Source organism: Lethenteron reissneri, chromosome 18 (genome assembly GCF_015708825.2).
Source record: "Lethenteron reissneri isolate LAM-NWPU_2019-01 chromosome 18, ASM1570882v1, whole genome shotgun sequence".
In the NCBI taxonomy this organism is placed as follows: Eukaryota; Metazoa; Chordata; class Hyperoartia; order Petromyzontiformes; family Petromyzontidae; genus Lethenteron; species Lethenteron reissneri.
In genome coordinates this window covers 4174825-4233951 of record NC_083796.1, presented here as the reverse complement: position 1 = coordinate 4233951, position 59127 = coordinate 4174825, and the positions used below count along the sequence as shown (strand labels likewise).

Sequence of the window (59127 nt, the reverse complement as noted above, 5' to 3'; positions counted from 1 at the left end):
AACGGTGTTAGAACAGAGTCTGGTGTGGACCAATCAGTTTCAAGGACAATGCATATATTATCAGAGTGTGTTTTGTTTTTGCATTCTGATCACAAACATTGTGGTTAATGCAGACATGATTCCTTGTAAAAGGTTTCACTTTGGTGTTTTAACATCTTAACACCTTATTCTTTGGTTTTTTCGGTAAAGTCACGTATAAAAATAAAATAATAAATTAAATAATAGCATACGACGTTTCGATTGCAACACAAGCAATCATCATCAGGTATAATGAAATAGCGACATAGAATATAACCAGAAAACTATAGACAGACATATAAGCAGACAGATATCACCAAGATACATAGAGAGAGCAACCCAGGTACAGAGAGAGGTGATCGTCTCTGTGGGGTGGCCTTAAATAGACAGTATCTTGGTGATATCTGTCTGCTTATATGTCTGTCTATAGTTTTCTGGTTATATTCTATGTCGCTATTTCATTATACCTGATGATGATTGCTTGTGTTGCAATCGAAACGTCGTATGCTATTATTTAATTTATTATTTTATTTTTATACGTGACTTTACCGAAAAAACCAAAGAATAATTCCTGCAGTCACGAAAGCTCCAAAATTAAGATTGAACCACTTCTACGGGGAAGTTCCAAGTTTACCTTTTTCTCTCTCTCTGGGTTTCTTGTTCTCTCTCTCTGCCTGTATATTTAGTGTAATTTTCTCTGTCTACACTCGTTTTGTATCGTTCTTAGGTTCTGCTCTGTCTGTGTGTCTCTGTTCCTCTTTTTTTATGTTTTGTCTTTCTTTGGAATTTTCACACTTAAATTCTAACTTAGCAATCTTTGAAATACGTAATCGACCAGGCAATGCGTTAATTGTGTGTTGACCGACTCTCTGTGTCGTTTTACATAACATTTCGATACTTTGCTAGGTTATTTAATTTAGTGTGTTCTGTCTCCCTCTAAGCCTGCTTACCTTACTCCCCTCCCTTCGTACTCATTGACATGTAAATGTTTTCCCTACCCCCTCCCTCTCTCTGCCTCCGCCCCCCTCTGTCTATTTAAGGCCACCCCACAGAGACGATCACCTCTCTCTGTACCTGGGTTGCTCTCTCTATGTATCTTGGTGATATCTGTCTGCTTATATGGCTGTCTATAGTTTTCTGGTTATATTCTATGTCGCTATTTCATTATACCTGATGATGATTGCTTGTGTTGCAATCGAAACGTCGTATGCTATTATTTAATTTATTATTTTATTTTTATACGTGACTTTACCGAAAAAAACAAAGAATAATTCCTGCAGTCACGAAAGCTCCAAAATTAAGATCTTAACACCTGTTTTGTTGCCAGAAAAAAGGGGGAAAACCCGATTATCACGCCTCTGAATCATAATGCCTGCGAGCTAGTCTTTGTGCAATAGCAATAGCACCAATACTAAATGTCCTGAATATTATCCTAATCCACATCATCACCACTACTGATTACATCACCATCGTTACATTCAATGCAACAATGTTGGTGTGTTTCTAAATGTAAATATTGCCCTCTCTCTTTTGTGTTGTGCCTCAACATCTTGACGCCTCACCTTCTTCACCAACCAGCTCGGCAACTCCCAACAAACTCCTGGCAACGTTATCCTCCAGAGGTGCCAGATTAAATCCCTCCCAGAATTCGGACTTATTGATAATGATCTTTGTACGCAGCACAAATGTGCGTAACAAATGTTTTTTTGGTTTAGATTGCATAAATATAAATGTGTCGTTATGCGATCTAACCCCAAAAAACTTTGCTATGGATAATATTGGTCGCGAAACCCTACGCGTTAAACTGACAAATGAGATGTGTGTCTTGTGCAAAATACATCGTGTTGTGGATGCATTTTTCACACTTAATTACAGTATTTTCCCGCATATAACCCGCGGGGTATACCACTTTTTACAAACAAAACAAGACCCTGCGGGGTATATGGAGGTGCGGGCTATCTGAATTTTTTTACACAAAACGCTATGTTTGCGAGGTATATGCATCTGCGGGTTATATGTGTATGCGGGCTATATGCGGGAAAATACGGTAATTACATTGAACAATGCCGTAGTCTATACTGTTATAATTTTGATCATCACTGCACAATTTTCCACGGTTGTGCAGTACAGCTCTCCGAACAACTTTCAGGTTGTTAAAAAGTTTGGTTTGGCATCATGTGTCACTCTTTGGGCTGGCAGCTTCTTCAAGAGCAAAGTTCTTGAAAAAGCTCCTAGCACGTGAAGTGGAACAATAGACGGCATGCCGAACATCGTGCCTTGCAAGCTGAAAACACATTGGATAGCTATTATTGTGATTGCCTCCATCATCAAGTGTTTGGGAACAAAACAACTGTGTTGCATTTCTACTCAAAATATAAACGCGTGTTTAATTATTATAACCTACAACATATGTGAATGTTTGTAAAGGATACCAGTTTATGAACTTAACAATAATACACACTTTTTTTTCCAAAACAGCCTTGATTATATTGTTACCATTAAATAGTTGTATATGGAATTTTCAGAAGTTGCAATAATTGTGGGCTCAGTGGTGGGTGGAGGTGCCTTTTTGATGTTGTTGTTGGTACCTCTGTCGGTGTCAATATACAAAAGGTGAGTCTCGACCAAGATGATCAGTTAATTGTTCTATAGCCTTTATATAGCTTTGAGAGCAAAATTAAGGTGTATTTTTCATTGGCAAGACCTCAAACTCTGCTCCTGTTAAATTTCGATTTTAAGCTTTCGTGACTGCAGGGATTCATCTTCTTGGTTCTTTCGGTAAAGTCACATAGAAGGGAAATAATGTTTTTAGCCTCTCCTTTCTGGTAGCCTTTGCTCTCTGGACATTTCATTTCCTTTAAAGTTATTTTCGTGTTTTAGTTTGTCCCCCCCCCACCAGCACCTACGATTAGCACAGTTGGCTATGTATGGTGCAAAAGAAGTTCAACAAACAGTACGTTGGGGTCCTCATGACAACCCAAAATGCCATTGTGTCGCTATATAAACAATGTCGCAGACCGTTGATGACTGTCCACTGACAAGTTTAGTGGATGTCGATGAGAACTGCACATGGCTACCAAGGCTGATATCGCATAGCTCGGCGATTACGAACAAGCTAAATCAATTTCTTGAAACCAACTTTGAATGGTAATTATAATTTATGCCAATGAATTATTCACTTAGATAATGAATTGTTCTTACCCATAATGCAATGTGTCATTTTTTTTTTACTATTAATACCAATCAGTCTGTGTAGTAACATTTAAAGTTAGGTAACATTTAAAGTTAGCAACTTTAAATGCCAACTTAAAACTGTTCATCAGGAAACATTTTTAAACATTATTCTTACGAGGCCCCATGGTGTATAGTGCTCTATATGGCTATGAAAATGTGCCATTGCCCAAAACGTTGTCTATTATATAATGTTTTTAAAGAACCGTTAATGATGAATGTGTTGAGCTTTTGCTATATGTACTTGTGCACATTGCCAATGCAGTACTGTATTTCCAAATAATGTATTTCATGGACAGTACATAGCATGCCTTCTAAGGAGTTTGTTTTCACTATTTTGCACGTTCATTTCCTGCAGCTACCAGAATTTTAAGTGAATTTCCAGTGCATGTCACATGTTGTAATATGAACGTTAAAGATTTAGTTATATGAGGTAACAGTGAGGGTCAGTGGTAAGAGTGCTGAATTGACAATGCTGAAATGCAGCATGGGAAAATTTTACCACGGAAAAGCCATCATATACATTTTGATCGTTCACGTAATTTTGGCTAAATTCCAAGAATTTATCATCAGTTTCGCTGACATGGTATGAATGCCGATCTCGTAGCATTGTGGATGAGGAAGTATGCCCCTGACTGAGTAAACATAAAGGCTACTTGAAGGATTTGTTTTATAAATATAAAAACAAGGTTTCATGAATCTCTTTTGCACATACAGTATTAGGCACACGAGGTCGTATTGCTTTGCAATGACTTCTGATGGATTAATTGGTTCATTGCATGATGCTGATGGCACTATGGGAATAAATGGGGGGGGGGGGTGGGAAGATTCAGTAAAGTCGGTTTCAAAAGAAGGCCAATGCAGGTTATGGTGCCAAAATCTACAATTTTAAATTGCCCGGAATAGTGCACAAAAACCATTACAGCTGTCTTCGTGTATTTAGAACTACAATGAGCAAGGTTCATCTTAATTAAATAATGAATCTCAATGAAATATAACGTTGTGAAAACTGAATTAAACTGGGGCATTGTTGCAGTCCATCGAGACTGTTTTATTAATCACTATCCCACTGAGCTATCATTAAAATATTAGCTTATTACTGGGCCATATTTTGCCATGGCTGAAAAACAAACATATTTACACCATACTTATCTCTCTGCTCAATTACTAAAATATATACAGTTAATATTTTACGTAAGATGCCTTGAGATCCTGTGGCATTGAAGGTGCTTATATCGGTAAATGCAGCTCCTTATATTTATCTCATGTACTCAAGCAATACATTGAATATATTGCTACATTACATCTGTGATATAGTTCTGCTGTAATTGATGCTTTTTCTTCAATAATGCAATGCATGTTTGTGTTGTATGTGCTGCAGGTACACGATGACATATGTGATCATTACACGTGATTAGGAAGACACGCTACATTTATTTACACCTTGCAATCTCCAGGCAAGGCTGGCATATCATTTGTGTTCCTCACAATTCTTTATTCATATAGTAGTTAACGTGTGCTACACTCTACAATGCTTCCATAATATAGTTTTTGTGTTAGATCGCGTAAATATAAATGTTTCGTTAAACCCACCACCACCGGCACAGCTAACTAGTAATGTTTGTCATGTAAACAGAACGTGCCAATTCGTCACGAGTACAGCACACCGGTGTATTGGAGAACAACTCCACAACATTTACAATCTGAGAACGACGTTTCACCAGTGATTACAACTAGCTTCATCAGGGGACAGCCAAATTTGTGGCGAGATCCTCCTGTTTCATTCCTTAAATAGAGGGATAAATGGGATTACGTCACTTGTGAGCTCGTCACGTGTGAAGGAGGGGTGGGCCCGGGTGTTAATGAATATGGATATTGATCGCGAAAGTCTACGTGTTAAACTCTACAATGCTTATTTACAATGAGACATTGTCATGTATAATAGGAAGAGTATGTGATTTCAATGACACCAGCTTTTACAAAGCTAATGCAGGTTTATCATTTCACATACTTTCCTGTACAGTTTAACAGGTGTATATCGATGCATCGATTCATTAATATCGATTATATTATCGATCTTACGATACGTGTATGTTGAAGACATCGAGTGTGTAAGCGTCAGTGTGTTTTTTCTATCCATTTTGTGTTGTGTGTAATGGGTTCATGTGTCGAGGTCGCTGGCCCCCGAAGTCCCTCCGTGCTCCGAGCGTATGGCAGGGGCTCCGCCGTGCGCCGACCCCTCGCTGCTCTGCGAGCAGCTGCTGCCGTCGCTGGGCTCATCGCCCGACGGCTCCCCTCCCTGGTCCGTCCCTCCGCGAGCTCGTGTGAGAGGCATAGCTCGCCGCCCGCTCTCGTTCACCTGCAAACGCTGCGTTGTCTCTCCACGGATCACGCGCTATTAAACGGGGGTCAGGGGTCGGAGGGCGAATGACGCTGCCCTCACGTACACAGCTCCCCGCGGCACTCACTCACCTGGCGAACCACGGTGTACACACGCTCACCCACGCGCTCAGCTCCGCGCCGCGCTCACTCACGTGGCGAACCACTGTGTACACACGCACTCAGCTCCGCGCAGCGCTCACTCACCTGGCGAACCACTGTGTACACACGCTCACCCACACGCTCAGCTCCGCGCCGCGCTCACTCACGTGGCGAACCACTGTGTACACACGCACTCAGCTCCGCGCAGCGCTCACTCACCTAGCGAACCACTGTGTACACACGCGCACCCACACGCTCACACTGCTCGACAAGATCACGCGAGGCCACGCTTCGCTATTAATGATTTATTATCTGCTACCTGGAACTAGATGTTAAATCAGTGAGTCGACGTGGCTGGCCTATTCCACTAAACCTGTACCTATTCCCTATCTATCGGCTATTATCCTACTTCACCTCCCTCCTCACTGTTTGGTGCCCACGGTGGTTCGCTGCTCCCTGTGCTAACAGCGCACCTCGATGCGTCGCACGGACGTCCGGGTCGCTGGCTGGAGCTGCGGCGGGTCCTCTGGCGCTGGAGAGAAGAGAGCGATTTCCCCTTTGCGCTCCCTATTTATCCTCCCTACCTCAAAGGGATCCGGCTCTGAACAATGGGCTCGCGCACCTCGAGCACGCGCACGGCGGTTCCGGGCGCTGTTGATATGCTAATCAGTGTGCGGCGTGCGCGGCGTAAATCCTAATTAATCCCTTACCCTCCCTAACAATGGGGCCTGCGCGCTCAAGCGTAATTATCCCAACCCTCCATGACTATGCGCAACAGCCCCTGCGGTCCCGCTATTCATGCTGTCCCGTCCCTTCCCTGCTTGCCCCGTCGACCCGTGGGGGTGTGTGTGGGGAGAAATGCGCCTCAACCGCGGTGGCCGAATGCCCCACGCCGCGACCACACCATATTAAGGCCGGTCGCAGCGCCGCGGCGCAACGTAGCACGGGGGAGGTCATCCAATTCCCTGATCGCCGGAAACCGTGAGAGTTAATCCCGATAAGGGTTTCTCGGATAAAAACCGGTCGGCCAGGTGACCTCCCCTCGGAGCTCTATGGGGGGGGGAAATGCGTGCGGGTGTGTTCATGTGAGGTGAGGTGAGGGGGACAAGGGGTTGGCTCCGTTGCTTGGTGGTGGCGAGGTCGGGGATGGGGCGCCTGCCAAACGGCTTCGTGGCGGCGGCATCACATAGTCCCCCGAGGTGCCAGTCCCCGTCCCGGGTTGACTGGAGCACCTCGCTTGGGCCGCGCCCACGAGGAAACGCTGCGGGGTCCGGGGGATCCGTCCGGACCTGGTGGCTGGCCTCGGGGCGGGTGGTTCCGTCCTCTGCAGCTCCTGCGGCGGCCTCCTCCTCCACTCCAGCGGCTCTCCCCGTCCTCCGGCACCTGTGGGCTGGGGCACAAACTCAGCAGCGGAAGGGTCTAGGGCCCGTCGTCCGCGCCGTCTCCGGACTGGATCGGGGCATCTCGGGGGCCCGGCGGGGCCCATGTAGTGTGCGAGGCCCCCCAACACGAAGGGTGCGGGTACTCCGGGATTTCGGGGCCTTCGGGTGACGGGGTTCTCTCTCGCCGGTGCCGCTTTCCACGGTTTTAAGCGGCGGACATTGACCACCGTCTCTCGACCCCATAAATTAGTACCGTCCAGGGGGATATCTGCCGCACCACGGTCCAGGGTCCCCGCCAGTAGGTCGTCAGTTTCCCCACCTGCCCGGCCCCGACGCGAGGAGTGTGTAGCCACACCTTAGCGCCTGTCAGGAATAAGGGGGGTTCCATGTGGGGTCGGGTGCCCTGTTCCTGCCGCCGATGCGCGGCTTCCCCTTGCGGGTATGCTCGGCCTCGGGCTTCTCACAGGGTCTCCAACAGGTGTTCCACGGGGCGGCTTCCCTCCTCCGGCTGGGGGGAAGGGACGCCGAATAGCAGATCTGCGGGTAAACGAGACTCACGGCCGAACATCATTAAAAACGGGGTTTGTCCCGTCGACGTGTGTACGGTGGTGGCGTAGGCGAAAAGGGCGTAGGGGAGGTGTTCGTCCCAATCCCGTTGATTTGCAGCCGCCATGCGTTTGAGTTTCCCCGCTAGGGTCTGATTCATGCGTTCTACCATACCATTCGCCTGGGGGTGGTACGCTGTGGTTCGGTCCTTCTGGATTCCGAATTCTCGGCACAGTGCCTGGAACAGCTCGGCCTCGAACTCGCTACCCTGGTCAGTGAGGACTCGTTCTGGGATCCCGTGCTTGAGTACGTAATGTTCCACGAATGCCCGGGCCACCACCAAGGCCGTTTTATCAGGGATGGCCACTGCCACGGGGTAGCGGGTGAAATACTCTACTGTGACTAGAATATACCGGTTGCCTCGATGGGATCGTGGGAATGGCCCCTGTAGATCAATCCCGACCAGCTGATTCGTGCGGCTGACGCGGAACGGCCTTAGGGGTACCTGGTATCGTGCCGGTTTCGGCCCGCACTGCTGACAGGCGCGGCAGCCCTGTACCCAGGCCGCCACGTCTTGTGCCAATTTGGGCCACAGATACTGGCGACGCAGGGTCTCTCGCGTGCGTCGTTCCCCATCGTGGCCCCCGAGTGGGTGGTCATGCACCAGCCGTAGCAGCTGGGGTCGCACCTGGGCAGGAACACAGATGCACCCCGGCTGGCCAGCCTCGGTTAACTCCCGTACCACTCCGTTCTGCACACACAACCGGGCATACAAACCGCTCCAGGGTCCTGGTAGGGCGCTCTTTTCCTCCCGCAGTGCCGCCTCCACTGCCGCCAGATCGGGATCTCGCTGCTGGGTCTGTCTCAGCTGCTCGTTGTTCAGGCCCGGGAAGGCGCAGCCGACGTCCTACTGGATCCGTCCGATCGGGTCCCGAGCCGCGGGTCCCGCGCTTGCCGGGCGGTCGACGGGATCCTCGGTGCCACCTGTGAGGGTCTCTGTGGCGCACACTGCACTCTCTCTCGCTGGGGGGGGGTCAGTGGCCGCGGCCGCTCGAGGGTCCGTTGCCTGCCGGCAGCGTCCCCCCGTGAAACACGGGCAGGCCTCCTCCGCCCTTGTCTCGGCGTACACCATGGGTCGCCTCGACAAGGCGTCCGCGTTTGCATGCGTCCGGCCAGCCCGATACTCGATTTGCAGGTTGTACTCCTGCAACTGCGCCAACCACCGGGCCATCTGCCCCCGCGGCTCCTTGAATGTAAGAAGGAACTGCAGAGCATAATGGTCAGTGCGTACGCGACATCTCCTGCCGTACAAATACGGCCGGAACTGTTTACATGCGAAAATCACGGCGTACAACTCTTGGCGGGTCACGCAATAGTTCAGCTCGGCCCCACTCAAGGTCCGGCTGGCGTACGCGATGACTCGTTCTGTCCCATCCTGTACCTGTGACAACACCGCGCCCAGCCCGCTGCTGCAGGCGTCGGTGTCCAAAATAAAATCGGTGGTAAAATCGGGGAAAGCGAGGGTGGGGGCGTGGGTGAGGTGGTCTTTGAGAGTGGTGAAGGCCGTCTGGCTCGCCGTTGCTCTCCATGGTGGCGCATCGCTGGCGGGGTTGCACGTTGAGTCCCAGCTTTTCTAAGAGGTCGGTACCTGCAATACACTCGTGACACAACGCACTCGACACGTAGAACTCCTGGGTGCACACCTGGCTGCCTATGCGGACCTCTAGGGTGGTTCTCCCCAGCAACCCCATTCCGGCTCCGCTCGCCGTGTGCAGCGCGCGGTCCGGTGCCTGCAGGTGACGCACGTCGACCCCGATCGCGCTGCAGTGCGCTGCGCTCACGAGCGAGGCCACCGCCCCCGTGTCCAGCAGGATTCGGGTACGCACTCTGTTTACCTCCCCTTCTACCAGCGATGTGGCCCCCGTGATCCCCGCCACCAGCTCCCGTAGCCAGTCGCCAGGAGTCACCGTTTCTGTGGGCGTTGTTGCTGGAACCTGTGTGGAGATCACTCGCTCGCCATTATTCTCATTATCGTCTATTTGTATCGGGACCGCGTCGATTGCACCCCTAGTTGGTCCGCTCACTAGGAGGCGTTGGAGTTTAACCCCCGCGTCTGCCTAGCTCGGGTGATTTCAGGACAGTCTCTCACTAGGTGCCCTCGGCGATCGCACATATAACATGCCCGGGGAGGGGGGGCGGCTCCGTAGTGGGCCCCCTGCCCGCTCCCTCTCCCAGTTTGTCGCTGCCTGGACTCCACCTCTAGTTGGGTTACCCTTCCCGTCAGCCCTCCCACCGTGGAGCGCAGCTCCCCCATCTCGGATTGGATGGCCTCAACGGAGAACTGCAGCTTGGTCATATTTTTATTCGCTTCCTCGCGTATATCTCCTATGCCAGCCTGTAACCCAGCTACCCACCCCGGAGTTGTTTCGCTGGGTCTCTGGGGCTCCCTTGCCCGTCCCCTGACTGCGATGGCGAGCTCTTCCTCCTCGTCGGAGAGTAGGCTCGCTACGGCGCACTCTCGTCCCCTCCCTCGAGGCTGCGTGCGCTCACCCGAGAGTTTCTCGCATTTGCGCGCGCGCTTGACGAGGGTGTAAAAGGAGAGGCGTGCACCGTCGACATTTGGCTGCCACCACGGGGTTTGTGCCAAATATCGCTGGACCTTCCCGGCGGCGAGGCCCTCAATTATTTTTGCCTCGTATTCCGGGTACGCGAGCTGGGTCAACATGCGTACGTCCTCGGCGTAATCTAGTAAATCTTCGCCGGGTTGGCGGCGGCGTGCCTCTAATGCCGCCTGCGCCTCCTCCTCATCATACTTGCCGAAGCGCTCTTCGAGTTGGCACATTAGTTCCTCCCAATGAGTTTGAGCGCTTGCGGGCAAAGCTTCCACAAAGTCAGCTGCCCGTCCATCTAAATGTAGTTCTAACTGCTGCAACGCCTCCTCATCTGTCCACCCATTAACCTTTTTAGCCCCCCTGATGCTGCGGGCAAACGATTTCCATGATGGAATTCCTTTGCCCGTAAATGTGCATTTGATTTTAATCTGGGTTGGGGGGCCTCTTTCCCTTGGGGGTGCGGGGGATCATCCCACTTCTGACACCAATTTGTCGAGGTCGCTGGCCCCCGAAGTCCCTCCGTGCTCCGAGCGTATGGCAGGGGCTCCGCCGTGCGCCGACCCCTCGCTGCTCTGCGAGCAGCTGCTGCCGTCACTGGGCTCATCGCCCGATGGCTCCCCTCCCTGGTCCGTCCCTCCGCGAGCTCGTGTGAGAGGCATAGCTCGCCGCCCGCTCTCGTTCACCTGAAAACGCTGCGTTGTCTCTCCACGGATCACGCGCTATTAAACGGAGGTCAGGGGTCGGAGGGCGAATGACGCTGCCCTCACGTACACAGCTCCCCGCGGCACTCACTCACCTGGCGAACCACGGTGTACACACGCTCACCCAAGCGCTCAGCTCCGCGCCGCGCTCACTCACGTGGCGAACCACTGTGTACACACGCACTCAGCTCCGCGCAGCGCTCACTCACCTGGCGAACCACTGTGTACACACGCGCACCCACACGCTCACACTGCTCGACAAGATCACGCGAGGCCACGCTTCGCTATTAATGATTTATTATCTGCTACCTGGAACTAGATGTTAAATCAGTGAGTCGACATGGCTGGCCTATTCCACTAAACCTGTACCTATTCCCTATCTATCGGCTATTATCCTACTTCACCTCCCTCCTCACTGTTTGGTGCCCACGGTGGTTCGCTGCTCCCTGTGCTAACAGCGCACCTCGATGCGTCGCACGGACGTCCGGGTCGCTGGCTGTAGCTGCGGCGGGTCCTCTGGCGCTGGAGAGAAGAGAGCAATTTCCCCTTTGCGCTCCATATTTATCCTCCCTACCTCAAAGGGATCCGGCTCTGAACAATGGGCTCGCGCACCTCGAGCACGCGCACGGCGGTTCCGGGCGCTGTTGATATGCTAATCAGTGTGCGGCGTGCGCGGCGTAAATCCTAATTAATCCCTTACCCTCCCTAACAATGGGGCCTGCGCGCTCAAGCGTAATTGTCCCAACCCTCCATGACTATGCGCAACAGCCCCTGCGGTCCCGCTATTCATGCTGTCCCGTCCCTCCCCTGCTTGCCCCGTCGACCCGTGGGGGTGTGTGTGGGGGGAAATGCGCCTCAACCGCGGTGGCCGAATGCCCCACGCCGCGACCACACCATATTAAGGCCGGTCGCAGCGCCGCGGCGCAACGTAGCACGGGGGAGGTCATCCAATTTCCTGATCGCCGGAAACCGTGAGAGTTAATCCCGATAAGGGTTTCTCGGATAAAAACCGGTCGGCCAGGTGACCTCCCCTCGGAGCTCTATGGGGGGGGGGGAAATGCGTGCGGGTGTGTTCTTGTGAGGTGAGGTGAGGGGGACAAGGGGTTGGCTCCGTTGCTTGGTGGTGGCGAGGTCGGGGATGGGGCGCCTGCCGAACGGCTTCGTGGCGGCGGCATCACACATGTGACCCTTGAAGTCACGACAGCTGCCATTAAAAAGACCATAATCGATTATTGAATTTCATCACGAACCTGAACTGCATAAATTGGTTGCTGGATAGACACCAGCTCATCAATTGCCAGTGAGTAATCCATTACTCCCCTAATACCCATACCCCTTCCCTCACCCTTTCTATGCACGTAACTTATCTGCTTGTATGTGTAGTGACTGTGATTGTCAGTGTGTGGTGCAGGGCTTACGAAGCCAAGGTGGATAATGTGTTGGCATTACATGTCGCCCGCTTACTGGGCGTAGTACCAGCCCTAGCGGGGCTTGGGTGAGCGCTGGTCAGCACGGAGGCACCACGTACAGTGTACGGTGTGGGCTCCCGGTGAGGGAGCGAGAGGGAGTGTCAGCTAGGGTTACTTTGGGGCATGATACGCTGGTTGACCTGCTGACACGTGACCGGATGATATTGGAGGGGGGCCACCGGTGGACGGGGGTCGCTAGGCGGTCACGTGGTCTAAAGGAGCTCTCGGGGAGTCTTCGGGAAGCCTTCGGGAAAGAGCTCGAGAGATCTAGAAGGTGGACGGGGCGAGGGGCGGAGCCAGCCCCAGCCCAGGCCGATATGGGTGCCCCGTGAGAGGCTCAGGGTTCTTCATGTTACTGGTGATGAAGATCCACGTAAGGTAAAAGAAGCCTCTAGCCACGCGGTCCGGGACCCAGCTTGTGGTCCGGGCCGGGATAGCATGCTCTGGACGTGAAGGACCCGACGACCCGGCCTACTGCTCTTCGTGCGGACTTCCGCACCTTCTTGACATGGTTGAGCACTTAAATCGCATGACCTTCGGAATGTTATGCCACTTGAAGATACCGACTGGGATTTGCACATCCCTAGGATTCTGATGGCATATCGTTCTGCGCCGCATGCATCCACGGGGTACTCGCCGTTCTCAGCTGAACCCCGTTCTACCACTAGCAGGCGTTTGGCCGGCCTCATTTCGCCACTCGCTGGAATATTTGCGCAAGGCTGGAGAGGCGGCCTCAGTGGCGTCCTCGGCAGCGCAGGCGACGAACGAACGTCTGCGGGCTAAGGTAGCGACAGTAGTCCCGTTTGCAGTGGGTGACCTGGCCTGGCTGCACTCCTCACAGGTGCCAATACGCACCTCCACGAAGTTGCATCGGCCGTGGCAGGGCCCAGTCACAATAGTACAAGTGCTTCGACCCCAGTGTGTCCGCATTCAGTTAGGTAAACGTCGGTGGTACGTCCACCCCTCTAGACTGAAGTGCTACATTGTGCAGGAGCCACCCCCTCATGCACTCTCATGTTCCCCTCCTTCATCATCTCTCCGGCTGGGTGATAAAAGCTCGATGCACTCGCGAATGGAGGATCGGTTGACGCATGCACTGGCTCCTGCTCCTACAGGGATACGAGTGACCGGTGCGCATGCTCGGGCTTCGGCAGCGGAAGCAATCGGGGACACGACTACAACCCCGAACGGTCACCCGTCCAAGGCTGGGGATCCGTGCACCCACTCTCAGTCACGCAGTCTTGCCGCAGTATCGGCCCAAGACATTCCTGGGACTCGCTTGTGTTGGGTCTCGGTCATGGATCCTGGACATTATCGCCGACAGAGGCGGCTCCCGGCCTGACAAGGGGGATCGCGAAAGTTGTTGTTATTGTCCCTCCCCCCTGTGCGTTTTTTGCTGGAATTTTTTTTTCATCCTCTCGATTGCACCGCGGAAGTTATTGTTACGCGTGCGTTCGGGTACTACGCCAGGTTGTGTGTTGTTCACTTGATCAGGGAATTATCCAAGCCGAGAACGGCTCCTTCTTAACAGAATGGGGGGGGTGGGGGGGTGATGTAGAGGATGTTCGGGACATCCTCACACAAACACCAAACAACCACGGGTTAAGGGTCACGGGAGCGTTAAGGGTCACGGGGGCGCAGCCGTGTGCGCCACCCAATCCGATTATTGAGTGGAGGACACTCTGATCTGATTGGGCCCCAGGAGGATTAGCAGTAGAGCGGTCAGCCCGAGAAGGGAATTAATGTTAAATAAACTCCTTAAAAAAAGTTTTTTTTAAACAACGGTTTAATTAACAACTTCGTTTAACTCATGGTCAAGAAGTACGTCAATGATGCGGCGCCTGCTCCCAGATGAACGCTTACTTAAATTAATAGATTACTTCCGTAACTCGTTCACACGGCTGGGCGAAGCGATTCGAGAGTTTAGGGACCACGGCGTTTTTTACCTACACAAATGTATATAAATAATAAGGCGTCCATACAAAATGTAAATTGCTTTAAAGTAGCGAATTAATGTATTAATTTATGCCGATTTTTATTACAAGATTTGACCACTACACAGGAATCAAGTTAAGTAAAACCGTTGAATAAACCCCTTCTAAAAGGGCGGGAGACGGGCTATATAAGAGAGACGATTTGGAGGGTTCGAGGTTGGTTTTCGATGATGAGTGGAAGTACGGTGTGAGTTGCCTTGAGACTAAAGATCCTGTTTAAATCATCTCAAGTCTCTTCTTCACAACCAAGCTGGCATCACTAGAGTATCGTATATGTGGAGCTAGGTAGATGCGCTGCGACGACATTGAGGCGAGATGTTCAGTAAAATAAAACTTCATGATGGGACGTAGCCCGGGAGATGCTGCAGAGGGCATCAGGCTTGCATTGGTTTGCAAACGAGGTACCGGATAGAAAAGCGTTTGACACCCTCAACAACGGTGTTGGTGCTGCTTCCTGTGGAGTGTTGGTCTCAAGGGGGACCATCTCGCAAGTTGTGAACCTTTGGAGTTGGGGCCCCCTGAGACAAACGCTGTCCACCCAGCGGTGTGATTAGGTACACACCCGGGTAAGGCACTTCACTTGCCGTGGCGCAAATACCAAGATGCCTGGCCAGGGCCGGATTAAGATGTTGTAGGCCCCTGGGCTACAGGTACTGTGAGGCCCCCAGTAATATTTTCAAAAGGAAAACAAAGTTAAAGAATAATACCATTTATTTTTACAAGGCTAACAACAAATACAATTCAGCATTCACAATTTAAATAACTTTTCACTTCATCTCTGGAGGCCTTCCAGCTGGCGGAGGCCCCTGGGCTGCAGCTCCTAAAGCCCATGCCTTAATCCGGCCCTGTGCCTGGCCAATATTAGCTTTCTTATCTACTTTAGCTTTCTTATCTACTTCCGCTACCTGCATCACAAAGCTTCAGTTTGAACTCCATGCATTGCCTCCCAGCGTCCCCCCCCACCCCCCCGTGCCTCACAACGTTGCCTTCCAGTCCACAGCCCGCCCACACATTCACCATGGCCCCTCCCCTCCCTCCATCCCCCGCGACTATATAACAGAGGTCGCAATCGGGTACCCGATACCCGTACGCTACCCGTACCCGGCCGAGTATGGGTACCCGTTTGCTACCCTGGTGCGGCCGGGTACGGGTAGGCCGTGAGTCACTGGTGAGTCACCGTTTGTCACTCATTTCCCAACGTCTTGTCTCTTCTCACAATTCAAGTTCCTAGAATCAACTCACCCGCGCCTGCAACATGGCTTCATCTCAGAGGTCGCAATCGGGTACCCAATACCCGTACCCTACCCGATACCCGGCTACCCGTACCCGGCCGGGTATCGGGTAGGGTACGGGTACCCGTTTGCGACCCTGGTGCGGCCGGGTACGGGTAAGGAATCAAAACCCGTTTGCGACCTCTGCTATATAATTCCTCGTCACAACCATCTCTTAGACACACTTAAGCGGTTGTGCTTTCGCTACATTGTCCCCACCTGAAGAAGGACGCTTGTGTTGCGCCCGAAACGTCGTGATTTAATTTAGTTGTTTTCATTTATTTTACTTAATTTTTTACCTACGTGACTTTACCGAAAAAAACAAAGAGTAGTCAAAACGGGGTTGTGAAAGCGAGCATTGCACAGTACAGGGTGGTCCACATATTTTGTGAGGCCCATTTAATTATCTAAAACTTAATATATTCTTTTGAGTAAGGTTTACTTTAAACATGAATGAATATGCAGAGACAAACATTTACTGGTAGGAACCCACTGGTTCCACCAGCCCACAGGGGATTATTGTGTCCGTCCGTCGTGCAGGGAGGGGCTGGGTGGGGAGGGTGGGCCTGGGTGGGGAGGGGCTGGGTGGGGAGGGTGGGGCTGGGTGGGGGGGTGGGAGGGGTGGGGCTGGGTGGGGAGGGGCTGGTCACCCCGTGGTGCCCTTATAAAACTCAACGTTTAACCTACTCACGCCGGCTTGTGCCCGCCCTCACAGTCGGGCATATTTGCGGAATACACCACGCCGCCGTTGACCCTGGCCATTGACCGAGCAATCCAACGTTCCTACCAGCTCCCTCCGCAGGAATGTGTTTCTAGGGTCAATTAATTGGGGGTCACAAGACATCTTGACAACCCTGGACATTGGCTTTGCTGCTCTGCCCTTTGCTGACAAGGTAAGTCCGCAGCCTATAACACCTGTGTTGCATCGTAGCCACTCATCCAACAACTACCCAGTCTACACCCTGCTTAGTTTCCCAGAGCTGGCTTTGTATAATTAAATGCACAAATCAAGGCCGTAGTCATGGCGTCAACATTGGGGGGCAAAATCTTCCAGGGGGTCTGCCCCCCCCCCCCCCCAGAAAAAAAAATCTAAATTTGAAAACGAATTTCCTGACTAAAATATTTAAAAAATTCACTAACACATGGGATGGACTTTTTATTTATTTTGTACAATAATTTCTAATAGTGTACTGTATTACATTGCTGTTTTTTTTACCTTTTTTGTTTCATTGTATGTCATGGCAGAGATTAGGGATTAATAAAGCACAATCATATTAACAGAAATCTATTTTATAGCAATATATTGGGGGGGATATTTTGAGCATATTTGAATATTATAATTACGGCCTTGGCACAAATGATAAATTGTATGTATTATTATTTGCAGCATGAGACCGGTGGATGGGATGGAGAATTGTAACTGTGATTCTTGTCACTCGTGAGACGTGAAATTTCAGGTCAGACGAGTTCTGTCAACAACAGCAACTTTTTCCCCTTTGCAACCCAATATCAATATTTATCATTAGCAGCCATGATCGATTCACTGCTGGATGAAGGCATCGCCAAAGCCGTCGTATCGGTTTTAAGGATTGGTGACTGTGGAATTTAACGGGGGAAAAAAATATAAAAAATATTCGTAATGCCCTTGTTTTTTTTTAAACGCCTGTTATTAATTGGGCAACGTTAGCATTTACAAACCGCAACATTTCTTTACGTTAAATAGCATTCAACGTTGTATACGGAAAAATGTGTCAATATGTATAATGAAAAAAAAACGCGCGTACGTTACAAACAAAGACTGATAAATGTCGGGACACGGCAGAGTGATATTTTGTTTTAAATTTATATTATTATTCGTTATTAAATTCCACGGCAGACGACCAACGTTGCAATATCCGCTATGCGGAAAACCCGCGCGGCTATATTTCCCACTCCGCTTTAGCCGTTGCTAGGGGCCATTGCCCTTGGAGATACCCCTCAGCCAATGGTGTGCGGGCGTTGCCGGCCCACGTGCGCGGTGTCGTCCAATCACAGACGCAGATCGATGTCCCTCGCGCTAATCCGCGCTAGGGTTTTTGGAGGCGGATGCGGCCGAGCTGAGCACGGGGTAGCTGCGTCGTGATGCGAGGGCGATCATCGTCCCTCACGGTAAAACGTCGACGATGTATTTAAGAAATACATTCCTCTCGATATTGTTGAACGATAAACTCCACATGTTCACGGTCAAAGTGTCCACGGGCACACCGTGTTAACGACAGAGGCGTTCGTTTTGCATTGCGATGGAGCGACTGTTGCAATGCCATTGGTGGATCTGCGCTAGTGGATTTAATTAAATGTGTTATGTTATGTTTTTTTTATTATAATACTAGTGATTGAACACGTAGAAGTACATTGATGTCATTCGTTGGGATTTCTCGCTGTTGACGCTTGTTATTGCTCATTGTTAATAACCTGAAGGGGCTTCGGTGTGACCGTCCCTCGGCTAGTTGAGCTGCCCGTGTCGGTGCGCCGGTGTCGGCAGAGGTAGGTAGGCCGCACTAGTTCGGTGCAGTGTGTCATTCTTGACATCGTTCAAAGTCAAAGGTGGCCGGGAGATGGCAGTACAGCAAGTGGGCCCTTGAACTTGTCTGCGTGGACCGTTGCTTGGTGCGTTTTGTTTGGCTATTTAGGTTTCATTTGACATATAAACACTCCTTATTTAAATAAATAAAATTGGCAAACATCCCACGTCGTGGGAGTTGTTGATCATCCTTCACTCTGGCCATTGCGACTTAACAATTGGCGTGCGCTAACCATTGCGCCACAGATCACAAGACAATGTAACGTCAATTGTTGGGGGAGACATTTAGCAAGCATCTACGAGGTTCTGGGTTAGAATTGTAGTTTCAAGTGCCGCGAGTTGATCATGGTCTCAGCCCCGTAAGCAGTAAAATAAATAGGTTATGCACATAATTAAGCGTTGTAAAGGTCTGAGCATTACAATTCAGTTTAATGTAAGAATAAAATGTCCTCCATGATACAGTTTTTTTGGTTAGGTCGCGTAAATATAAATGTGTCGTTAAACGCGCCACCAATCGACACCCAATTAGTAAGGGTTGTCACGTAAACAGAACGTGGCCAATTCGTCACTAGTACAGCAACACCGGTGTGTTGGAGAGCAAATCCACAACATTTACAATCTGAGTACGACTTTTTGCCAGTAATTAATCAAATGTCCTTTAGGTGCCATCCATTTAGTACGCATGGAAGGGGGGGGGTAACCCAAATGTGCACGCTTGCGTATGGGGGTTCTACTGACAATGTCCGTACGCATAGGAAACGGGGGGGGGGGGGGGGTGAAGCCTCGATAATCATTTGTCTACATCGGCCTTCAAATGAACCACAGTTCAGTCTTCAGCTGCCAGACAACAAGTGCTACCGGGAGAAGTGTGACTGGGAGAGGTGTCACTTCGTGTGCCACCGTGCCCCTGACTGCGAGCTGTCACGCAGCTCCGCAAAATAAGTGGCCATACTACTTTACTATTTAATGCAGTGTTTGCTTAAACACGTGAATATTATTAATCCTTGATCGTTTCTGCGTGGATTAAATATCGGCCGTTCTATAGGATTCGGGGGGGGGGGTGTCAAGCGTACGTACGCAGGGAGGGGGGAGGGGGTCATGTTTTGATAGATTTTTGCGTACCTACTCAATGGATGGCCCCATTAGTGCAGACTTTAGAAATAACGTGATGTAATCTTCCCTGGCCGTTCTCTAGCACGGCGTGGTTGCACTGCTCGAAGTGAGCTGTCGGAACGATCAGTTCTTCATCATGTAGCAAAACACCGTTAGCACAATCAAATAACACATTCCTGCGCAGGGAGCCGGCGTGAGTAGGTTAAACGTTGAGTTTTATAAGGGCACCACGGGGTGACCAGCCCCTCCCCACCCAGCCCCACCCAGCCCCTCCCCACCCTCCCCACCCACCCCACCAAGCCCCTCCCCACCCTCCCCTCCCCACCCAGCCCCTCCCTGCATGACGGACAATAATCCCCTGTGGGCTGGTGTAACCAGGAGGTTCCTACCAGTATAAATGTGAGTATAAAACATAACTAGAAGAAGATACAGAGTAAAGTAATTTCTTGCTCGAATGAGCGTGGGAAGTTTCTCATCTGTCTTAAGACAGTGTTGGAGAGTCCACATTCATATGGCGGGGGTGAGTCGGTATAGATTACGAGAGTTGACTTGTTCACAAAGTGGCTACTAATTTTATCGAGCCCATATGGATGAAGGGCTGGGTCGCCCCTGACGGAATTTAAATCGCAACCTTAAGATTGTGTCGTGCCTTCTCACTGCATTGCAACCCTGGGTGGTCGGATTACTAATTCATGTCATTCCGTTATTAACCGTGTACTTGAGGGTCACAAAACTGCACAAGCGTTCGTGAAACTTCGCATTATAATGCGTAAACCATATTAGTACCAGTGTTATTAGTACCAGTGTAGTGGCGTATTTTCAACACATCTGCACTGCACCCTTTGTTCATCTCGTCAGTTATCTGATGTATCTTCATACTCGCCCACGTATTATCCTCATCCACCCTCCTGCCCACTGTTTGGGTCCCCTAACTCCTTCGAGTGTCTCGAAATTATTTTGCATTTAGATGCTTTTATAATTCATTCTGTAAATGTATTGCGTGCAACGTGGCCATGTACGTATTTCGGTAGAAGCAGCTGTTGGATTACAAAAATAAACCTCTTGGGTTCTTGAGTGGCTAAAATGGAATGTACAATGTACAGTATGTGCAATTGATGTCCTTTAACCACGCGAGCACCGGCCTTTGGACTGGGACTGAATGTGATTACATTTAAATAATGTTTTAGTTTAAATGTGCGCTGTGGTTCACTCTTGCCAATACAATTTAATGTTGATATTCAATTTGTAACGAAGAGGCCACTTGAGACAGTGACATGGCTCAGCAGTAGCCTGTTGTCCATTTGTTGCAGAGGTTCCCCGTTTGGATCTGGCAGCCCGCCCTGGTGATTAGTGCTGGAATATTTATCATAAAATACACAGAATCCGCTTTACAGTTGCTTTATTTCTCAGAATTTTACCAATGCGTTGGCACATATAAATACTATATCTGTAAACGTGACAATCTTGTTGAGTGGTGGAGGGTTAATGGCAAGAATTGTGGCATAAAAATGCGATGTGGCCTAACCCAAACACAAATGTGGATCCACTGCATTAGCTATGGAAACCTACGTTTTGAGTAGGCAAATGTGTGCTGACATCATGGTCCAAATTTGTAAAGTTACATTATTCAACTCTTTAAAACATAGTGCCTTCATGATAGCCTTTTGTTATAAAACTGGCGCAGGCACCAAATTTACGATATTATCCTTATGGATTATTTAGCAATTTCCCCGTATACATTGAAGGAAAGCAACAGGAATCGAACTCGATAACTCCATGTATGCTGATTATTTCTTTAAGTAAACTGGTTCAGTGGCAAATCCAATGCCACGTAGCTTATGGAAGCGTATGAAGGCAATGTATCATAGCGTATTAAAGTTACGTAGTATCTTATACACCGAAGTAATATCTGCGTGTGCTCTTCTAATGTCACTGCTGTATTTTATGTATTAATTGAAGAGATTTCACAAATCTGGAACAAGCCGCATTGAATATAAGATCTTTTTAAAATCCGTGTGGGACAATAAAATTCCCTTGTACTGAAACCTGTGTATGAGTATATTTATATATTGTTGGTGACTTTGTTGTTTTCTGTTTTCTCTACAGGCCAACTTGGGAGACTATCTTCTGAATTATTATTGACAAATATAAGAAAGGGGAAACATGGCGTTGAGTAAAGGATTCCGAGTGCTCCAAAAGAATGAACAGTACCTCTACAGTGTGATTTTGGAAAGCCGGAACCGTGAAGAATGCCTTCTTTTTGAATCTGGAGCCATTGCGGTGCTGTGTATGTATTTGTGGTGTCATTTTAGTGTTGTTCTGCTTGTGTTACACCTATAATTGAGGGCATTTTGATTGGTCTCACTCAAGCCATGAATCAAATGTGCACGTGTATTTGTCTAACTGGTTTGCTTGTCTTTGTAGCTGCTGCTGAAAAAGAGGCGGTAAAAGGACAGTACAACCGCCTTATGGATGCATATGGATGTCTTGGCATGCTGCGCCTCAACATGGGTATGCAGTTTTTGTCGCAATGCCACAGAAAATAAACTCCTAAAATCGGAACTGTCAAGTAGATATTCTTGCACCGTTTCACCCATAAAGCCATCTGTGCATGCTTGGTTATGTCACTTGAAATGAAATCACTGTAATGATTTCAGAAAAAAATGTTTAGTCTCGTCGTAGGCAAGGCAGGCATAGAACGAGTTTCCCACTTTAAAGTAAATTCATTATCACAACTAGGGATGATGATTTGATTCAACTATCTTATTATATTTTACCCTATAATTTATATTCTCATATGTATAGTTTCGTTTGCTTTAATATTCTAAATGTAATGTTGAATATATAATTTGCTTAAGTTGCAACTAATAGTTCCTCGCATGCTCAAATTGATTAATCTACAGTATCTTGAGCAGTAATCTATTTTAGGAGTTTAATCGAAGAATAGTTACATATTTTAGGTGAAGCGTTATTTGTTTGTTGTTTCAGTGTTATTTCTAAGAGGTTGAGCCAGCTATAATTTATAAGAGGTTGAGCCAACTATAATTCTCTAAACACGTGTAATTTTGGAATTTTAATACTAATGGTAATCTAATTACACCATTAACATTTACAGTGCTTTTTAAAATTCACTGCTGGATGGAGACATTGGACATCTTTAGCCTTTGAATTCTCTTGAGGCTGTTGTTAAAACAAATCTCAAATTTTTCTCATTGCTGGAGATGGTAAAGGTGAGGTGATTCTGCGCTACCTGGTGCTGGTGACGGGCTGCGCATCAGTGGGCCGCATCGTTGACTCGGAGGTGATGCGTATCACGAGCGTCGAGATGGTGAGCCTGCAAGGAGACCCGTCGGACGAGGACCGTGTTGCAGACCTGCGCCGCCTGCTTTCCACTGGCACCTTCTACTTCTCCAGCAGCGGCGGCGTAGGCAACACATACGACCTGAGCGTCAGGGCTCAGTTGCAAGGCCAAGGCGACCCGGCACAACATAACCCATTCTGCTGGTGCGTCTGCTCACTAAGTTTTGTTGTATACATTTTCAATTCTTTACTGTGGCAGGGTTTCCTCCCCCCACAGATTGTATCTTGTTTGTGCTATTGGTGTTATGTCGTGAGACATAATAAAATTAATTTTTAACTTTTACAGAGAAGTGCATTAGCACTTGTATATTATGGTTGTAGAAGGAGATATCACAGAACAAAACAACTCAATGCATCAACAATACTGCCTTATAAGGATATTTATATCATCGGGAACCTTTTGTGTGATGGCCCATCTTCAGGGCACATACTGTACAATGATTATCAACACTAGAACGCAGCATTTTAATACTTGCCCGGGTAGATTTATTACATTTTAATGATTTAACTCCGAGTTGGAATTTGCCAAACTAAGTTCAAAATTAAATTATATTTGTGCAGCTATTGGTTACTGGGCTGAGACCATCAACTCTACATTTGAAAATGTGCTTTAACCCCAGACAGTTTCCTGGAATTGAACTCAGGATCTCGGTTGTTCCACCTCAGTTCCTTGACTTCAGAGCAATCCGTCCATCTCCTCTGTTATGAGTTTTATAATATAAGCATCTTGCTCAAAGGCATTGCTGCATTACTAATGTTTACATTGTCATTGAAGACGGCATTACATTATCCTCTAGTAGGTAAAATTAACCCACATGGAGAGAACCGTAAATTGAACCATATTTGAGAATTTTGCACCAAGTTTCATTTAATTATTCAATGAACTGTTCATTGAATAATTACCAGAAGTTAATTATTCAAACTGGCAGTGACTGAAAACTGGAAATGTGTCCTATGACGTCACCAGTAGGATTGATATAGCTGCCAAAGTGTTACTGAAATAGATTAGATGGCCTATAGCCACTGTTAACATTACTTATAAACAAACTTGTGTTTCTGGTTGTTGGGTAAATATTGTGTTTCTTTTTTGTATACTGGAGGAAGGCCCATTCAGCTAGCAAGCTGGTTTTCAAGGGTGAGCCCCAAGGGATGGGGGTATACGAATGGCACAATAGAACATTTCAACAATTCAACAAAGAATAACAGTTAATCCTCACCTAAACAATAAAAAAACATGCAAACACATTTTGAGCAGCAAAACGCCTGAGTGAAAAAGATTGACCACGGTGCATTGTTGAAATTAAATCTTTATAAGCACCCTACACTACTTGACAATGGACATTGACGAAATTATATTACACATTTAATATTGTCTTAAATCATGCTTTACACAGGGGAGGTCTTCCCACGCTGAACACTACAGACACAGAGGCCACTGAATGCCTCAACACAGTTTGACTGTTCTTTTGTATTTTGGACATCCTGTATGTCTTGCCCACGTATCATGGCCATATACTAAAGTAGCCTCGGCACGTGTCGCTGACCCGATATTCTCGGCAGGAACGCGGCGCTGCACGTGCCGTTGCGGCAGTGTGGCGTGGACTGTGGGGCATGGCTTCTACGGGTCATGTGCGGCGGCGTGGGTGTGCGCACGCTGTACGCTGCGCACCAGCAGGCCAAGGTGTGCGTGCTAGCGCGGGTGAGTTGTGCCCGCGCTGGCACACGCTTCAATGTAAGGGGTGCTGATGACTCCGGGCAGGTTGCAAACTTCTGCGAAACTGAGCAGGTGAGTTTTATGACAATTCTGACAGTTTTTATAACATGTGAACAGGGCCTCTTGTTTTGTATGTAAAAATGTCTTAAGCAATACTACAGTAAGTGAAACATGATGACTAAGGTTACGATATAATAGATAACTTACGATGAAAGTGTATATAATTTTGAGAATGTAAAAGGATGAGTTTTGTTGCAATCTTTTTCAGATAATTTTTATAGATGATGAGGTGACTTCCTTTGTCCAACTCCGTGGATCGGTGCCTCTATTTTGGGAGCAGCCAGGGCTGCAGGTAACTGATAGCTATTTATTCTATAATACATTTTTAACAAATCGTTTGCTATCCTTGACACAGTTTCTAATGCAATATGTATGCTTCATTAGGTGGGATCACATCGTGTGAAAATGTCACGGGGTTACGAAGCAAATGCCCCAGCTTTGGACAGGTTAGTTGAACCTTAGTTTTTTTTTGTGTTGCAGTTATCTTCAAAAATGTATCATTTTCAGTGATGGCTCTTGGTTAATATGTTAGCATCCCAGGCATTGATCCATATTTGTTTTTTACATTCGACCACTTCGTAGCCAATATTCCTATGATTAACCCTCCACCACCCACGACAAAATTGTCACGTTTATCAAGTTATTAGAAATCACAGGCATGCATTGTTGGCAGCTTTATTCATTCAGTCATTGGTCTTGGTCATGGGCAGTTAGACACCAGCTTTTTCAGCACTTTGGTCTCAAGTATTTCAACTAGCTTTCAAGTCGTACAAATACTAAACACTTTGTAAAAACACAAAGTAGTGCATTGGTGAATATCTTTCAAACTTCAGAAGTTAATGCTATCGTAAACAATACTTAAAAATATATACTTGGAGTGCTATTGAGAGAGCTGTTTTGTATTATACCGTTATATTTACTTTATATCTACAAATAATACCGTAGCCTACCACAAATAGGACACTGGAAGCAGGCAGAACTGAGAAACATAACATACAATGGCTTAAGTATTGTCCATATTATTTATTAATCTGTTATTTTTTTGTGTGGGCATTTGCCACAGACATTTTGCAATGCTGAAGGAGCTATATGGCAAGCAGATGGTGGTTAACCTTCTAGGGAGCAAAGAGGGAGAACACATGCTAAGCAAGGCTTTTCAGGTACTCATCATAATTTCATCATAGATATACATGTATGTATGAGTGTGTGCGCTCGTGTTTGGTGGGGAGTAGTTGTGCAGTGGTCCGTGTGCTGTGCGATAAATTCAGCCACCTGCTTTCAAATACCTTGTTATTGCTAACATCAGTGGGAAATTGTATCTCAACCTGTCCTGTACCTGCCATGAACTAATTAAAGAGCCACTGCTTTGTTTACGGTGTGCAGAGCCACATGCAGGCATCTCGCCATGCCAGCGACATCCCCATGCTCAACTTTGACTACCACCTGCTACTCAAGGGCAGCAGCCAACGGTCAGAGAGACTCCAATCTGGGTTGGGAACCAAGGTGCGCCCCTTCCTGGAGCAGTGCGGCTTCTACTGCTTCCATGAAGGTGTCGTGAGCAGGTAGGATATGGGACTGTGCCCTATAAAAGTTGTTGAGTTACATTTTCTTGAACCTTTTCACGTGAAAGTTGCACGCTTTAATTTTTTTAATTTTTGTTTTCCAGAGTCCAAAAAGGGACCGTGAGAACAAATTGCTTGGACTGTCTGGATCGGACAAACTCTGTGCAGACCCATTTTGCCGTGGATGTAAGAACTCCCTAACACCCACATTTTGTTTAGTTGACATGTGTCTTTAATGCATTCATGAGCATTATTTAACAATCACTTCATGTCAAGTGCCATATTTGTGGGTTCTGCAGATGCTGAAGAGGCAGCTGGAGGACCTGGGCCTGGCTGAGAAGCCCCAGATGGTTGCTCGTTTTGACGAGGTCTTCCGTTCCCTCTGGTCTGCGGTCGGAGACCTGGTTAGCAAAATGTATGCCGGCACAGGCGCACTCGAGGGAAAAACCAAGGTACATGCATTGCACTACTGATTGCCAACACTTGAATATTGACGAGTTTTCAGAATCGTCTTGGTTCTTGCTTAAGGCCAGACGTTTACTCACTACAACAGTTGTGCATGTACACATTTTATTTCATCATCATTGTTTGCCATGGTCTATCCACTGCCAGATGAAGACCTTCCCAGGTCATCGCCATTCATCAGAGACTTGCAACGCCACAATGTATCTCCTACATCCATTGCTTGCAATATTTTTTCAATAATTTTGATGTTGTGTACTCGGATTTTTCAATGTTTTCCCAATCGTTTTACAGACTTGGATGTTTTATTCACTGTGCATAAATTGGTGTTTGCATCAACTACCTCCTTGTGTGTTGTGTGCCTTCCTGCTGCGACGTGTACTGACGATGCTGTGTTTTTTCTTTTCATGTCCCCTCTGGCGTCGTTGAACATCGAATGGTGAGAGTCCAACATCCACTGAAGTAGTTAAATACGTATTCCCAAACTGAACTTTGTTGCCGACTCCAATGTATGCAAGGTGGGAAGCCGAAAGGCGCGTGGTAAATGCAGGCGCTGGTGCCATTCACAGGCCACCACGGGGAATTTGGGCAGCTGAAGGACGGCGCACGTTCCGTGACGCGCACCATCCAGAATAACTTCTTCGATGGCGCCAAGCAGGAGGCCATGGACCTGCTCCTTCTGGGATGTGTGCTCAACAGTGAGGCGGCTGACAAGGCCCGCACGCTGATCACGCCCACCACTCGTGGTACGGCTCAGTGGCTGCTGTGCGATGCAGCATGATTCTGTCCAGCGCCTAAATGCACAATCATCAATAGACGCTTCTTCTTGCATGTAGTTGGATGCAATGCCACTATGTCCATATTAATTAGCCAGGAAATGGCTTCACTTTATGTGCGGCAAATTGCTTTAATGCCTCTTGAAGTTTAAGAGTTCACAGTGGTTCTCTATGTGGTGAGTGGTTTGGACGTTGTTTCCGAAATCGCTTCTAGGGCTCTCTTTGAATTCCACTTTTGAAGCTGGTAGTTGACATATCTGCAGTGAGATGTATAGATTGGATTGAATGTGGACCATTTTTTTCAAGGTTCATCAAATCCCCGTGGATCTTCCGTGAGATCAGCAATCGGTTTCTTGTTTTGATTATTGACGTTTGTCCAAACCTGTCGCCATTTCTCTGAGGTGCTAAAGTCTGAATTTCCAAGGGTTCTGCCAGCACTGAAAATAATCAGAAACCCTATGTTCATCAAATCCTGCGTGTAAGATTTGATCATTTATGATTTATGCAAATTATATGAGCTTAAATGTGAACATTTTGGTGGATGTAGTTGTTAATTGTTTTTTTACCCTTTTATCTGGCAACAAAACTGACACCTTTTTTACAAGGAGTCATGTTTGCATTGACCACAATACCTGTGGTCGGAATGCAAACAAAAAACACACAACTGATGATGTATGCACTGTCCTTGAAATTGATTGGTCCACACCCGAAACAGCTTTTCTTAGAGCCTCGTCTCACATGTTGTTGGACCAGATGACGCCATAAGGCACACAACTCAAAGACAATGCACCATCAGAGTATGAGAGCTCGGGGTAAGCATTTACAACATTGGAACCTCCTTTATCAGTAGCAAAATATAATTGTTTTTTTACTCTTTTATCTGGCAACAATAAAAATGTGTCCGTTTTGTTGCCAGATAAAAGGGTAAAAAAACAATTATCATATTTTGCTACTGGCAAAGGAGGTTCCAATGGATGTAGTTGTGTAATTGAGACAGTAAAAATGAGTCAAATGAAGGAATACAAATGAGAAAGTAATAACGAGCCCAAACAATGTTTTTCTGAATTCAGTTGTGAATCAGAATCCTGGCAGTGTATTGAATTGCATTGAGTGGGGTGAAACGTGATACAAAATAAGTCTATTTGACAAATATAGGCAGTTTATTGATTCAGTGAAAATTATTGTTGACTACTTAAATTACCCAATTATTAATAATGAACATGAACACGAGGTTCACAATTGACTACGCATGTCTATCCATGTCAATTCACCTCATGTTTGTTAACCTACTGTCTATTCTGCCTTCCATGACCATGCAGGGGCAGAAAACTTCCTGCAAACAGGTATCATCTGTTTATTTTCACACACTATATATGTTTTCTGTCTGGTAGCGTATCGTACTACTTTTAACTAATTGTCAACACAAAAATAACTGTTTGATTGTCGTCGTTGTGAATTTGATGACAGCATCTGTGCGCTTGCTGCGCTCGTTGTGCGAGCGTCACGGAGAGTACACGCACCCAAAACGGCTGCGCGTGGCAATCGCCACTTGGAACGTGAACGGGGGAAAAACCACGCGCAGCATTGCCTTCAAGCACCAGACGCTGTCAGACTGGCTGCTGGACAACCACAAGCAAGCTGCCATCTCTACGTTTCAAGGTAACTGACTCGCCTGCACGCACTCTTTTTTTTCCCCCAGACCATGGGTTGCATTTTTTGGAGGGGAAATTTTCTTAATTCACATTTTCTAGAATAGGGTGCATTTCCAACAATAAACATCTTGAAACAAAAGAAGATACATTGTAAGTGTCGTTGGTGCCGAAGTCTACATTTTAAACTTAAAGTGTTTGTCTTATTTTTCCTTAAAATCGTAAGGGGGCTGAGGGGGAAAAGTTACGTGCGGTGTCAGAGGAGGACGTATAGTGAAATTATGAATGGTTGATAGTGATGCAAAGTAGCTCATGGAAACTTATGTAAAATTGCTTTTGTGCAGCAGATGACACTCCTGTAGATGTGTTTGCAATCGGGTTCCAAGAGATGGTGGAGCTGAATGCGGGAAACATCGTGAGTGCCAGGTATTGATGCACAGCTCATCCACACACATACAAACATTGGTCATAATCCTATGCCTTCAGTCTATGAAGCATCCTTTATCATAAACTTTTTGTGACATTTTAATTCATAATAACTACCACTACCCGCGTATATGCGCGGGATATATGGCCGGGGTGAAGGGTGGATGGAGGCAAGGCGTCACGTCAGCACGCACAAATCTGGCGCAACACTGTGGGATGTCATCACGCAGGTGTGCGCGGTGATGTCACCACTGTGCACTTCCCTGCCTGGGCGCCAGCCAGAAAACCAGTCAGCCAGAAAAACTTTTTTTTTAATATATATACTTCGTATCAGAATGCAATTTGTAACGCGCACAATTTTCACGTAAATAAATGGCCGTAATTTTGAGGTGCTGAGCCAAGCTCGGTGTCGTACAAAAGCCAGGTGAAAGATGTGAGGCCTTTAAGAATCTCTTCAAGGTTGTTGTAGATTGAATGCTGCGGTGGTGCAGCGGGATGGCGTTCTAGATTGCGGGGGGGGGGGGGGTACTACAGAGAAACGACACCTGCCGGTGACGGCCCTGCTCCTTGGTAAAGAGAGGAGGTGCTCATCGTACAGCGAGATATCTCTACCATGAGCTGTAGTGCATGGTGACAGGAGAGCGAAGAGAAATACGTTGGACAATCAAAAGTAGAGGCAACGCTGGGACAGGCCAGGCGCTCTTGTATCGCTGACCCCGAAGGCAATGGGAAGCCAGTCGAGACACACAATCTACTCAGTCTTTGAAATGAGAATAATTTGTGTTGAACTTTACTCTGGTATCTAACTGCACGTGTGCAACTTGGGTTTAGTACAAAAACAATCGGAGTTGTTTTCTCTCTTGGGATACATTTCTGAGACATATTGCTGCAGCATATTGCTCCTGGCCAGGAGGTGGCAGTACAGCATTAGTTATGTTGAATATGCGAGATTCATTTATAGTGTGTAACAGTTTAACACGTAGGCTTTCGCGACCAACATCATCCATAATACAGGTTTTTTGGGTTAGATTGCGTAAACATAAATGTGTCGTTAAACCCGCCACCACCCGACGCACCAAATTAGTAAGGTTTGTCACTTAAACAGAACATGCTAATTCGTTACTAGTACAGCACACCGGTGTTGGAGAGCATTTGGGTTTAACGACCCATTATATTTACGTGATCTAACCCTAAAAACCTGTATTATGGATAGTACGTAATAACTATTTTTTTTTTAATTAAATGGCACACTGTTCATCCTTACCTAGAACACACACAGATTGGGTGTTGAACATTAGACAAGCCCTTTCAAAATGGTTAGCCTCTGCAATGCCTAGCAGACTAGTTTCCGCATTTACGTCTATTCAGATGATGTATAGGCAGTAAAATTAGATGTTGGTCTATAAACAGCTGATTCCAAATAAGAAAGGGGAATTCACTGATAGCTCCATTTCCCCATGATGCAAATCTATATTCAAATGTAACCATTTTACTTACATTGTATACATAATTATAAGCAAACTACTCGTCTATATGTAAACTTCCTTAATTTCCCAGTTTTTTTCCGTGCTACGCAGTGCTAAATGTCATCTCCGACGATGTCACTCAATCTCCCTGCCATCTCTCTGTGTCATTGGCAGAAACATCAGCTCACCATATATTTTTCCCTCGTAAGGTCATGTTAATGATGAATTATTTGAGCGTTCTTTTGCGTTATCTCAATTTATGTGCCTTCTGGGAAAGTCTCAACACACATTGAGAAGTATCTGCAGAAATTAATGTAGAATGTAATTTTCTTGAACAAAACGTGTCACTTGCAGTACAGAAAATCAGAAGCGTTGGTCAGTAGAGCTGCAGAAGACAATCTCACGTGATCACAAGTACATCCTGGTGACCTCCGAGCAGCTGGTTGGGGTTTGCCTCTTCGTCTTCCTGCGCCCTCACCATGCGCCTCACGTCCGGTATGCTGCACTCTACGCAGGTTACAGGCTTGTACATGCACAATCCTCCTTTTGTCAAGCCACTGCTGGATGATAACCTTCCCCCTCTCTCTGCAGGGTTTTGGGGTAATTTGACCATATTTCATCATGCTGGTTAATGTGGGTTGCTGAAGTTATCGAGCATAGAAGTACATTACAACATTTGATGTTGCTGAACTGTTCTCTGCCACCTATCATGTAGCTCTGCAGCTAATAATACATGGTGATTGCCCATACACACACGGTCTAGGCTCAATGCTGCTTAGCATTTGAGATCAAGCGCACTCCACATTAAAACTGCCTTTATGTATTTAACTTTTTATAACATGAAAAATATGTGTTTCTTTGACCAACTATTCAACAGTTTACAGGAATACTTGAACTGTAGCATTTGTCTTCTTGGTTCTTTCAGTAAAGTCACGTAGAAAGTATAGTAGTAAGTTTTTACCCTTTTAAGCTGGTACAAAACTGACACCTTTATTCAAGGCATCATATTTGCAATAACCACAACACAAGTAGTCAAAAAAGCAAACAAAAAGAAGCAACTCTGATAATGATAATAATATGCACTGTCCTTGAAGTTGATTGGTCCACACCCGAGACGGCTTTCTTTAGGTCTATCGGAAAGACAGCGTTCTTCACCTGAGGACGGCTGCTTGCGTTGTGGCCGAAACGTCGTGAGAATTATTTTATGATGTTTTAATTGTATTATTTTATTATTTCCCTTCTACGTGACTTTACCGAAAGAACCAAGAAGATGAATCCCTGCAGTCACGAAAGCTTTAAATCGAAATGTAGCATTTGTGTCAGTAAACCTCTGCTTTTATGTCCAGACATGTTGTCACAAGCTGTTGTGTTGTCTTCTTGCAGGGATGTGGCTGTGGACACGGTGAAGACAGGAATGGGGGGTGCAACTGGGAACAAGGGTGGTGTAGCCATCCGCCTCCAGATGTACAGCAGCAGCCTTTGCTTCGTGTGCTCACATTTCGCCGCCGGACAGTCGCACACACGCGAGCGTAATGAAGACTATGCGGAGATCGCTCGCAAAATTTCCTTCCCAATGGTAACGTCCCCCAATCTTGTGTCTTGCCACTCATTATGAAAGCTTAAAATGTGTTATTCATTCATCGTGTAACTGTTTGCCCTTGTTGTGATTTCATCAGTTACCATTCGGAAAGGTCATGAATCAATTAAAGAGAACGGTCTATTTTGTGTTGTGAATGTAGCGCCCCTCGTGGGTGCAGGATTTGCATGATCCTTTTACATGCAATGTATACAAATGAAAAATTAATTGATTCTCAAACCCACGATTAGATGGATGTATTGAAAATGTTAGAAAATATTGTATTGGATTATATTTCATGCTGTAATTTGTATCATATGCCTATCATTCATATGGTCTCGGGGAAACGATGATTTAGTTTTGGGGGTGTAATGAGGTGATACTGTTTTGTGTTGCAGGGTCGCGGCTTGTTTTCCCATGACTACGTCTTCTGGTGTGGAGATTTTAACTACCGGATCGACCTGTCTGGGGACGAGGTGAAGGAGCTCGTGCGACAGAAGAACTGGGAGACCTTGCAGCAGGCCGATCAGCTGGTGCAGCAGCGCAACTTGGGCGCGGTGAGCCGCGATATATCCTGTGAATTCAATTTCAGAATCGATGGTCTCATTTTTACCTGCTTGTTTGTACTGTTACTGGTAAATTATGTCTGCAGTTTTATCTGTTCAAAAAGTGTGAAATTAGCATATAATTTACAAATAAGTTGTATTCATCACTAGGAATGAATTACATGGATTATGGGTGATGTGCTATGAACATAATCATTGATTTTAATTGACAAATCAATACATGTCTGCTTTGCACAGATGATTCACTTACATAAAAAAAAAATTCAAAGGTGCAAACAGTTATGGACATATTTATTTAAACGGATAAGTTTTACTCGGTTATACATGCGTACTTTACCACTTTGTAATTTCTAAATCTATTTTTTGTCTAGGTATTCCGTGGGTTCCACGAAGGCCGAACAAACTTTCCACCCACTTACAAGTACGACATTTTTTCTGACGACTACGACACAAGCGAGAAGTGCCGCATCCCGGCCTGGACGGACCGCGTGCTGTGGTATCGCCACAAGTGGGCCTTCGAGAAGAGTGGTGCGCTAACGTCTTGTGTTGCTTGCATGTGTAACCTTTTTGCCTGTTTTATCTCGTTTACGGTGTGCACAGAATTATCTATTTTTTCTATGCTACCTTTTATAATACGTTTTACACTTTTATTTGACCTTTTTAATCATTATGGTTTGTTGTTGGGGATAGCATATTCATTATCTTACAGTGGTTTGAATTGTCCCCTTTAATATTCACGATTCTCATGCCAACTAAGTCCCAATGCATTAACTCCCAGTTGTCTCTCCATCATGTATGATTCTTCCAAAAGAATCCGCACGTAATATGCAGCATTGATCGAATCAAGAAGGTGTCTTGTTCTGAAAATCCCCTTTTAAATCCTTTATATTAAGTTCACTTGCTTGCTTGCTTACGACCGTGCAAATCTTTCGGTCGTTTTTTAACCCACTTCCCGTGATCCAATCGAGCTGACATTTTCCACACAGACTCGTTGTGCGTGACAATTAATGTTCGTGAAAATACATTTCCAAAATTTTACACTTTTTAGGACAAAAAAATTATATTTAATTACCAATTGCTAAATGGTGCAATGCAATCATCTGACCCATAGGTGGCAGCCATCTCAAGCCAGAGGACGAGAGGACTCTAGCCGCCACGCATATAAAGGATTTATAGTGAAAAACTTTGTTTTTACGGGTTATACTTGTTTATACCCGAATTTGCCTCTGTCATGTTTGATGAAATCAGAGTTGTAATGAGTGCTATTGAACTCAAAACTGAATCCATTTCTCTTTTGCAATGTAAACACCCTTGGAGCAGCTGACGAGCTCGACTTATTAAATCTACCTGCCGGAGTGGAGCCTCGACTGCCTCACTTGTGGAACCCCGGAGCACTCATCCACTACAGCCGCGCTGAGCTCAAGACATCCGATCACAGGTGCTGTGCATGCATATCATGTTATCTAAAGGTTATTTTACTTTGTAATTCACAGTATTCTTAGGTTTTTTCGGTAAAGTCACGTAGGTAAAAAATTTAAATTAATAGTAAAATAAAAATAAAAATTTACGACGTTTTGGAGGCAACACAAGCTTCCGTCTTCAGGTGGAACCGTCACAGCACGATAGCTGTATCAAGTAAATGAGAGATTCCAAGGGATACTACCCCGTATATATACTGGTTGCCTCCGAAACGTCGTGATTTTTATTTTATTTTTTATTTTACTTTTATTAATTTTAATTTTTTACCTACGTGACTTTACCGAAAAAACCTAAGAATATGAATACTTGCAGTCACGAAAGCTTAAAATCTAGAATTAATTTACAGTAGTGGGCTTAGAGTAGGCTGAGTAGTTCAGAGGTAGGAGCGCTTCGCTGCCACCACTGAAATGTTGGATTCAAATCCAGGCTTCAGAAACCTGTGATGGATGCAAGTTGTTATATGTAGCAAGTTGATGATCTCGGCCGAGTCAGCAATTAGTGCTAAACAACCATAATTACGTTTACATTTGGATAAATTCCAGCTCTGAATTTAAATGATCTGTTTGATGGGCATGCAACGAACATGACTGTCAGTGGCAGAGCAGGTGGGAAAGTGCTGTCCCTATTGTGGACCAGAGGTCACTTGAAGAGACCTCACTGATAGCCCTGTGATGTTTGCTTCCATGACCCATTCGCTATCACAAAAGGTTGCACTGCTTTGGCTCAAATAGATACTGTATCTCATGACATGATGCCTATTGCACAATCAGGATACAATTGGAGAAAATGTTTACGTTAAAACAGCATAGTGTGGGCTGTTTGCAGTTGAAGTGAATGAGTCGTAAATTTTCCCGACTTGGAGATTGACGAGTGATATGTTATTACCTTCCTAGGCCCGTGATCGCTCTGATTGACGTGGATTTACTGGAGGTGACCCCAGGCTCCATGCAGGGGGTGTTGAGGGCAGCAATCGCTGCCCATGGACCACCGGATGCAAGTGCAGTGCTGTCCCTCGACTCTGGCGAGGAGTTTGATGACGCTTGCATCGAGCAGCTTCTGAGGATCTTGGCGGGCTATGGGGATGTCACACTTGTCCGGTTTGTGCCACTCACCTTGCACAACTATTCTTGTACAATACCCCAGTTGTCTTCAGTACATGTTTGTGTCATTTGTGCACAATGCTGATCAATAACTGTGATCACCTGTATCTGCCCGTGCACGTGTGTGGTGTGCGTGCGTGCATAGATTTGCAGGTAATGACATGGTGGTTACTTTCCGAGACAGTCGATCCGCTTTAGAAATTCTCTGCATCAATGGCATACAGGTGAGAGTTTTAACTCATTTTTTCATATATATTCCAACTTGGAGAGGTATTTTGTCTACTAAATATTGTGGCAGTTCTTGTCTGAAGATAAATCATAATTGGATTCGTATAGAGTTTTGAATCACGGCTGCCTCGTGGAAGTTGACTTTGGGCATGTCTTGCTACGTGGTGTGCATTACTGTGCGAAACCAGGTTCTGCGGCACATCCTGCACGTGAGGCTGAAGAGCCCAGAGTGGAGCAGCATGCTGGAGGAGGAGCTGGTGCAGAGCGCCGGTGACATGCAGGCCACAGGCGCCATGCTCACGCACAACTCCATCCTGCTGGAGGATGACGCCTCTTTGCCCCCGGCATACTATGCAATCGAGGGTGCGTGTACGCGTGCGTGTGCAAAGGACGTAATTGCAGCACTGGCTTTACGCATTTGTGCCAAGCTAAGTCAATGTTTCCAGCAGAAATTGCAGATATCCACGCTCTCAACTGGTTTTGCTCGATGCTTGTATTAGCAATTGATCCTTCTGGCGGTACCCTTGGTTACCAAATAATACAAAATGGCCGAGGCAATTAAATATTTTATTTCTGAAACACTATTTTTTCAAGGGGGGTGTAGTTAACTCCGCAACTGGGGTACCGATCCGAAATCAGTGCTACTCCGCGATGTCGAAACTCAGCGAGGACGATTGCGCTGAAACCCTGAATGCTCGTACACACCGTAGTGGTGCATCGTGTACAGCTCGTCGAGATGAGTCGATTGCCGCATCGCCGACCATCATCAGACTAAAAATGACTGCATCACGGACATTATGCAAGAGCCGGGGTACTATGGTACCCCGGAGTACCGCCATTAGGTTCAATTATCTGCAGAATATGCTCCTCTTGAATACATTACATTTCTATTGAAATGTGGGGGTGGAGGGGGGGGAAACAAATACAACCACTTGACAATCCAGCCTCCGCATGCCACGTCAGTCATGGGGGTTGTTTAACCAAACTTCAGCATGCTGGTCAGTGCAAGTTGCTGAATGTGGATAGGAGGGTAGTACGATGACCAGTTTGCATATCAGTTGCCACTTGCTTTAGACATAACTGGAAATTGAACTCAGATCGACAGGTTCATTGCGCAGTGAATCCACTGACCACCACTAAGCCACTTGTTATGTATATGCTATTTATATATATTCTCTTGTGAGTCAAGGTGAAAAACATGAAGGTTTGCTTTCATCATTCACGTGTGGTGTTCAGATGAACAGGATGATATGGCAGACGCAGAGGAAGGTGGGACGCAGGATCAGCTGACATCAGGCATGGCCGTTGACCCAAGTGTCTCTCCCCGTCCATCTCCAAAACCCTCCCCTTGCCCGTCGCCGACTCACGGTAAGTGTCCACCACTTTGTGCTCTCTAATTGCCAAAATAATTTTCAAAAATGAACACGAACCTTTCAAATCTCCATTGCTAGAGATGTAAGTATTATGAAATGGTTTTCAAAGACACCTACGGAAGCTTGTGTTTGGCTGTTACTTGTAATCCTAAATTTCGATTTAAAGCTTTCGTGACTGCAGGGATTCATCTTCTTGGTTCTTTTGGTAAAATCACGTAGAATGGAAATAATTAAATAATAAAAATAAAACAATTAAATAATTCTCACGACGTTTCGGCCACAACGCAAGCAGCCGTCCTCAGGTGGAGAGCAGGTCTGTCAAGTAGACAGTCTAACTTAAAGGCGTGCCGCATCTATGTTATTGTACCAGGTGAGGGCCGAGATTGGCAGAGCTTTGGGAAACAGACAAGTGAATCCCTGAGCAAGCCAGCTGGCCCTCCTGCCAAACCTCCACCTCCACAGAGACCTCCACCCCCCAGCGGTGAGATACACCACGATACGCAAACGCGGTGATTCTCAATTCCAATCATATTCTCAATATTAATAAGATGTACACTCACCAATGACAGTAGTATCTTGAGACTTGACTCCAGTAATGATGACGACGATGACAATGACGATGACAATGACGACGATGACAGACCTGTGCAGTTCGATGAATGTGATGATGAATGATAATGATGATGGTGTTACTGCACAGGTATAATGAGGCCTTTAAATCAGTTCAAAAAATCCGCGATGCACAGAGGCCGCGAAACTTGAACCGCGAAGTGGCGAGGGATTACTGTAATATTTTTTACACACCCAAAAGTTGACCTTTACATTGTTATAAGAAGGAGCAAAATTGTATGGGGAACAATTGAGCCATTGTACCTGTTTGGTTGTTGGGTGTGTGTAGTCAAGAGCCAACCTGCTCCTGGCTCAACCATTCTGCAGCCCACATCTGCTCCTCGCTCCCAGGTGAGTTTACAATGTTTTATTTTGTTCCCACTTGCCTGTCATGCTGTGTTCAAGAGGAATGTAAACAAACACCCCAATGGTATACAGGGTGTTTCAAAAACATGGCCCCGATATGAAATTGATAAAATCTCTGTAACCACGAAACCGCCCATGAATGCAACTCTTACCACTTGAAAGGGCGGAGCATAGAGTTTCAAATGATTACCGCTAGATGCCTCTCCCAGCGCACAAACAGCCCCGAGCCTCAGTCATTCGCAAGATGGTGACCCCGCAACGCAAGGCGTTTTGCGTTCTGCAGTTCAGCAAGACTGAATCCGTAATTGCGGTGCAGCGTGCGTTTCAACGCCGTTTTGGCATTGATGCGCCAATGTCAAAGAGCATTCGTCGTTGGTACCGACAATTTGAGGAAACAGGCTGTTTGTGTAAGGGGAAGAGCACAGGGCGACCACGCAGCTCAGAGGAGAACGTGAGAAGAGAGGCGTTTGGGACGAATTCAACTATCGTCTCGATGTTGTCCGTACAGCTGGTGGAGGGCACGTAGAGAATTTATAAAATGGTTAGTAAAACTTGATAACTCATTAAACCGTGTGTAACTTTTTGTGTAATTGTAACATGTTGCCATCGTGAAATATACTGCTTTGAAATTGAGTCCATCTTTTTAAAGCACCCTGTATGTTCAGTAATAGCATTGTATCATTTTTGTTTACAAGGACATGCCTCGTGTTCCAAGTCGCCCACCCCCCCCACTTCCAGCAACCCCTCCACAACACAGAAGTGCAGGTAAAGTTTGTGCATGCCAGTGTCTGCTCAAACACTCAAAATAGTTAGTTTCACATATCCGGAAAATTAATAAAATGGATATAAGCGAATATTGTACAAAATAATTGACTAATACTCTTTGGTTCTTTCGGTAAAGTCACGTAGAAAGAAAATAAATTAAATCATAGAATACGACGTTTCCATTGCAACACAAGCAACCGTCATCAGGTAGAACTAAATTTGAGAGAGAGACAAAACACAGACACGGAGACACACAGACAGACACACAAGCAGAGAGAGACAACACAGAGACACACAGAGAGACATACAACATAGACACACAGAAACCCAGAGAGTTGCGTGGAAATCCACCCCGAAGCGACCAAGGGAGAGAGAGCGAATGGACCTATGAGAGCCTGGTAGATTTTCTCTGAAAAACATCTCTAAAATGTACCAGTCTTGTTGAGTCTTTCAGTAACATGCTAATTTCTGTGCTCCAGCAGCTGCTCCAGCAGACCCACCTCTCTCTCTACCCCCCCCCCCCCCTCTTTCTATTTAAGGCCTCGACACAGAGGCATTGGGTCTCTGTGTGTCTATGTTGTGTGTCTCTCTCTGTGTGTCTCTTGTGTTGTCTGTCTCTGCTTGTGTGTCTGTCTGTGTGTCTCCGTGTCTGTGTTTTGTCTCTCAAATTTAGTTCTACCTGATGACGGTTGCTTGTGCTGCAATCGAAACGTCGTCCTCTATTATTTAATTATTTTTCTTTCTACGTGACTTTACCGAAAGAACCCAAGAGTATTTCCTGAAGTCACGAAAGCTTCAGATCAAGTTTAATTTACTCTTCTTTTTGTTTATTTTTTATAGCTGTTGCCTCTTCAAGCCCGGAGATCGCAAAATCGAGAGCTCCTGTCAACCTACCCGAGCCACTGCTGCCCTCTGCTGCTGCCCCCTCTCCACAAAACTTATCACAGCCTTCTCCCTCACTACCTGAACCCATGCTGCCCCAATTAGTACATTCTAACCAAATACAGCAGCTGCTCATACCCATGCTGCCAACTCAGACGACTGCCCCTTCCCCATTGCCTGAGGCCATGCTGCCTTCCCCAGCTGCTTCGCCTCCTATGCAGGAGCCCATGGTGCCCTCTCCTTCCACACAGGCTCAGTTCTTAGACACACAGCCTCCATCCCCTTCCACACAGGGCCTCTTGCAGGCCACGGCTACCTCCTCCGCCCCTCAGGCTCCACCGAGAACCAGGTCTACGCAGTCCATTCCACATGCTGAAGCCCCTGTCCCGCTGAAGGTAAGTGTGTGAATTTGTGGAGCAGTGCGATGTTAATGTTTGACTTAAGGTGAACTGATGCTGTGTTGGTTTTTGAGAGCTTGCTTGATCACCTATGTAGACACTGAATATATTGATGCAGGTTGTGTTGTGTTTGTATTGAGTTCTCATTGTCCTGCAAAGTGGTTAACAACATCAGTCAGTTTAGTTAATATATAAAATATAATAAATAGTTTATCGTGAATTTCTCTGCACTCTCTCCTAACATATGTTTGCCTATACCTTTCTCTCACTCAACAAGCCTCCAGAGTAACACAGGTACCTTTCAGTGTTTCTATATGCAATTAAAACTATTCAGATTTTTAAGACTGAGTTACACATCCCTGGTGCCAAATCAGAGAGCATCAGTTTTGTCTCCCTTTTATGGCTAATTAGATCAGTCAATACAGATATCAAAACGACTTTTTTTTGTCTGTCTGTGTGTCTTTGACAGCGATCAAGCAGTGCCAATTTGCTAACACCCTCCCTCGTGGTGTTCAACATTGGTGAAGAGTCGGTTGATCCCAACCGTCAGGTTCCAATCCCACCTCAACGACAACGAACCCTCCATGCCAGGCCTTCTCCCATCTCTGCTGAGCAGCCGTTCAACTCGAATGTCCTCCCTCCTGTTCCAGCCAGCCGCCAAGTTGCCACAACCAATCCTTTCATAAAGCCTTCTATGTTAGGCCCACTTTCTGCCACCCCGCCAGTCACTGCTGACAACGGTTCAGTTCTAAGTAATTGCCATCCTGTACCACCAACCCGTACAGAATCTCCCTGCCAGCCACTGGACTTCCTCAGTAACCCTCCTTTTGCAAGTAAACCAATTGTGGCTAACAATTTGGCGTCCAGAATTCGTCCACCGGTTCCTGCAGAGCTACCAGTTGTCATCAATAGTCGCCCGGAAATTAGGAGTGGTGTGGCCGCAAATAACTTAAATGGTTTGAAGGAGAGTCAAATGACATGTCCTCGTTTACAGGCCCCACCTATTCCTCCACGTATTGCAGCCACTTTCAGAATGTCTCCCAACCCCTTTGTAGTACCGGAAGAAGCATGTTCAGTCACTGCGACTTTATCGTCATCGACGTCCCTACCCACACCCGCTTTCCGGACTGTCCATTCGACTCCTTTGTTAAATCCATTTGTGGCGCCAATTTCGTCGTTACCTCCTTCATCCTCGTTATCATCTATGCCGCCACTGTCATCGTCCATCTCCACAGAGGCCGTCTGGAATGTCAACCGGGAAGTTGCACCCGCCAGCATAGCTGCTAGGGACCAGTTGACCGCAACGTCTAACCCCAAGCCATCGACATTACCTAAAGGATGGGTAACTTTCGACGGCTGATGGGAATTACTGTGAAGTAGTGTTTTGTGACGTGATCTGCGTTGGTTTTGATATAAGGGGCAGAATTAACATGTATTCAGGGTGGCAGCGTTTGGCTCAGGGAATGTTCTTCAGTCCAGGTTTCTCAGATTTAAACCACATTTCACATGCCACTTCTTTGTTCTGTCCCTTTATGGCTGTTAGAGATGACATGCAAAATATAGTGTACTTGTGTCTAGAGGAATTTGCCGGTGAGCAATATTTTAATTGTTTGGGCTACTCACTCGGAAAGTGGATTCACTATGTATTTTTTATTAAAATGCCAGCAATGCAACATTGTTTTTATAGATATCGTTCTGTTATTTTGCCCCAAAAGTCATTGTTATTTGTAATCATTTTTAAGTTCTTCATACATTATCTTTTTTTATCTGGGTTTACACATATCCTAGAATTGTTTTGGTTTTCATGTTTTACACATCGCAACAACGAACAAATGAGAGCCCTGATCACAGTTTAGGTAGTTGGCATTGTAGTAAGATCCCTATTTGTTGCGAGAGCAGGTGACAATTATTTGTTTAAGCACTTTTAAAAATTGTGCTTGGGCACAGCTATGTGCAATTTGTACAATCGGAATTTTGACAAGTACATAACCTGTTTAACATTCCATGCCACTTAAATTTCAACCACTCTGCTGCTAATTTGGAATGTGTTGATATTTTGTTGATAAGTTTAGGTTAAAATAGCGGGCATGATCTAAGAGTACTATTATTGTGACCTTGTATCTTATTTTTTCATATGCGTGGAGTATTTTCTTTTTCTTTTTCAAATGTTGAGTTTTTATTACAGCAAATGGCCGTTACAAATTTAAGGTTTTCATTCCTTAAGGGTATTATACTCAGTGTTATCGACGATGGCCACATTTTATGTTGGTCACTACTGCCATTTAAACAGTAAAATTTATTATTATGGTTTATTCTGAGGCTTGGAATGGAACATGAATGACCGCGAAGATAAGCACAAATTATATAATAATTCTATATTATATAGTAAATCTATATAGCTCCACAGATCGAGACTTCCACAGAATTCAAGAAAAGGCAGCTTTCCTTTCTATAAATCAAGACGAGGGGAGCTGTCAGATTTTTTTTGTTCGAAATGATGTTCAAATTTTGCTTAATAGCGTTATGTCATGAGATTAAGACATTTCTATTTGGATACCTTTTGAAGAAAGAGATATACGTCATCCCATTTTGGAGAATGGCCTGAAGATTATATCAACTACTTATGAGATACTTTCAGTTGCCTCTTGTCCACGCGAAGGGCACAACATTTTCTCGCACTACAAATATACGTCACATGACAGTCTATTTGATCATTTTGTCAGTTTCAAAATCTAGCACGTAACGAATTAGGTGGCAACAAAGTGTAATGCGCTAGTTTCTGTGCAGTCATTTGTGAGTGGAATTAACAGGAACACGACTTATGACAACAACCCAGTTTCGTCACGTGGTTGCTTTGATTTAAATCCAGGATCCCAGCAGTTGCTGGCTCAGTGCTGTGACATGTGGCATTAATCCTCTCAGCCATCCGGCTTCGAAGGGGCTTTTGTCGCCACCTGCAATAACCATTTCACGACCCCTTCATCAGACACATTTGATCCGTAGCTAGTACAGTAGTAGTTCCATGTGTTACCTGCAAGCTTTAAGCAGTCATGGGGTGCTCACGTGATAGCTATCACTGCTGTCAGTGCTACCCGTAATCATGAGATAATCACGTGCGGCATTACTGCTGTTATGAGTGCAGCATCACTCCGATGAGGGTAGCATGGACGTGCATTACCATTAATCTTCCAAAGTGAAAGTTAATGTATTAACCACTAACCATATCGTCCAATTATGTGTCTACCAAAGAAATACATTTTGAGTTTAGTTTCCTCTGAGAGTGGATTTAGGCCTGGCATGAGATACCACTATCACAATGTTATCCTATGACTAAATAAATCAGCAATTGGAGCATGTATCGAGTTTACTACTTTCACCGTTAAATTATTTCCATGGACTCGTGCGTGTGCTTACTATGGAGCTGATATGCCAGATTGTGTTATGCTACAGCTGAGCCCACATGTCTTGAAATTTCAAACAACACGTGCTATATATCCCGTGTGTGTATTGCTGAGCACTGCTGAAGAATATTTCAACAATGATATATGTGTGTGTGTGCATATATATGGGCAGTGGTAGTGTAGCGGTTAGCACGCTGAACTATGCACTCAGCAACCCGAGATCGATTCCTGGTCACGACCCACAGTGGCCATTATCTGAACCGGTCCTGGGCCTCCCCTAGGTAGATTCAGCCTGAAATAACTACCTGGTGTAAGCACCGCTACTGGGAAGACAAAGGCGGCTAGGCGTGGTGCTGGCCACCCACCCGCTTGTCTGCTGTGCCGGCCTTCATAGTTGCTCACTAACACACTAACAGCACATACCCCAACAGTCTGTTATGGCTATACAGGGGGTCTTTGTCCTTATACACAGAATATTATACATCTGGCGCGAGATTCTTGACTTGATGCTGAAAAATGTTTTACGTTGAATTGGCATAGCTACGTGCGAAAATGGAAATGGAAACTAAGTTTTTACGGTCATTGAATACAGCCAAGCATTTTCAAAATAATGCTTTCCAATCAGGATGTGGCCCTTCTGATGTATTCTGCTTAATGCTGCTGGTTGTGATTGTTGTGCGTTTTTTTTTATTCAGCGGAGGCTACAGCCCAGCTGAGTTTTGTGCGCTGAGTGTTTCGCAAAGATAACAAATATAACTGCTCATGCTGTAATGTGTTAAAAATGTCAGTGATCAGCTTAAAAAATGGTGACATTTAATGGAAAAAAATTGTAAAACTCGAGAAAATTATTTATGGAGCGTCTTCAGCGAAATGCATTATTTGTTGTAGCTGGACTTGGTTATTCTATGGTAAACGTTGGTTCTTTACTTTTTGCATAATGATGATGTGCGTAGGAATCAAGTCATTGTTCACGTTTTATTCTAGTCATGAGCTTCAGTGCATATGTCAGATTATGTTGTGAACTAATTGCAATGTGTGTAAAACAGGTAATAAATTGCCGTATAATGTAAGTATTTGTGAAGTAAGGCCTTTTTGTTTTTTCCAGTTTCAGACTTTATTGAAAGTGTGGCACACAGACATGCAGTAAAAATGTATATTTATACGATATACATTTTTGAAATATCTTTCATGTCATTCCAAATCAATATGCAAAATTCTTGCATGTTAGGCAAATCCCATAACTAGCTGCTTCATATCTGCTTACAATGAAAATAATATACCGGCTGTAAAACACTCATTTTAGCCAATACAATGTCAAATAATGGACTGATGCATCATTAATGTAGTAGAGTCATTGGGATCATTCTTTTTCAGAAACCAACACATTATATTTGCCTCATTGCTGTAACTTTATTTATTTTGCTTTTGTAAATTTGGTGACCCAGACCACTTTTGCAAATGACTCATCCTGGTCTGAGTTGTCACCTGATTAAACAAAATAAACTTCAAATCTGGCTTCGGTTTCATCAAATTCAAAGTAGTTTCGTTGGTAAAAGCTCACTGAGAATATCAACATCGGTACACATCTTGAAAACATGCAAATAAATTCAACGCGAAATTGTGATTGCATAGCTACACGTTCATATTTTTACGTAAAATTAAACCTTACAACATTTGAAATAGCATTCCCCCGAACACATGGCACATGCCGCGTTCCACATGTGCTGCGGTGAGTGATGGCCAACGATGCTTGTATTATGCTGTGCAGGTGTCTGTTGCGAGTGGCTGCTCGTCTCCCATCACTTGGCGCAATCACCGCAGAAGATGTCGTCTCCGCGCGCCACGAAGCCCTTGCCGGCCATGTTGAGGCCGCAGCGCTTGCACTTGAAGCACTCGGTGTGCCACTCGAGGGAGTCGTGCGTCAAAAATTTTGCTCCCGCAGCTGTGGAAGGCAGAAGGGAAGGAGATGCATTGGTTTTGGGATCACAATCGCAGCAAAAAAATGCCAAATTTCATCTCTAGCCCCGCCCGCTGACCCTTGGGCTACACCCATCTCAAACTTTTATAACTCCCTGCCTTAGCAGTTCTTCCGCTATGTTTTTCACCTGATGACGATTGCTTGTGTTGCGATCGAAACGTCGTGATATTATTTTTATTATTCTATCTATGTGACTTTCGGTCAATGGATATCAAGCCTTTTTTTCTGATATCCAGTACTGTAGGGCTTACACTTTCATCAGGTTTTCCATATATGAAGTATATATTTATAATAACATCTTACTCCGGAATTAGACAATAATTTCGACCTTTATTACTGGTTGTGGTGGACTGGCAGCAGCTTCATGCATGTTCTGTCCTCCAATCCGTTTAAATCATGACGACTGACGGACCCCAATTCTGCCTGCTGTGCTACTGTGTGTCCTTTATGTTTTATTCTTAGAAACTTCCCCATTGATCTGGCCCCGTGTGCCACATCGGGCCCTTTGCAGTGAGCACCACAACTGTCTGTTTGGAACATAACGGTGGCCGTGAGATTGATTAGTGGCGGCACGAGACCAGCAGGAAGTGGTGGAGCGTAAAGGAGAGGCCCAACGTTGTATGCTTCCTCCGCTCTAAAAAGCATCGATTTCTGACATCAGCCAAATGTGCGAATCTCGCACTGAATGCGTGAGACTTGAGAGCGGTCCGGATCAATGGTGACCCAAATGGTCACGCGTACATGTCAGAATGAGAATCTTTATTTAGACTGGAGGAATCCGATGAGCTATGAAGCTCTTTATCCCACAGATGTCTAATATGGGGTGGGTCAGCAAGTCACAATAGCGAACAATACAACAACAAAAACGATCGGAGTACAACATGGAGAAAATGTTAAGCGAGTCACTAAATATGAATAAAATAACGGAAGAAAATACTCTTTGGTTCTTTCGGTAAAGTCACGTCGGTAGAAAATAATAGATCCACGACGTTTCGATCGCAACACAAGCGACCGTGATCAGGCGAGTTTCAGCAGTTTCCCTGCTGTGATTGTCTCATACTCTTAGGTTTTTCGGTAAAGTCACGTAGGTAACAGCTAGCTGTGACGGTCCCACCTGATGACGGAGACTTGTGTTGCCTCCGAAACGTCGTGATTTATTATTTTATTTCTATTATTATTTCTATTATTTTTATTTTTTACCTACGCGACTTTACCGAAAAACCTAAGAGTATGAATCATTGCAGTCACGAAAGCTTCAAATCTATAAGTGATTGTCTCACCTGATGACGGACGCTTGTGTTGCGATCGAAACGTCGTGGGTCTATTATTTTTTCTACCTACGTGACTTCACCAAAAGAACCAAAGAGTACGGATTCCTGCGGTCACGAAAACTTCAAATCCATACGGAACGAAACATTTTAAAGCCACACGAATTTCCCACGCGCGCGCGGGGTCTTACCGATGGGCTGCCTGCAGTTGGTGCACTTCTTGGAGTACTTCTTCTCGAAGCAGGGCTCGCAGTAGAGCAGCTCTCCACGCGTGCACATGTTCAACCCGGCCAGTGGCGTGTTGCAGCCGATGCACACGAGGCAGTCACGGTGGTAGGTGTGCTCCTTGTAGACCACTCCCTTCTCCGTCACCGGCTGCAGGGGAAAAGGGTCATGGATGTCAATGAGCGAGGAGTCTTAAGTAACATACACGGTACTACTACTATACATTGGTGCGAGACCGATACGTTGAGTGTATTGGGAAGTCCACAAGCGGGTGGGTCGATTGAGAACTCGTTTATTTGGGACTGCTTCTGTGTGTTTGGTTTGTCGTTCTTTACCCAGCACCTCCGCTCAGCACGGCTGGCTACGTACGGTGCAAAAGAAGTTCAACATACATACGTGTCCCATTTCCGTCAGAGAATACAGTGATTACCCCCCCCCACACACACACCTCTCCACACACACAACTGCCCCCCATGCGGCCACTATGCATGTTGAAACGTCGCAATGCAGGACTCTCATGAAAAGTCTGGAGATCTTTTTAGGCTTTCCCGGATAAATAAAATAACATTTTGTATACATACGTACGTGTGCCAGTCATCGCAGGTATGTCAAACCTTAACACCCACGGCTGTCCCATGGCCTATCAGCAAGCCTTCCCCAGTCTACGTGGCTTCAAAGTGCACCTAGCCTGGCACAAGCGCCACGGCGATGTGTATGAACTTCTTTTGCACCGTACGTAGCCAACCGTGCTAATCGGAGGTGCGATTGCCACGCAGAAATCCCTTCCACAATGCGGCTGTTTTGGCTCTTTACCTCAATGGGCCTCATCTGAAATAAGCGAACTGACTGACACTCGCCGACGACGTATAACGCACAGCCCATTACTCAAACTAAGGGACCGTCCATAAATGACGTCACGCGATTTTGGACGATTTTTGACCCCCCCCCCCCTTCGTCACACGTCACAAAAAGTCAGACCCCCCTCAAATATGACGTCACAAAGCTCTGCCCCCCCTCCCAAAATTAAACATGCTTCAAATCGCTTTAAACTATTGTCATTGTCGTGCGTATTTAATGTGGCGCTGCACTCTGATGTTGTAGGAGAAAACATTTATTAAAAAGTCTATTAATTGTTGATATTTATTTAAAGTTGCGCATTTTGATGTGACGTCACATTTCTCACCCCCCCCCCCCTCGTTACACATCGTCACAAATGTCTGACCCCTCCCCCCCCCAGGTTCGTGACGTCATTTATGGACGGTCCCTACGAGCACTGTTTGCCTTGTGTATCATATGGCAGTTGCGTTGTGAATAGGGAATCGTCTCCCAGCAGTGTGACAACGTGACCTTGCGGCTTGCCTCATTCTCAAAAGTTTAAATAGCTTCTCTTACAAACAACAGTGACCATCTTCCACTCTATTCTTATAATGCAGTACTACACTACTTTATTTGGCGATGCTGACTCGGCAGTGGCGCACAAGCAGAATTTTAAAAACGAAACACTTTCGTCGATAACACTGTGGTTTTAAAAGTAAAAAATATATTGCCCCAAACGGAGCCTATTTATGTCGTTTTTCATTTAATGGCGTCGTGTTATTAACGAATGTGTTAAGCCATCAATGAGAACCCTTTGTGTTCCTACCTTGCATCCAATTTACGGACCAGTCAGCCCTCAATATATTGGCGGGCCACCATGCAGAAGAAGTTACTGTCTATGGTGTTTTGTGGTGAAGAAGAAATCACAGCAATCGTAGCATCTGCACCAGTTTGGCAGGCGCTCTTTGAACCTATCGGCCATCCGACTTGGCGTCAAGGTTGGCACAGTCGGGTTTTCTACAATCGGGTTTAATTGTCTTTTTATATTAAACCCGATCATCTGAGATTGGGAGACATCCGGTTTAATTGGTTTTAATTGCAGAACCGCACCTCTCAACGATGGGCGTCATCCATTCCAAGCGAAGGAACTCACTGGCGCCCGCGATTATGGAGAAGCTCGTGTTCATCACGACCAACTTGCCCGCCGCATTCTACGACTACCCCGTGCCCGACTGGCCCCCCCGAGTACGATAGCAGCACCGACGAGGAAGCAGCCTAAGCCTTGGATCAGAGTTTCGTAGTCATTAAACCAGGTTTTAATTCCCCGAAATCGGGTTTAATCGTATTAAAGAAAAAACCCGATGCCTGCCGCTGTAAAAATCGGGTTTTCTCCACCCATGCTTGGCGCACCTTGTGGCAGGTGAAGCACCGAGTGGCGGTCTTCTTCTCGTTGCAGGACACGCAGTAGATCTCGTCGCCGTGCGGCACAAAGCTCTTGGTGCCGATGGTTTCCATGCAGCGTGCGCACGCGAAGCAGCGCTCGTGCCACGTGCGGCCTTTGTAAGCCACCTTGGCGACACCTGTGCCAATGTTAGGATGGGGGGGGGGGGCAGCGAGATGGAGAGGAATTAGGAACAAAGGATGGAGGTGAGACATAAATGTCGTGATGTGAGAGACGTAGAACGAAGACAGAAAAGGTGGGACACGTCCATTTGTTTGTGTGCTTAAGTGTGAATTGGATTTTCATGTTTATTAGCAACACAAATAACTCTCACTACGGTTATTTTGTTGTGCCTTTTTTCACCTGATGAAGGAAGCTTGTGTTGCCTCCGAAACGTCGTGATTTATTATTTTATTTCTATTATTATTTATCATAATTTAGGTTTATTATTTATTTATTTTCCCCTACGTGCCTTTACCGAAAAAACCTAAGAGTATGAATCCTTGCAGTCACGAAAGCTTCAAATCTAGAACGGAAATCAAGTTGATAATTGATGCGTCCCCATTAAAAAAAATACATATATATGTAACGAACCTGCCGCGGTGTAATGTATGCACGGGGGTGGGGGGGTGGCGTGTAAGGCGTTCACCTTCGCGGATACCGCGCTTGCAGCTCACGCACGAGTCCCCCATGCCTCCTGTAGGCGATATCGCGCAACTCTTGCAGACGATCTCCTTGCCCTCGAGGAGGTACTCGGTGGCGGCTCCGATGGGCGTCGCGCACTCACTGCACTTGAAGCAGCCTTCGTGCCAGTGGAGGTTGTCGAGGCTCAGCTTCTGCACATCGTCGACCCATCGCACGGCCGATCGAGCGTCGTGAGTTGGGGGCCGCAAGAGACTCGACGAGCGAGATGGTTTTTTAAATCCTTTATATTAAGTTCGCTTGCTTGCTTGCTTGCGCGCTTACGACCGTGCAAATCTTTCGGTCGTTTTTTTAACCCACTTCCCGTGATCCAATCGAGCTGACATTTTGCACACAGACTCGTTGTGCGTGACAATTTATTTTCGTGAAAAAATGTTTCCTACATTTTCCACTTTTTAGGAATTTTTATTTTTCATATTTAATTTAAAATACCAATGTGATAAAAATGAAACTCTTACTCAAGAAAAACAGAAATGAATAATAAAATAAAACCGATGCCACGCATATAAAGGATTTATAGTGAAAAACTTTGTTTTTACGGGTTAATTTTTTATGCCGCGGTGGTCGAAAGCAATTCAAGACGATTCACATCCTTCTGCCCTGTGAGTGTCTTGCTAGGTTTCATATTCGTTTGATATAAAAGTGCTTTACTTAATGGGCCACAAAGATGCTGCATTGATAAGTTTAAGCAAGCATCTGCATGTTTTTTTTTTACGTACTACATACATATGAAATGTGTGTTACAGAACGTAACTTTCAGAAATTCACAGTTATGTGAATGCGATCAAACGGTACGCACCTCTGCCACTCTTTGCTTCTTGTTGTCTAGGGTCGCACATTTATTGTGCGTAGGGATGAATGTACGGTACACCAAACATCACATCGCTCACATATACAGGACACCCCTACAGGGCAAATAATAATAATACTATCAAATGTAAAACACATAGTTGTCCTCTCACCTCTGGTCCTTATATAAGACCTCGCTTGTGTTCTTTTTAGACAAATAACTAACGTCTTCACCCCGTACCCGTAATTTGCATACATCTAAATGCCCCTTCATTGTGGCATTGATGCCACTTCATCTTATAGCTGCTATAAAAACTATCAGCGATTTGCAATATTCAGTTCAATGTATGTGGGCAGACTGTGGAGACTGGCTGGATCTGGTGGCCGAGTCAGTTACGGATGGAATTTGTCAGCGGGACCTCTACAACTTCCACAAGTGCTGCAGCTCTACTGTTACAGACATGGGCAGCTGGGAGAAAAATAATGGGATGTGTGTGAAGGGACTTGGTGGACGGGAGTGGGACATCTGCGGCTTTGTGAGCAATTAAAGAAATGAATATATCACCTATTTCTAGTTGCTACGTCAGCTTCATATAAATAGCTTGCTTCATATACATACAAGGGCATTAAATGTCCACGGTGTGCGTTTGGGCCGGTGTGCATTGTGTACACAGGGATCAGGACCTATACCCCCCGCGTTATAAACACGCTTGCGATGATGGAATGCACTCATGCATGTGGGTCATGTCTCGGGTGACTGAGAAGGCATGAGTGGGTTGAATGCAGGTCCTTGGGTTTTGCAAAGGTTACTGACCAGCATGCAGCATGTGTTCACCATGTGGAACGTGCATTACGGACAGGGTAATATTTATGCATTCGTGTACTGATGTGTGTGTATGTGTGTGTATCTCGGTGCTCGCTAACAGCACTTGCCCCAACAGTCTGTTAAGGCTATACGATATATCTTTGTCTTTTGTGCATCTCGGTCTTGGGTGGGAAGCGGTGGTACAACGGTTAGCGTGCTGCGGTACGAACCTGGCGGCCAGAGTTCGATTGCAGCTTACTGGCAACACCAGTGACGAATGTGTGAACCGATACTGGGCCTCCCCTAGGTCGACTCAGCCTCAAATGAGTACCTCGTGTGAAGTGTAAACATCGCCACTGGGGAGTCAAAGGCGGCCGGGCGTGGTGGTTCTGGCCACCCGTGCCGGCCTTCATTGGTACTCGCTAACAGCACTTGCCCCAACAGTCTGTTACGGCTATAATACGGAGGTTCGCTTGTTGGGTGCGAATCCCTATGCCTGGATTAACTCTGGTGCCTGGCCTGAAGTGTGTACGTCCATGTGCGCGCGTGTGTGTGTGCGTCTTGGTGCTGTGCTTGCATTGCTGAGGTTGTTTGTGCGCGCGCGCGTGTGTGTGTGTGTGCGTGTGCTTGCGTTACCCGGGTGCCTGCACCGATGGTTTTGCCACAGCCCACGCACAGGAATGAGAAGAGCTTTGTAAAGCACTCGGTGCAGTACGGCTTGCACTCCCTAAGCACGTACTCCTTACCGGCGAGCGGTGTCACGCAGTGCTCACAGCGCTCCGACATTTGCGCTGGACACGCGCGCCCGCACACACACAACCAACGCGCACACCGTGAGACGAAAATCTGCAAAGCCACCATGAATTTTGGCGTCCGTGATCCGGCTGTCATTCACTTTCACAAATGTATGCCAACGTTGGCATGCGTAGCATTCTACTGTGTTTTAAGCACCACAGTCACCCTGTTCCAAACCGCCGTGGTTCACTTAATTTTACTGGCGACAGACAGCCTTGGCGGTTTAATAATTATTAGGGGCATTTCAATAGAAAGAAAGAAAACAACTTCATTGCAATTGAATGCTCTTGAGAGAGGTAAAGTTCGACCTAATTTCACGTGAAAGTGATGAGGGTCGGACAGGACGCGTTATATTTGGCGATTTTGTAGACTTTGTCCACGTGGCTCCTCCTGCACACGCGGACACACGTACCCGTGGGGGTGGAAACAGTGTGTGGTAATGAAGCATGCATGGCATGGCAGGAGTTACAACTTACAAGTGCAATGACTTATAAGTTGAGCTGTGTTAACGAATTAAGGCCAGTCAGTGGCTTGTACAAGAAAACAAATCAGTGGCCATATTTTTTTATAAGAGTTGCTGAGCACAGGGCCAAAGGTTCAGCAACAAACAGCACCATTGAAGGTGTGATAGGTAAGAGTTAATGCGTTTATCGACTTCAGTGAGTTTATAAGCCACTACTTTATTGAGTCTCACCCCTCTCGCCACTTGAACATTTTAGAAGTGTCGTCTCGACTTCAGTTGAAATTTTAGAAGCACAACGCTGACATTCAGCCCTCCGTGCCAGTCCCTTGAACATATCTGGTACGTGATGATTTTTGGCGTTATCTGGAGTAGGGTTTCTGAGGTACATGATCTCATTGGATTTAAATTGAACTGCATTAAAAGATTATGCGCACTCTGCCGCAGCCAGCAAAGGTCACGCTGAACGTTGTCTCGCATTTGGTTACGGCCAGACTGACTGACATTCGTTACACAGCCTCGAACCGTGGCATCAATAACAGTGCGATGGTAAACACACGCGAACCGTGAAACGTACAGATGCACAATATTCTCGGTGGTTCAAATACAAAACACATGCGTGGAAACACACATGTGTTTTTTTATACAAACAAACACACCAATTCGTTCACTCTCCACCAACAACTTACTGGCAACATGGACTCGGATCGATCTTAAGTTATTTGTTTAGACGGCCGATTATAGCGTCGGCAAAAAGTATAAATGCAACAAAGTCCACGAGCCCGAATTAGCATGCACACTGATTGTATGAACGTTGAGGATGGAATGGTTAGCTTTGCTTGTTATGGAATGAGCTGTGATCAGATTTACATATTGAGGTCTCATGTTTGGTCGCTTAGGAAGTGCAGTCCAGCGGAGTCATAGCAGCAGACTGTTTTGTTGGAGGCGTTTGGTCTTTTGGGTTCGGCTGTAAAGAGGGTGGCTCGAGTAGAATGTGGCACGGGAGGGTGGGGGGATGTGGGGAGTGGGGGACGTGACGCTTGTTTCTAAATTTGCCCTCATCCTGATAATTTGCAAACACACTTGGCTCGCCTCTCAATGGGAGCCTATTTCAACTCTCATGGGGTGTGCAAATGTGCCTGGCCACATGGTGATATATAGGAGTGTATGACTTTTAAATGTAATGTAAATGTATATGGTTGTGTGATCACGTTATTGCACGGTGAGTTTTTTTTCTCTACCAGAGTGTATCTATGCCTTTGAAATATATTCAGAGTTTGTTTGTATAGCTACATATTTTGTTGGTACGTAAATATAGTGATTGCATGTGGGAAAGACAAACAAGATCGGGTGCAGTATTCTCGTATAATCACCAGTAATGGATTTTCAGTTTACATTCATGTACCTAACTTAACCGAATGGTTTTATTTGTGACAAAGATAAAAACATACTTTCCACCAGTACCAGCATCCGTGCGATTCTGTGAGAATAGCATCTTAGAAAAAAACCGATGTCATTTGTCGGATGGCTGTTCTGTTTTATTTTCCATAATGAAGCGATCATGACAAATTGTGACATTTGATCCATTGCCACAGCGTTGGGATGTTTTGAATGCTCTCGTTGCCCTTCACGAGGCCCTCTCTCCCTGGCACACGCTCATGGATCCTGTTTGCTTTTTTAGAAGAGTGGAATTAGAAACTGGATTCTGTCATCTCACCTTCCAACCACACCCTGACGCCTCATCACTCCAACTATCTCCACATGATTCGCGGGGCCATTGGAATCCCCTCATCTGAGACTCGATACAATACTACTCAAGGTCTGTGCCCACATGGTTCTAGGCGCGTTTATGGTGACAATTCATTGTCATCATATGTGAATAGCACATTTCACGGATAATGACATTGGCCTACGAATATCGTACGCGCAATGTCTGCAGATTCTTCTAAAGCTTCAAGAAGTTATATATCTCTATCTTTCTCATCTCTCTCATCTCATAACTTTCTATCTCATAACTTTATCTCATCCGTTTATCTCATCACTTTCTCCCAAAACATTTTCTATCATAACTTTATCTCCTTACTTTATTTCTCTTTCTCACTCTCGATGCAGTCATGTAGAGTTCCAGATACGATTCGCGGATAGCCAAAATCGCGGATAGCAAGTTCGTGAATAACGAGGAAATTCTGTATCTGCAGTGATGACTGTGGCCTTTCGAGATCAGCGATGAGGTGCAGTGTCTTTTTTTATAATGGACACTGTTTAATTGACGAGTGACTTGTGCATAGCCACATCAAAGTTGACTGCAATGTATTCGGTGGTTTCTGGAAAAAAAAGCCATGAATATATTTCTACGTGAACACCACCTCGTCCGGATTATAATGTTTTTCAAGATCGAGGACATCTTATCTGATTGCGACAAGGTGGATCTTCTTGTGTTGCTGGAACCTCAGCTGTTGGCACCAGTCCCACGATGTTGTGGTGATAATTGGTTCTTTACCCTTCTATCTGGCAACAAAACTGACACCTTTTTGCAAGGAGTCATGTTTGCATAGACCGCAATACCTGCAGTCATAAATACGACTGCAGGTATTGCGGTCTATGCAAACATGACTCCTTGCAAAAAGGTGTCAGTTTTGTTGCCAGATAGAAGGGTAAAGAACCAATTATCATATTTTTTACTGGCAAATGAGGTCCCCATAGTGATGTTGTGGTGGTTAGAAACCCGACTGTTCTCTCCATCGCTCCACATAGCGTGGTACCACTTCTGGGACCTGATGCAGTAACTTTATGCTCATGTATTTTCTCATTCAACAATAAAGGATTATTTAAAGTGACCATATCTCCATGACGTAAAATCCCAAAGAACTACGAAAAGCATCCTTTAGACCTCTGGGATCTATGACGGGCTTTTTGTCACGTCTTGTGAGAGTTTGATCTCTGATTGGTTAGTCCACCACAACATCCTAGGCAATGGCTTTATCATACATGTAAATTTAATACACGAATAATACATCTAAGAAACGTAAAACTCGTCCTCTATTATACATATACAACATCAATTGTGTGTATATGTGTACATAAATTGCACATACATACTTTCACTATACAGTATTCAATATGTACATGTGCAGCCGTGTTATCAGTCCACTGCTGAATGAGGGTCTTGGGGGTTATATGACCATATGTGACCACTCTAGTCAGTATGGGTTGAAGGCAAGGAACATAGACGGAGGAGCATAGAAGTACAGTACAACAGTGGATTTTGCTGCACTGCCGTCTGCTGCCCACAACGAAGCCCCGAGAGCGCCCTGTCTGAACCTGGTGGTCACCCATCCAAGCATTCCTCAGTGATTTGATCGTGGACAGTATTTAATATAAGCCATATTAAATACATCTTCCATTGATAAACATGTAATGAAACAGTAAACATACCGAATATTAAAAAAGCACAGTGCATGTGTTGCATATTTCGATGACAGTTAAAACATGGTATATTTTACGTCAAAAAATTACAGTAAAAATAAATATGACAATAGTACAACACGTACATTTCTGTATCATATGGCTAATATTGTATGCAGACATTCCACAAATGCTTAAAGCACTGCGTAACAATTGTTCAGGACAATATCTTCAACACTGTTTTAAAAACTCAAGATCATAGAACTGGATAAATAGCATATATACAAAAATTATGTTTAAGGTAAAACATTTTGACAACCTTATATGCACATGTGTCAAAATATAGTTTTCCTTTCTGCAAATGTATAAGATGTGTTTCAACACTGTGATATCAATATTAGTGACAAAGGATTTTGTTAAATATTTCAGCCTGGTAGTATATTCACTATCCAACAAATTATCTCCCATTTAAATTCATAACATTTAAAAATATATTACTATCAAAAAGTGACGAGTATATATTCACGTCACTTGTAAAACATAACAACTTTAAATTTCGATTTAAAGCTTTCGTGACTGCAGGGATTCATCTTCTTGGTTCTTTCGGTAAAGTCACGTAGAAGGGAAATAATAAAATAATAAAAATACAACATAATAAAATTATTCTCACGACGTTTCGGCCACAACGCAAGCAGCTGTCTTTCCGACAGACCTGTTCTTCACCTGAGGACGGTTGCTTGCGTTGTGGCCGAAACGTCGTGAGAATTATTTTATTATGTTTTATGTTTATTATTTTATTATTTCCCTTCTACGTGACTTTACCGAAAGAACCAAGAAGACATAACAACTTTATCAAACAAATATATTTTTAACCCCCCGGTAGATGCCGCGTGCATTGTTGTAAGAGGGTTTCTGTCAACAAGACTTTATCGGAGTCGCAATGATCTACCTGTTGGTTTGGAAGCTCGTCGACGAGGTGGTGGTGGCTGCTTGCTGCTGCTGCTCCTGCTCCTGCAGCTGCTGGTGTGAGTCTCGCACTCCCGCCTCGCTTTAAAACCCAATCCGTGACCCGTCGCAACCTCCCCTCCGATTGGACCAGAGGCGGGCAGGGCAGCTGTGAGGGCTGTTCACAGAGCCTGACTCACCGCCCATTCGCATCCGTGCAGATAGGGCATACTGGTCACAATCACCGAGGCTAAAATAAGCCGAACGCACACCCACCGCGTTAAATGTTTGTTTGGTGTTGCCTCCCGAATGGATTTGTTTTTATTGTGAGGAATGTTCACAATTACCGTGGAGTTTGAGCTTCTGTAGGGAATTGGAACGATGCTGCTCGTGCGAACGAATTTACCCGTGCAATTAAATGATCAGATTTGATAACAAAAAGTATACTTGCAACTATGAAACTATGGTTGTGGATTGTGATTGTACATTGTTGTACAACAGAGTTTTGATTATATTATTATTATGATTGTTTCCTGGTCATTACTTGTGAGCGTTATGTAATGTTTCGTATGCAAATGTTACGCATTATTATTATTATCATTGACAAGATGTTTTACTTATCATAATTTTATTCACCTCTGATTCGCACAACTCTAGAACTGCAGCTGACTTGCGATAAATATAAGGCTGCCCAAAGTGAATAATTTTCAGCTATAATACGTCGTTTCTTAAAACCCATCGTGAATACCCAAGTGAATACATTTCAAAATCAAACACCAGTGAAAGCCCTCCCCTCCGTATTTCAAATTGACACTATCCAGTAACCGAAAGTATTTTTCTGCTGTGACTTTATGAGAGCCATGTTTGGAGTGGTGTGGCGTTCGGTTTTATAACAGGCGGCTGATCCGTCCAAGAATACCTTCCATCTGACTTGTCACTACAAAATAAGAGGCGCTATTCCAGGACCAAAATAAACACCACCAAAAATACCACAACCTATCATGCAGTGCATGAAAGGACGAAACTGTGTAAAAAAACACACACACACGCGCACAAATGCTCCACATGCACAACAAAACTCCACCGCATACTGGAACACTCCACGTGTGCTGCTACGCGTGTAACACTTGCAGTGACAGCAACAACATGCAAGTGTGGGCATCTTCATACATTTACCACACCCACGTTCCCTTCACCATGCTTCCTTTCTACCTCCAACACCCCTCTGCACACATTGCAGCTGTCCCTCTCTAGGGGTTCTGGTGTGCAACGTGTCCCACATTCTGATCGCAGGGAACGCACCGTGTATTTTTAACTTGGATTCGGTGCACAACATTAATCGTATCTAATGACAAATTTGGGGGGGGGGGGTCCACACAGGGCCGCCCATTAGGGGGCATGCGGGGCTCGGTACAAATCACAGTTTGTGTCACCCCCCCCCCTCCACCGGACACCTTCAAACTAAACCGGAATTATTGCATCTGACACCGTCCCAGTTCGCCGTACCCTTGGGAGGGATCTGACGCCACGTCAAGCCAGGCCAACCATGGTGGAGAGTGTGGGGGGGGTATGGTATCAGTGGCCGTGGTGGTTTGCGCACTGCACCATGAACCGCATGGAGACCTGAATTTGATTCCTAGTTACGGCTAACATCAGTGGCGAGCGATATCTGAACCTGTCCTGGGACCCCCCCCCCCCGCCGCCCTCTTCACTGATCAGTATGAAGTATGGTCAACCTCATCACCGACACAGCGCTGAGAGGCCGTCATCCAGCAGTGGATCGATACAATCTGGACCTCATAATACATGTATATCACTACCTTCATATTAACCTCTTATAAAGAGAGCAACCCAGCACTTCCGTTTAACACGTAGACTTTCACGACCGATGTCATCCATTAT

The 59127-nt window shown here is 45.7% G+C and overlaps 2 protein-coding genes across 5 annotated transcripts; one reads left to right on the top strand and one right to left on the bottom strand.

The window, feature by feature from the left end:
• The first annotated feature begins 16416 nt into the window (after window positions 1-16416).
• SYNJ1 (synaptojanin 1) lies at window positions 16417-44908 on the top strand. 4 transcript variants are annotated; one of them, XM_061553493.1, is made up of 30 exons: window positions 17743-17853; window positions 21485-21665; window positions 21803-21889; window positions 22600-22882; window positions 24299-24524; window positions 24721-24804; window positions 24897-24958; window positions 25576-25672; window positions 25896-26074; window positions 26179-26260; window positions 26374-26526; window positions 27129-27282; window positions 28632-28655; window positions 28780-28971; window positions 29306-29387; window positions 31208-31348; window positions 32237-32429; window positions 32828-32986; window positions 33367-33523; window positions 34316-34433; window positions 35368-35571; window positions 35720-35798; window positions 35991-36165; window positions 37039-37170; window positions 37546-37656; window positions 38074-38135; window positions 38846-38915; window positions 39756-40192; window positions 40473-40489; window positions 40665-40833. In XM_061553493.1, exons 2-29 carry the CDS (start codon window positions 21542-21544, stop codon window positions 40482-40484), a joined length of 3879 nt encoding a protein of 1292 aa, XP_061409477.1. In that variant the 5' UTR covers window positions 17743-17853; window positions 21485-21541; the 3' UTR covers window positions 40485-40489; window positions 40665-40833. The 4 variants fall into 4 exon arrangements, with proteins under 4 accessions (XP_061409474.1, XP_061409477.1, XP_061409475.1 ...); XM_061553490.1 differs by lacking the exons at window positions 17743-17853; window positions 40473-40489 and adding an exon at window positions 16417-16598 and having other exon boundaries at window positions 40665-44908; XM_061553491.1 differs by lacking the exon at window positions 40473-40489 and having other exon boundaries at window positions 29309-29387; window positions 40665-44908.
• Window positions 44715-57369, bottom strand: LOC133343734 (four and a half LIM domains protein 2-like). The gene is made up of 6 exons (XM_061553501.1): window positions 57230-57369; window positions 52257-52411; window positions 49974-50160; window positions 49294-49463; window positions 47034-47217; window positions 44715-45538 (listed from the first exon to the last, which is right to left on the bottom strand). Exons 2-6 carry the CDS (start codon window positions 52404-52406, stop codon window positions 45396-45398), a joined length of 834 nt encoding a protein of 277 aa, XP_061409485.1. The 5' UTR covers window positions 52407-52411; window positions 57230-57369; the 3' UTR covers window positions 44715-45395.
• Between the last annotated feature and the right edge of the window lie 1758 nt (window positions 57370-59127).

Coding starts and splice junctions, on each gene's coding strand:
- SYNJ1 (XM_061553490.1), top strand. CDS start 21,542: ATGGCGTTGAGTAAAGGATTCCGAGTGCTCCAAAAGAATGAACAGTAC. Junction 28,656..28,779: donor AGAAAACTTCCTGCAAACAG/GTATCATCTGTT, acceptor ATTTGATGACAG/CATCTGTGCGCTTGCTGCGC. Junction 31,349..32,236: donor CACCATGCGCCTCACGTCCG/GTATGCTGCACT, acceptor GTCTTCTTGCAG/GGATGTGGCTGTGGACACGG.
- LOC133343734 (XM_061553501.1), bottom strand. CDS start 52,406: ATGTCGGAGCGCTGTGAGCACTGCGTGACACCGCTCGCCGGTAAGGAG. Junction 50,161..52,256: donor CCATCGGTGCAGGCACCCGG/GTAACGCAAGCA, acceptor GACGATGTGCAG/AAGCTGAGCCTCGACAACCT. Junction 49,464..49,973: donor CAAGCGCGGTATCCGCGAAG/GTGAACGCCTTA, acceptor ACATTGGCACAG/GTGTCGCCAAGGTGGCTTAC.